The 71,056-nt window shown below is 42.9% G+C and overlaps 6 protein-coding genes across 6 annotated transcripts in view; all 6 read right to left on the bottom strand.

Annotated features, from left to right (window-relative positions):
- Positions 1 to 15,508: 15,508 nt before the first annotated feature.
- LOC129709073 (immunoglobulin lambda-1 light chain-like) lies at positions 15,509 to 19,605 on the bottom strand. The gene is made up of 3 exons (XM_055655173.1): positions 19,493 to 19,605; positions 19,024 to 19,368; positions 15,509 to 17,603 (listed from the first exon to the last, which is right to left on the bottom strand). The coding sequence occupies exons 1-3, from the start codon at positions 19,539 to 19,541 to the stop codon at positions 17,281 to 17,283; spliced, it is 717 nt and encodes a 238-aa protein (XP_055511148.1). The 5' UTR covers positions 19,542 to 19,605; the 3' UTR covers positions 15,509 to 17,280.
- An 8,833-nt stretch (positions 19,606 to 28,438) lies between these two features.
- On the bottom strand, positions 28,439 to 31,575 carry LOC129709071 (immunoglobulin lambda-1 light chain-like). The gene is made up of 3 exons (XM_055655172.1): positions 31,486 to 31,575; positions 31,017 to 31,361; positions 28,439 to 29,088 (listed from the first exon to the last, which is right to left on the bottom strand). Exons 1-3 carry the CDS (start codon positions 31,532 to 31,534, stop codon positions 28,766 to 28,768), a joined length of 717 nt encoding a protein of 238 aa, XP_055511147.1. The 5' UTR covers positions 31,535 to 31,575; the 3' UTR covers positions 28,439 to 28,765.
- A 7,350-nt stretch (positions 31,576 to 38,925) lies between these two features.
- Positions 38,926 to 42,126, bottom strand: LOC129709070 (immunoglobulin lambda-1 light chain-like). Its single transcript, XM_055655171.1, has 3 exons — positions 41,967 to 42,126; positions 41,506 to 41,850; positions 38,926 to 39,575 (listed from the first exon to the last, which is right to left on the bottom strand). The coding sequence occupies exons 1-3, from the start codon at positions 42,109 to 42,111 to the stop codon at positions 39,253 to 39,255; spliced, it is 813 nt and encodes a 270-aa protein (XP_055511146.1). The 5' UTR covers positions 42,112 to 42,126; the 3' UTR covers positions 38,926 to 39,252.
- Positions 42,127 to 49,513: 7,387 nt separating this feature from the next.
- Positions 49,514 to 52,805, bottom strand: LOC129709074 (immunoglobulin lambda-1 light chain-like). The gene is made up of 3 exons (XM_055655174.1): positions 52,555 to 52,805; positions 52,092 to 52,430; positions 49,514 to 50,169 (listed from the first exon to the last, which is right to left on the bottom strand). Exons 1-3 carry the CDS (start codon positions 52,601 to 52,603, stop codon positions 49,847 to 49,849), a joined length of 711 nt encoding a protein of 236 aa, XP_055511149.1. The 5' UTR covers positions 52,604 to 52,805; the 3' UTR covers positions 49,514 to 49,846.
- Positions 52,806 to 59,977: 7,172 nt separating this feature from the next.
- On the bottom strand, positions 59,978 to 63,210 carry LOC129709068 (immunoglobulin lambda-1 light chain-like). The gene is made up of 3 exons (XM_055655170.1): positions 63,056 to 63,210; positions 62,587 to 62,931; positions 59,978 to 60,655 (listed from the first exon to the last, which is right to left on the bottom strand). The coding sequence occupies exons 1-3, from the start codon at positions 63,102 to 63,104 to the stop codon at positions 60,333 to 60,335; spliced, it is 717 nt and encodes a 238-aa protein (XP_055511145.1). The 5' UTR covers positions 63,105 to 63,210; the 3' UTR covers positions 59,978 to 60,332.
- Positions 63,211 to 70,693: 7,483 nt separating this feature from the next.
- The window catches only part of LOC129709067 (immunoglobulin lambda-1 light chain-like), a 3,299-nt gene continuing 2,936 nt past the window's right edge, over positions 70,694 to 71,056 (bottom strand). The window contains exon 3 of the mRNA XM_055655169.1: positions 70,694 to 71,056. This exon is cut by the window's right edge and continues 293 nt beyond it. Within this exon, the coding sequence (XP_055511144.1) occupies positions 71,027 to 71,056 (30 nt within the window). The 3' untranslated portion in view covers positions 70,694 to 71,026.

Raw genomic sequence — 71,056 nt, 5'->3', positions numbered from 1 at the left:
GTAGGTTAAGACGGACTGAGCGGAGGTGTTCAGCTAAACGATCGCCGAGCCTGCACTTGGTTTTGTCGATGTAGAGAAGTTGTCAACTGGAACAGCGGATACAGTAGATGAGGTGCAAGTGAACCTCTGCCTCACCTGGAAAGATTGTTTGGGTTCTTGGATAGAGTCGGGGGGGGGGGGGGGGGGGGGGGGGGGGGTAAAGGGAAAGGTGTGTGCATCTCCTGTGGTTGCAGTGGAAAGTACCTGGGGAAGGGGTGGTTTTGGGTGGGAAGGGCCGAGTTGACATGGGAGCTTTGGGGGGAACGGTCTCTGCAGAAAGCAGAAAGGTGTGGAGATGGTAAGATGTGGCTAGTAGTGGGATCCCATTGAAGGTGGCGAAAATGTTGGAGGATTATATGCTAATATATATATATATGAGCTGTATATACTGTAAGATGTTAGGTTTTGGGTATGATCAATACTTCTCATTGTGAAAATAACTGACATTCCAAATATACACCCATCATGATATAAAATTTGGGATATATCGTAACACTAAATGATGGTGAATGGAAAAAAGTAAAAAATATTCTTAACTTAGAAGACTGGAAACGATGTAAATACTTCCAGGTCTTCACCATCCATTGAAAAATAAAATGTCATGCTCCTCTGTTTTATATGACTGATGTATTATTTTGTAACATGCCTCCTTGTTCAAGACTCTCCTACTAGTAGGAACATCTTAACATCTACCCTGTCATGCCTGCTCAAAATCTTCTATTTCTCTGTAGGGTCATCTTAGTTCTAAGCTCTAGAAAATATAGACACAATCTGTTTAGCTCCATTTGATAGGACTATCCTCAGTAGGACAACCTGTTAATCTCAGGAAATGGCATCGTGGATTTCATTTGGCATTTCTGTTGCTACTGTATCCATCTTTTACGTTAAGGGGAGCAAAACTGTGAACAATACTCCAGGTACCATTTCAACAACACCCCATACCATTGTACAAAACCATCTTAATCCCAATCCGCTTGCAAAAATACATTCAATATACAAGGGAATTTAATAATTTGAGGACTGAAACTCGCTACAATTGACAGAAATGTTGGCGAGGACTAAAAGGTTTCCATGCTGGAATTTAAAGGCTGGTAAACAGCAGACACTTTGGTTATTGCCTCTCTTAGAAACATAGAAAATAGGTGCAGGAGTAGGCCATTTGGCCCTTCGAGCCTGCACCGCCATTCAATATGATCATAGAAACATAGAAATTAGGTGCAGGAGTAGGCCATTCGGCCCTTCGAGCCTGCACCGCCATTCAATATGATCATGGCTGATCATCCAACTCAGTATCCCGTACCTGCCCTCTCTCCATACCCTCTGATCCCCTTAGCCACAAGGGCCACATCTAACTCCCTCTTAAATATAGCCAATGAACTGGCCTCGATTACCCTCTGTGGCAGAGCGTTCCAGAGATTCACCACTCTCTGTGTGAGAAAAGTTCTTCTCATCTCAGCTTTAAAGGATTTCCCCCTTATCCTTAAGCTGTGACCCCTTGTCCTGGACTTCCCCAACATCGGGAGCAATCTTCCTGCATCTAGCCTGTCCAACCCCTTTAAGAATTTTGTAAGTTTCTATAAGATCCCCTCTCAATCTCCTAAATTCTAGAGAGTATAAAACCAAGTCTATCCAGTCTTTCATCATAAGACAGTCCTGACATCCCAGGAATCAGTCTGGTGAACCTTCTCTGCACTCCCTCTATGGCAATAATGTCCTTCCTCAGATTTGGAGACCAAAACTGTACGCAATACTCCAGGTGTGGTCTCACCAATACCCTGTACAACTGCAGTAGAACCTCCCTGCTCCTATACACAAATCCTTTTGCTATGAAAGCTGACATACCATTCGCTTTCTTCACTGCCTGCCTGTGTACCATGACACCCAGGTCTCGCTGCATCTCCCCCTTTCCTAGTCGGCCACCATTTAGATAATAGTCTGCTTTCCTGTTTTTGCCACCAAAATGGATAACCTCACATTTATCCACATTATACTGCATCTGCCAAACATTTGCCCACTCACCCAGCCTATCCAAGTCACCTTGCAGTCTCCTAGCATCCTCCTCACACCTAACACTGCCCCCCCAGCTTAGTGTCATCCGCAAATTTGGAGATATTGCCTTCAATTCCCTCATCCAGATCATTAATATATATTGTAAATAGCTGGGGTCCCAGCACTGAGATAGCCTTGCGGTACCCCACTAGTCACTGCCTGCCATTGTGAAAAGGACCCGTTTACTCCCTACTCTTTGCTTCCTGTTTGCCAGCCAGTTCTCTATCCACATCAATACTGAACCCCCAAGCCGTGTACTTTAAGTTTGTATACTAATCTCTTATGTGGGACCTTGTCGAAAGCCTTCTGGAAGTCCAGATACACCACATCCACTGGTTCTCCCCTATCCACGCTACTAGTTACATCCTCGAAAAATTCTATAAGATTCGTCAGACATGATTTACCTTTCGTAAATCCATGCTGACTTTGGCCAATGATTTCACCACTTTCCAAATGTGCTGCTATCCCATCTTTAATAACTGACTCTAGCAGTTTCCCCACTACCGATGTTAGACTAACTGGTCTGTAATTCCCCATTTTCTCTCTCCCTCTCTTCTTAAAAAGTGGGGTTACGTTTGCTACCCGCCAATCTTCAGGAACTACTCCAGAATCTAAAGAGTTTTGAAAGATTATTACTAATGCATCCACTATTTCTGGAGCTACTTCCTTAAGTACTCTGGGATGCAGCTTATCTGGCCCTGGGGATTTATCGGCCTTTAATCCATTCAATTTACCCAACACCACTTCCCGGCTAACCTGGATTTCACTCAATTCCTCCAACTCCTCTGACCAGCGGTCCCCTGCTATTTCCGGCAAATTATTTATGTCTTCCTTAGTGAAGACGGAACCAAAGTAGTTATTCAATTGGTCCGCCATATCCTTGTTCCCCATGATCAACTCGCCTGTTTCTGACTGCAAGGGACCTACATTTGTTTTAACTAATCTCTTTCTTTCTACATATCTATAAAAACTTTTGCAGTCAGTTTTTATGTTCCCTGCCAGTTTTCTTTCATAATCTATTTTTCCTTTCCTAATTAAGCCCTTTGTCCTCCTCTGCTGGTCTCTGAATTTCTCCCAGTCCTCCGGTATGCTGATTTTTCTGGCTAATTTGTACGCATCATCCTTCGCTTTGATACTATCCCTGATTTCCCTTGTTATCCACGGATGTACTACCTTCCCTGATTTCTTCTTTTGCCAAACTGGGATGAACAATTTCTGTAGTTCATCCATGCAGTCTTTAAATGTCTTCCATTGCATATCCACCGTCAACCCTTTTAGAATTAATTGCCAGTCAATCTTGGCCAATTCACGTCTCATACCCTCAAAGTTACCTTTGTTTAAATTCAGAACCATTGTTTCTGAATTAACAATGTCACTCTCCATCCTAATGAAGAACTCAACCATATTATGGTCACTCTTGCCCAAGGGGGCACGTACAACAAGATTGCTAACTAACCCTTCCTCATTACTCAATCATGATCATAGCTGATCATCCAACTCGGTATCCTGTACCTGCCTTCGTTCCATACCTCCTGATCAGTTTAGCTACAAGGGCCACATCTAACCCCCTCTTAAATATAGCCAATGAACTGGCCTTAACTACCTTCTGTGGCAGAGAGTTCCAGAGATTCACCACTTTCTGTGAGAAAAATGTTTTTCTCATCTAGGTCCTAAAGGATTTCCCCTTTATCCTTAAACTGTGACCCCTTGTCCTGGACTTCCCCAACATCGGGAACAATCTTCCTGCATCTAGCCTGTCCAACCCCTTAAGAATTTTGTAAGTTTCTATAAGATCCCCCCTCAATCTCCTAAATTCTAGCGAGTACAAACCGAGTCTATCCAGTTTTTCTTCATATGAAAGTCCTGACATCCCAGGAATCAGTCTGGTGAACCTTCTCTGCACATCCTCTATGGCAAGAATGTCTTTCCTCAGATTTGGAGACCAAAACTGTACGCAATACTCCAGGTGTGGTCTCACCTGCAGTAGAACCTCCCTGCTCCCATACTCAAATCCTTTTGTTATGAATGCTAACATACCATTCGCTTTCTTCACTGCCTGCTGCACCTGCATGCCTACTTTCAATGACTGGTGTACCATGACACCCAGGTCTCGTTGCATCTCCCCTTTTCCTAATTGGCCACCATTTATATAATAGTCTACTTTCCTGTTTTTGCCACCAAAGTGGATAACCTCACATTTATCCACATTATACTGCATCTGCCATGCATTTGCCCACTCACCCAGTCCATCCAAGTCTCCTAGCATCCTCCTCACAGCTAACACTGCCCCCCAGCTTCATGTCATCCGCAAACTTGGAGATGTTGCATTCCCTCATCCAAATCAATAATCATCAATAGGGATTATTTCTTGAATTGTCCCTCTTAAATTGCAAAAATACTTATGCAGTTCCATTATTTAAAAACGGTGAGGGAAGCTCAAACTTGTCAGTTTATTAATAGTTGTTGGGAGGTTATTGGCATTTGTAATTAAAGGCTGACAGTAAAAAAGTCTCTTGATTTGAGAGAGCCAACATGGACATGTAAAGGGTAGCACAAGTCTATTGAGCATGTTCACATCTTTTAATTGTGTAGGTAGTGCAATGGACATGGAAAATGTCCATGCACATAGTTTATATGGATTTTGAGATAGCACTTTATAAGATGTAAACCCATGCATGATTTTAGCACAATTTGGTAATCCAATGATTATTTGCAATATTTTGAACAGTGGTTTTGGGCAAACAATATTGCAGGTGAGAAAAGGGCAGGCATATTCCTTGACATTTTGGTCTATACATGCTTTCAACCTCAAAAGTCTGGTTGCACCAAACAAATTGATGGGGTTATCATGCACAGAACAATGCCTTTCAAATGATTCACATTGGAGAATGTACCAGATTTCATTGTGGGCATCAAGAAGGTGGACCTCTTGCCGATTACATGGTTACATTGACGTGTGTTTTTAATGGTCACATGTGCCAAGGTACAGTGAAATTTCTTTTTTTGCCTACAGTTTAGTAAACAAATGTTGCAGTATAAAGCTACAAGAGTGCAAGAATAGTGCATGATACTAAGACGGCACACGATAGTCGCCACGTTTCCAGCACCATTTTGTGTTATTCAAATCCAACGTTATTAACAATATCGAGTCTTAACTTTGCCACAAATGCCCATTGACCTGGCTGCGGCACAGGGTTGGAGGTCTCCCCATAACCAGTCCGCCATCCCTGGCAAATATCCCTAAATCAATAGTGTTATCGGGAATTATCTCCACATTATTGGTTAAGATGGTGATTGCAACCTACTACCAACTGCTCGATGACTCATTTAAAAAAAAGTTAGTTCATGAATATAGCTTAAAAATCCGAGCTCCAACCAAAGTTGGAGCCCAGTTGATAAACCAGTTGGTCATGTTCCTGTAGTTTTGCTGTTCTCGGATGTTGCCCGTCATGGTCAGTTAGTCTGTGGTCATCGAGGACTGATTTTTGTTCGAATACAATGACTGCAAAGCCAGTCTGTGATATCGGGACACAAGCAGAGTCTGTTACCATTGTGGCTGAAACAGGAAAACCCCACTTTGGTGAGAAAATGGGTCATTTACAAAGTGATTGCGAAAGTGCAAAATCCGCTATTGGTGCCCAGTATGTGCTTGACACCAAGGAGGACACTGAACCCGCGGAAGAATAATTTGTATTATGAGCTGAACTGAACGGGGCAGTGAAGGAATTTGGACCCATGTTTCTAATTATTATGGAAATCGAAAACAATTTCAACGTGATTTAATGGAAGAATCCAAAATTACAGAAATTGTTCTGCTCACGTGTTAGTTTGTAACCGTTAAAATCAGTTTTCAAGCATAAATAATATGGTGTAATAGGATAAAAAGATATAACATTGTTGAGAGTGATCTTTTATTTCGTTCAGTAATGAGAGATTTGCAATTAAAATTAGCCTCAGAAAAAATAAAATATAAGCATGGGGGCTCAGATTCTGAACTGTTCTGATGTTCTGATGGCAAACTGAACATATTTACCTTGGAGAGGTACTACAATCGATAAAGGAATCATAGAAACATAGAAAATAGGTCCTTTTGAGCCAGCACCGCCATTCAATATGATCATGGCTGATCATCCAGAATCAGTACCTGTTCCTGGTTTCTCCACATATCTCTTGATTCCATTAGCCCTAAGATCTAAATCTAACTCTCTCTTGAAAACATCCAGTGAATTGGCTTCCACTGCCTTTGGTGGCAGAGAATTCCACAGATTCACAACTCTCTGTCAGTGATGTTAGATGATGGTGTGTTGGATACGGAGGCTGGTGAGGTGAATGGCGAGGACCAGGGGATGTTTCTCCCTCTTCAATTTAGGAGGAGGGGGGGGGGGGGGGGGGGGGGGGGGGGGGGGGGGGTGGAAGGAAGGAAGGAAGGAATAGGAGAGGGATTCCATAGATTCACAACTCTGGCTGAAAATGTTTTTCCCTATCTCAGTCCTCATGGGAAATGTGTCTAGAATTGTCGATTGATTGTTGCACCGGGGTTCATTGAAAAGCAGTGATGTTGAGAGGCTGAAAGACCATGGTGAGGAAGTGATAGTACTTTGATCTGCAACCTTAATGTCAATTACTCTCGTATGGGATTCCATGTACACTTGGGACTGCTCCACGCAACTGGCGTTTCTTGTTCTGCTCTGTATCTGTTTATTCACTAATTATTTATCCCAAGGCATCTTTTATTTCTTATTTTGAAAAAAGGCATCGTCTGCATCTGTCTAACATCAGTCATGACACGAGTGCGATTCAACACAACAAAACTTAATCATTAAGACATAATCAAAAAGTATCTCAATGTTATATTTCACTGTATCCATCGGTACTGTCCCTTGATGCGATGCAGGAATGTTGCAGCTAACGTGAAGCAATTCTGTGGTTGATTTGCTGCGACTCTTGAATTCCATATAATGTGCCGCCACTATTATCTATTTTATCTTTTTTATCTATTTTATCCTTTTATCTATTTTATCCTTTTGTTATTTTATGTTGCACGGTGAGACAGATGCAACGAAATTTCGTTCAGACTTGCATTTGTCAGTGTATTTTTGAATGACAATAAAATCTTTGATCGAAAAAGCAATGAAAAATGTATGGACCACATGTTTTAATTGTGTAATTTATTGCATATCTTTCGTCGGAGTATCACTGCTCCACCAGTAGAGGCGTGGCACCTTTATCTCCTCCAGAGAAAGAAGATTGGGCCTTGATTCGACGTTTTATCTGAACCACAACTGCTTGAAGATTGCCTATCTTGCTTATTACCGTACTGGAAAGTTCGCCGCGATTGCAGAATATGTCCAAGTCCTGCAGTGGCATATTTAAAAAAAATAACTCTGACGTGTGTGTCCTAAGCAAACATAACTTGATGGTGTGATGCCCACACCATCCTGGCCACACACTCATCTCCCTGCTATCTTCGGGAATAGCTGCTTCCCCACAGCCATCAGGCTATTAAACTTGGCTCGGACAAAACTCTGATTGTTAATAACCCATTATCTGTTATTTGCACGTTATCAGTTTATTTATTCATGTGTGCATATATTTATATAATGGTATATGGACACATGGATCTGTTTTGTAGTAAATGCCTACTGTGTTCTGTGTGCTGAAGCAAAGCAAGAATTTTATTGTCCTATCAGGGACACGTGACAATAAACTCACTTGAACTTTAGCAATTTAATCTTTTCTTTTCCACTGAAGCACTTCACACGGCGTTCCATTTTTCGTCTGTGTCGTGTGACCTTGATTTTCCTTTGTTTAGTTTATTTGGTTTAGTTTAGATACAGTGCGGAAACAAGCTCTTCGGCCCATGGAGACAATTTTAATCCCCGCCACGTTACAGACATTTTGAATGCATTGGTGCTATTCATGCATTCGGAGTCTGCATTTCACTTTCTGCGTCGAAGCTTCAACTCTGGTTACAACGGTGAAATCACTACCAAAAAAACCTTAGAAATGTCATTATTTGTGGCCAGGATCGTGATTCATAATGACTTGCTCTCAGTGGAGTTTATCCATTCGACAAGTCCTCTCCTCTACTCTCCAACTGCATGGAATAACATCGCAACAATTAATTCCCTTTCTGATATTACATCACGTTGGCGGCTGTCCAGGGACATTCTGGGACTTTCTAGTCCGTAGCTAGGTGCTGCGCTTGACACGAACACCTCAATGCTTAAATTTGTGTCCAGATGTGCACAGATGTGGTTAAATGAGCTCTGCATTGTCCCACACCTATCTGGTTAAGGAATGGTAATCCGTTCTGTTTTATCTTCGGGCGTCAGAAGACCAGTTGGTGCATCTCAAACTCCATATATCACGAGCTGATTCCGCTTCACTCCTTTTAAAATTTGAACTGACATCCTGCAATTTCACCAGTTTACCTGAACTGGAGCAAATATTCCAGTCGGGCATTTCGAGCATCGCCATAACTTCGATTTGAGTATTAATAATGCCGTTGTTTCATCTCTCTCACAACGACTGTGAAGTGCTTATTCCTGTATTTAACACTTTAATTCCCATACTGACCTTTTTACCCTGGGCTTCCTCCACTGTCAGAGTGAGGTCCAACGCAAACTGAAGGAACAGCACCTCATATTCCACTTGGGCAGCTTACAACTCAGCGTTATGAATATTGACTTTTCTAACTTCAAGTAACCCTTGTTTTCTCTCTCTCTGCATCCCCTCCCCCATCCTAGCTCACCGACTAGTCCCCCTTGTCCTGATTAAAATAACTTTGTGTGCCTCGTTGCCGCTTTCCCCTCAGCTAACAATGACCTATTCTACATTTTCCTTGATTCACGTCCCCTCTGATCTCTCGTTTCACACATAACCCCTCCTTATCTCTATGTCCACCTCTCCCTTGACTCTCAGTCTGAAGAAGGGTCTCGACCCGAAAGGTCACCAATTCCTTCTCTATAGATGCTCCCTGTCGTGCGTTTGTGGTTATCTTCGGTAGAAGATACAACATTGTCAAGGGGTTGGACAGGCTAGATGCAGGAAGATTGTTCCCGATGTTGGGGAAGTCCAGGACAAGGGGTCACAGTTTAAGGATAAAGGGGGAATCCTTTAGGACCGAGATGAGAAAAACATTTTTCACACAGAGAGTGGTGAATCTCTGGAATTCTCTGCCACAGAAGGTAAGGACGCCAGTTCATTTGGCTATATTTAAGAGGGAGTTAGATGTGGCCCTTGTGGCTAATAGGCTGTGGGCCGAGGAGCTTTATTCCAGTGTTTCGTGACCCAAGTCACAGAACTACATGAAATGTTCATATATTGTTTAAAAAAATTATATAAATCACCCCTGAAACTCGTCATGAACAAGACTTGCACATTTTTATTAAATTAGAGAAAAACTGGAAAATATCGGGTATTTTTAGTCCAATCAAAGGATATTTAACATTGAGTTGTCTGCCAGTTGGCCAATCACGCGCTTTGTTTCAGGCTAGCACACATCATAGCTGAGAGGGCTTCACTGATGCCTGTTTTACTGGAGATTCCGATGAAGGTTCTTTGTTCGGGAAACTTGCAGCAGGGTAATTGAATTTAGTGAGAAAAGCATTAAGAAGTCTGAAAAATGTGCAGCTAAGTGGATAGAAGTGGAAGAAAGTCTTGAAAGCAAAGTCCCTTCTGAGATGCTGCAACACAAAGTTGTGGAACTTTGTGAATCAACTCAAACTGAAAGGTAAGATCTACAGTCTGAATATATGAAAATTAATCTGTATGGACTTTAATTAGTTTAAATGCACTCCTTATAATGTGAAAAAATGAGATTTGGAGGCTGCTTTTTTAGGTGCAGGATATGCCGAAACCGGAAATATAACGTGTACATAGTGCCATAGGTATAATAATATATTATATTATTGTATTATTATATCTATATTACTATCTGGAATATATATAGGTATTGGCGATCACCTGCAGTAAAGAATCCAAAACTTTGTAATTGCACTCAGCGAAGAATGCTTTCCTTTTTAGTTCTGATTACCCAACCCATTACTTGAAGATGAAGTCAGCTTTTGATGAACATAAAACAATGGGGAAAGAACTCACGTGGGCGATTAGAATGACCAAATGGGTAAGTGATAAAGCTCTTTGTTGCACAGGAAGAAACTGCAGATGCTGGTTTAAACCGAAGATAGCCATAAATAGCTGGACTCGCAGCGGGACAGGCAGCATCTCTGGAGAGAAGGGATGGGTGATGTTTCGGGTCGAGACCCTTTTTCAGACCTTTTTGTTGCGTTGGATTACAGAGGTAAAGGACAAGGACATGGTGGATTGTGAGCTCAGTGTGGCGAATGCTATTATGCCATGAACATTTGGGATTAAGATTGGGGAAGTGTTGGGGCTCTTGAAAAGCATTACAACAGATAAATCCGCAGGAGGTCCCAGATTATTGAGACGGGCAGATAGCAGAAGCATTGTCGGAGATCCTTGATGTTCTCTAGCCACACGCGATGTGATTAGCGCTGGAAAGTAGGTAATTGTGTTCCTTTATTTGAGAAGGGAGGTAGAGAGAATCTAGAAAAAATATATAGGCCGGCGATCCTCTCGTCTGTGGTAGAGAAGCTATTGTTGAGGATTCTCCCAGATAGGATTTACTCCACTTTGAAAGAGAATGGGTTAATTAGGGGCATTCATGGGAATGACTTTGTAAATGACTCCTATTTTACTAATTTGATCATGTTTTGACGAGACGAGGAAGGTGATTGATGAAGGTAGGGCGGTGGATGTTGTCTACATGGATTTTGTAGTGGTTATGTCACAGCTAGAATACTCGGTGCCGTTCTCATCAGCATTGCATCGGACACACATGAATATTCTGGAGAGATTGCACAGAATCTTCATCTTGATATTGCCTGTGATGGAATGTTTCAGCTATAAGGAAAGCCGCGATATGCCGGTGCCGTTTTGTTAGGTGCATCTGAGGCTGTTTTGCAAACATGATTGGGATATTAAAAAAATATGAGGGACATCTATAGCGCAGACAATAAGGCACTTATATTCATAGCAGAGGTGTGCAAGCCTGAAGGGCACAGGTCTAAGATGAACATTGAGAAACTAGCGGTGATCTGAGGAATAGATGCCTCATCCAAAGAGCGGTTGCCATCTGAGAAAGTACTTCATAAGCCTTCATTAGCATGTTATACCTGCCCTGTCATTTGCATGGAACTTTAGACTTGCAGATTAACGAATGTTGCTGCTCAATGCTGGAACCTACCCTCCATGATTTGTGACTTACACTTATTTAATGCCGCAATGTAAAACAGAACCTAATTACCAGGATTAAATTCTACTTGGCATTATCTTGCACATTTGACCAGGTGATCAACATCAATCTGCAAACTGACTGCAATCTCAATATTAACAATGCCACGAATTTTCGTGCCATCAACAAACTTATCAATCATTCTTACTACATAAGCATCTTTTGCCAAGTTGCTTCTAATTACATTCTAATCGACCATCTGCCAATTCAATTTATTACTGTATTTGCCAGAATATTTACACATACAATATTAAATTGAACATTGACAGAACTACTGAGGTTTTAACCCAGACGAGTGAGGCGAATATTTGTCGTGCGTCCTCCTGATTTGTGATTACTTTGTGCCATCCGACCGAAAGTAATTGATAAATAAAGGCCATGTGCAGCCGGGATATGCATCACAGTAAAAATGTAGGTGGATGTGTACGCGAATATGTGAGGCGCCACAATGATAATGTTGAAAAGTTTAATTAGGTTCGGAAATTCTGTGTCGCGAGGTACAGCCGTGATTGCTTGCATGCTGCCCCATCTCTGCCATTGTTCGCCAATCCGAGCACCTCTAAATACAAATGCAATACCTTCCCTCCCAGGCTGACCTGCCTGTAGACATATGGACACATTAAAGGAGATGCTTCTCAGGTGGAGCGATTAAAAAAAAAACAAATTGCAGGAGGAACTCAACTGGTCGCCACAATTAGTCATTAGGCAGAAAATCAAATCAAACCAGTTTCTACTGCGTGCTTTCACTCCATGGTCGATATATGCAGTCTAGATTCTGTTGATAGCTCTGTAAACAATTACATTATTGTTAATTCTAAATGCTACAGAGAGTTGCTAATGTACCCTCGTCTATCACAAAAGCAACCTCTCCCAATAGACTCCGTCTACATTTCAGAGACTGTCATTTTACGACATTTTACGCTGCTTCAGAAAGCGGCCAACATGATCATAGACCATTATCCCTCTGGTCTCCGCTCTTCCATCGGACAGAAGACACAAAAGCTTGTAAACATGTACCACCAGAGTCAGGGACGTTTCTTCCTCGCTGTTGTCTCCAAACCTACTTCATTGACCTTGCATTATCTATTTGCACTTTATCTGCAACTGTAATATTGTAACCTCTCTTTACTATATTCTTTGCTCTGGTAGTTTCATGGATGTAAGGGCACTGTGAGACTAAGAAGGAGGGGGTATTGGTGGTCGTGAAGAAAGGTAATCGTTGAGGTGGATACATCAACGAGTTATTCGAGAGACAAAAGGGAATATTGCAGGAGCCTCGACGAAGATCCCTGCACCTCCAGCAACAGGCCAGGTCTGAGGACTGGAGAGTAATTAGTGTTGATCCTTTGTTTAACCGAGGAAGTAGAGAGAATCCGGGAATTTATGGGCCAGTGCGCCACTAATCAGTGAATGATAAACTACGGAGAGGATTCTTCAGATTGGGATTTGGAAGAGAATGGTTTACTTAGACATATTAATTGGCATGGCTTTATCCGCGGCAGCTGGTGCCTTACTAACTTGATCGAAGGTTTTGAGGAGGTGACCAAGGTAATCAATAACCCGGCAGTGGACATCGTGCACGTGGATTTTATAAGGCATTTGATAAAGTCCCCTATGGTAGGCTGATCCAGAAGATTAAATTGCACGGGATTAACAGTGACTTGGACGTGTGGATTTGGAACTATTTTACGGATAGAAGTTAGTGTTGTGGTGGAAGGACACTTTCCAGACAGGAGATCGACAACCTATGCAGTTCTGCAGCCACCTGTGCACCTTCCTCAGTTGCGTGTGATATATATGAATTACATGGTTGTAAATGTAGATGGGTTGGTTAGTAAATTTGCAGATTACACCAAGATTGACCAAGGGGTCACAGCTTAAGGATAAGGGGGAAATCCTTTAAAACCTAGATGAGAAGAACTTTTTTCACACAGAGAGTGGTGAATCTCTGGAACTCTCTGCCACAGAAGGTAGTTGAGGCCAGTTCATTGGCTATATTTAAGAGGGAGTTAGATGTGGCCCTTGTGGCTAAGGGGATCAGGGGGTATGGAGAGAAGGCAGATACGGGATACTGAGTTGGATGATCAGCCATGATCATATTGAATGGCGGTGCAGGCTCGAAGGGCCGAATGGCCTACTCCTGCACCTAATTTCTATGTTTCTATGTTTCTATTGCTTGGGTTGCGGACTGCGGGCTGTCAACGTATGCAGCAGGAAAGAGACCAGGTACAGAAGTGGGCGACAAAATGGCAGATGTAGTTTAACCAGAATAAGTGTGAGGTGCGACACTTTAGGAGGTCGACTGTAAGGGGGAAAATATAGAATGAATTACAACAGTATTGGTGCACAGAGCGAGCGTAGGAACCAAGTCCGTAATTCTCTGAAATGGGCAATACAACTAGATATCGTGCTAAGAAGGTAGATGGCATGCTTGCCTTAATTGGTCGGGACATTGAGGATAACGGCCATAGAGTCATTATGCTACTTTTTGGACTTTTGTTATGCTTCAGTGTGGCTACTGTCTACATTTCTGAGCGGTCCAGTACTAGATGGATGTGGAGGCTTTACAAAGGATGCAGAGGATGTTTAGCAGAATGATGCTCAATTAGGGGGAATGCAGCAGGTTAGAGACCAGGTGCAGAAATGGGCGACAAAATGGCAGATGTAGTTTAACCAGAATAACCACAAGATGAGGTGAGACATAATTGGATTGATTTCCCTGCAACGCCCGAGGATGAGATGGGACCTCCCAAAAGTATACAGAATTATGAGAGTCATAGATTGGATTGAGTCAAAACACTTTCTCCCCAAAATGGAAAAATCAAGGACGAGATGGCATAGCTTTAATGTGAGAGGTGCTGGTGAGTATATATAAGAATGCAGGGATACGGATCATGTGCATGCAAATAAGGTTTGGTTTTGGTTTCATGTCTGCAGAGAAATTGTGGGCCGAAGGGCTTGTTCGTTTGCTGTATTGTTCTACGTTCTACGTTTTATGAAGACTGCAAACTTCAGTCTTGCACACACTAATCAGGTCAAATACCGTCTGCAAATGTTCTGCGAATACCACTAAGAATTTTACAGAGGCATATATACTATATATTGTAGGGTGCCACAGCGGCGCACCTGTGTGGAGTGGATCTGCTGCCTCACAACTCTAGAGACCAGGGTTCGATCCTGACCAAGGCTGGGAGTTTGCACATTCCCCACGTGATAATATGGGTTTCTCCGGGCTCCCCGGTTGCCTCCCATTACTCTCACTCAATACCAGCCCCACCCATTTCACTCCAGGATGAAATTGATCGGATTCCCAAGTGATTAGAAGGATCTTATGCAACGGTTAGTGGTCACTCTCGGATGGGTTTGTGCATGAGCGCGCTATTGTATTCGTGTGAGTGTGTGCGTGTGTGCGCGTGCGGGAGAGTGAACCAACATATAGTCGTTGTACGTCTTTTAATCAAGGAGAAGACAAGGAGGAGAGTGAGATCAATGTGGCGAATATTCATATGCAAAGGCACTGTGTGATTAAGAAGCAGGTGTTGGGTGTCTTGAGGGGCAGTGTGCATGAATGGACAGATTATTGAGAGACACAACAGACGAGATTGCAGGAGCCATGACAAAGGTCTCTGCACCTTCTCTAGTAGTTAATACGTTTACAGATGACAGCTAGATTGTTTGGGTTGCTGACAGTGAGGAAGGCTGTCAAAGTAAACAGCGGGATAGGTATAAAAATGAGAGATGAAATGATAGATGCAGATTAACCAGAGCATTGAACTGCTGGGGGAGGGGTCGATTATGAGGGGAAATATACGAGACGCTGCCTGACCCGCTGACATACTCCAGCATTTTGTATCTACTTTCGATTAATAACAACAGTATTGAAGTACAGAGGAATTTTGGGAACCAAGTCTATATCTCCTTCAGTGGCAACACTACTATATAGAGTGGTGAGAATGCATATTGTATGTTTTCCTTCATTGGGCAGGGCATTCAGGATAAGGGCAGGCGAGTCATGATGCTAACTTTTATAGGACTTTTGCTAGGCTGCATTTCGGGTACTGCCATCATTTCTGGTCGCTCTGATACTAGATGGAAATTATAGGCCTTGTAAAGGGCTCAGCGGATGTTTACCAGCATGATACCTGAACTACGAGCACAGGTTGGACAGAATTGGGTTGTTTTCCCTGTAACCGTTGACTATCAGGGGAGACCTGCTAGAATTATATACAATTATGAGTCATAGATAGGGCAGCGAATGATTACCATTTCCCCTCAGAGTGGAAATATCAAGGACTAGATGACATAGCTTTAAGGAGAGAGACGCATGGACATTTTATATACAGAGGTTGGTGAGGACTGTGAAGGCGTTGGCGAAGGTGGTGGTGGCGACACAAGCAACAGTGGCATTTGTAAGATTTCTGGATCCAGATCACGTGCCCGCAGATAAGATTTGGTTTTGGCATCATGTCGGCAGAGGCATGGAGTGCGGAAAGGCTTGTTCGTGTGCTGTGCTGTACTATGTTCTGCGCTTTGTGGATACTGCAAATTATAGTTTGCACTCATCAATCAGGAGAAATTACGTCTGCACCTTTCCTGCCAAGACCACTACGAGATTTAGATATTACAGTGGCTGATATATTATATATTGTGGGGCGGCACAGTGGCGCACCTGGTAGAGCAGCTGCCTCGACAGCGCCAGAGACCAGGGTTCGATCCTGAGCTCGGATGCTGTCTGTGAGGAGTTTACACGTTTCCCATGTGGTGCCGTGGTTTGCCTCCCACATCCCAAAGATTGCGGGTTTCTAGGTTAATTGACCTCTGTAAAATTGCCCCCACTGTGTAGGGAGTGGATGAGAAGGTAGGCTACGCTTCTCAGTCGTTCCGCGCAGCGTACACTTATCCCGCTAATCAGCTCAGCAGGAACCAACCAAGAACTTCAGTACTTCTATTAGGCGAGGAAAGTAAAACTATATGTGATACTCCATGTGTGCTAGCGCCCTATATAAAGGCAGAAATACCATATTCTGCCAGACAATGAGGCCAGTTCATTGACTATATTTAAGAGGGAGTTAGATGTGGCCCTTGTGGCTAAAGGGATCAGGGGGTACGGAGCGAAGGCCTTATGGGATACTGAGTTGGATGATCAGCCATGACCATATTGAATGGCGGTGCATGCTCAAAGGGCCGAATAGCCTACTCCTGCATCTATTTTCTATGTTTCTATGTTTCCATATTAATCTCACTCACCACCAGCCCCACCCAGTTAATTCACAGATGAAATAGGTTGGAATTGCTAAGTGAATAGTATTAGCAAGGTCACATATAACGATTACTGTCTGTCCTCGAATACGTTTCTACATGAGCGCCCCATTTTGTTCGTGTGTGTGCGTGTGCGCGCGCGCGGCTCTATGAACCAATTTATCATCACACCAGTTTATAACATAACGTTCGGCCACATTTATCATCGGTTCTTCCATAAGGTAAAATGATGAAGGTTGATTAAATACATTTGATTTTCTCTGATCAGAAATAAAAATCCAACACATGTTTCGCTCTTAAGATTGAATTATTGATTTTAGTCGCGAGCTGTATTTGTATGTTAGTCACGTGGGTAAACAAAACAAACCTGAATGTAATCTTTAGACCACTGTCTTTTAATGAATATTTGGGAATGCATTTAACAGATTGAATAACATTGGAGTTTCAATTCACAACGAGTTGCTTCAATTGAATGACGTTTACAAACAGCGAGACAAAGGACAATTTTACCGCAAATGCAAGTCGATAATAGAGAATATTTTTATATCAATTTTTGACAAATGAAAGACGGAGCAACAATATTTGTCAATTTGATTAGTTGGAATCTAGAAGTTTTACAGACACCTGGACCTGGCGATGTTTCCCTGCAGCGGGTTAGCCTGAGTCTCGTGTTTAACCACACAGGAGTAAAGCTCGTGTGAGTTCCACACTGTGGCTGGCAGAGTTAGGTAACTGCTCGCACTGAACGTGTTGTCCGCCGCCTGTTGGATCCGGCTGGTCACAACGCCTTCACTCCTCGCACTGCCGTCCACGGTCCAGTCAATTTCCACAGCGCCCGGATTAAACCCGTTCACCAAACACACCAGGGTGGCCGTTCCCTTTCCCGTCAATTCTTGCGCTGAAGGTCCAAGCACGGACACCGCGGGGGGCTGAGGATCTATTTTAAATAAAATCACAGATTAGTAGGGCTGGCAGAACTGCTTCGGTTAAAACATTATCTTTGTTAAAAATACAGTTGGTATAACATGGATTCATTCGTTCCAAGTGAGATCTCCAAACAATAACTGCTATTTATGGCAATGGGACAGAATATGCGCAGCAGCGTAAAGTATATTGTTTCGGCAGTGTTTTGAATTGATCTCCAGAGTATTATTTTCGTTGGCTCCAGCTACAATAAAAAAAAACCCAACTGTTTTACTCGACAGCCAGTTGCGGGTTTTCATTGAAGCCAAAGTTCCACTAAACGCGCTTAAAACTTTAGTTTTGTTTAAATACCTTCCCTTAATTCATCTGTTCATTTGTTAAGACCAGATACCGAAATGTTACTAATGGTTGGATTTTAGCGACAAGAATATTTTGTCGTTTTAACAATCAATAAATTTGCAGCCACGTTAAATTTACCGTTTCTCGCATTTTAAATAGTCGTTGATATGATTTACATTATTGCTGAAACGTTTATGTTTGTTTTTCTCGACCAGTCTCTTCTCTTTGAAGTAATAATTCAGCCCATATTTCTGAAGTTGAATAGCGAATCTTATTCCTTTCGCATAATGGCACCACAGCGAAATGCGTTATAAGATGTCACACGGAACAAAACTGATTTGAAGAAGGGACCCGAACCAAAAGTCACCTATCCATGTTCACCAGAGATGCTGCCCTACCCGCTGAGTCACCCCAGAGCTTTGTGTCTTTTTTTGTAAACCAGCACCTGCAGTTCCTTGTCCCCCCCCCCCCCCCCCCCCCCCCAAGTTATTTACCGTTCCCTTACGTTCGGTCTAATTCTTATTCAGGTTTGATAATTGTCAACTTTCCGTCAGCAAAGTAATAAAGAATTTAAAAAAAACAGCTGGACAGCCGTTTCGTCCTTTCATTGCTGTTGTCAACTAATTTGTCAAAAAAGACTCGATCGTGGTCGAAAATTTAAAACATATCGGCTTTAAATACCTTTTATTTTAGCTATTTAGTGTAAAAAATACAAACAGCAGTCATAGCATCAAGCCCTTTGATAGAGCAACGTCTAATAATTTGCCAAAGGAAACTCGACTTTAGTCGAACGCTGAACATAGATAATAGCGTTAAAAGCTTTTCCTTTGAACCTTCGATTAGCGACAGAAAACCAATTACTTTTCACTGTTATATATCATTAACCCAAAGACCGAATATGCAGGAAGGAACTGCAGACCTATTCATTCCCTACAGAGATGCTGCCTGTTCAGCTTGTTGTGCCTATCTTCGTTTTAAACCAACATCTGCAGTTCCTTCCTACGACCCTTTCCTTCTCTCCAGAGATGCAGCCTGTGTCGCTACGTTACTCCAGCTTTTTGTGTCTACGCAAAGATAGAAGGTATTTTACTTACTGCCAATACTCAGCCTCGTTCCTTTGCCGAAGATTACAGCATCTTTCCACACAGCACAGAAGTAGTCAGCAGCGTCCCCAGACTGTAAGTTCGATATTGTCAATGTTGCAGTGTTGCCTGACACTGATCCGGAGAAACGTTCAGAAACTCCCGAGCCTCTGTAAATGCTGCTGCCCGACCAATAGCGGAACAAGTAACGCGGAACCGCTCCTGGAATCTGCTGGTACCAGGACACGGTGCTACTACCTAAACTGCCGCCAGACAGGGTACAGGCAATTTCCACGTTCTGTCCCAGAGATGTGGATTTTGAAGACGGCTGATTTAGTGAAAATTGCGCATTTATATCTGAAAAACAAACCAGAAAAAAGTAGAAAATTAACTAATATCAGAGAAACAGCAGAATTTCACAAATAGAAAGGTTTAATCGTACTCGAGATTAAATATCATGTCGGTTGAAGTAAATACTCACAAGCTGCGGAAAACACTAACGCATAGACTAGTGAGATCCAGCAAGACATTGTAATGAATTGAGCGGAGAACGCCAGGTGAAGTGGCTCCTCAGTGTTTCACTCCTGGTCGCTTATGAACCGTGTGATAAGGCGTCACCTCGAGTTCCTTATCTATCCTTCAACAGTCAAATCAGAATGCGTGTTGCGCCAATCAGAAGTTGCCAGATTCGTCCTGTGTCAAATTATTTCCAAAGTAAATAAAGATTTGGTGTCGAATATCTCGGTACAATTTATCCCGGTACATTTGTACCTCGGGACGATTTAATATAGACTCAATCACATAAGAGACTTTGTTTAGTTTGAAAGGAGGTGTTGAATTATTCCTTTTCATTTATTCTGAATCTTTTGCTGTGCAGTTGCACGGCATGCGCCTTCAAATAAATTAATCGAATAACCTCATCATAATTCCTGGCGACTGCTCATTCACTCTTGAAAAATGAAGGGATGCATTCAAACAGGGGCTGAAGAATCCGATCTCATGCTCTCGCACTACTGTACGCGACATGTCTCTTCACCCTTTTAGTTGCACACCCACATTTTATTTGAAACTGGTAAATATTCTGGTGAAGATGGTGTGTAGGAAATCTTTCAAAGCGCAATGTGAAGAAACAATTGTCTTCAAAATTAGTTACGAATTTGCAGATTTGGGTGTCAATGCCCCGTCAACACCGCTGTAATTCTGGAAAGCATGCTTGCTAGCAGCACACATGTTCACTGGCTTAGCACGGGTAATTGACTTATTTGAGATAATAAATTGAGAAACATGTTTAATCGACATGTTGGTAGCTGCTGGCGAGTTTTATATATGAAAGACCTCGATGTCTGCAAGTGCTTGCGTTGCTATGATATTAATTCTGTCCAACTTCATCTGACATATGAAATTATATTTACATGCAACCAGCGTTGCCTTATACCTGATCTAATGTACGCAGATTTTATATCGCAACCCAATCGCGCTAGTTGTCGCGGCAGCGCTCCTTTCGCTTTGTGGATTATCCCTGCAGGGTAGTAACACCGGGCGAATCAGTGCTAACGGCGATGAACAAGAAAATACAGTCAAAAAACAGTCTACATTTTCAAAATGTTGATATTTGGACTAACGATTTCGCTGGTAATTAATCAAAGGAGACCGGGCTGTACTGCTGATGTGTCTGGACAGTTAATACTCGCATCTCATTAACGTCCGCAAATCGATGACATGCACACAGGTCAAGCAAAGGCATCAATGTCCCAAACATTGTTTCCCAAATTGTTCTACTCTTCGGTACTTCGGAAATGCTATCTCTGTTGGAACAGCGGAATCATTCCTGTGATACCGTGGCATGATTATGCAGCATTTAACTGGCATTAACAACATTTTAGTTGAAATGATGACATCAGACCATGTTTCAGTACGCAGTGTAGTTGCCTTTGCTCAGTTATCCTCTGATCTCTCCACATTAACGCTTTACATAAACTGGATACATTGGACAATTCCTCATGCAGGTAAAACAACAATCAAGTTCATCCAGAAGAAAGTAATCCGCTCTTTGATACTTTTCTCATTCCAAATATTCATCCTCTCCCAAGTAACAATATATTGCCACGACTCTCTTGGCAATACGTAAAATACATTACAATTATGCCTAGGACTCACGGACAACACCTCCGTGCCGAATCAGGATAAGAGCAAAGGGTGTGCATAGGAGCACCTCTCTTGCTAGACAAGTCACAGGCGATGTTGAGTGCGAAATACATTGCTATGCTTTGCGATTGTTGGGGGCTCATTTCTTGGAAATCCCTTTCTAATTGCAGGATTTGGGTCCTATCGCCAGAATACGTCAGTGATTCAAGAAGCTTACCAGTGCATACTAATCCGCATCTTGCTATCAATGTTGATTAAAATTTGGCGTATTGTTGGAACTTTAGGTTTTGGAAACAAAAAGAGATTATAGGGTAATAGAGATGTTCTACTCGTCTTGTTGGAGTTTGGCAGAATATTATTTCTGCTTGATCCATAGTGTAACTCTACGTGCGAGCATCATGGTAAGAACAACGAGAGAGAGAGAGAGAGAGAAAGAGAGAGAGGAGTAGACAGGCAGACTGAAAGTCTCAAAAGATTAACATTTGTAATGAAATGTTGAACAGAACAAGGTTGTGACGTTCAATGAGATGAGACTGTGAGATGCTGGGATCTTCAGTAAAACGCACAATGCTGGAGTAGATGGTCTCGTAAGGACATTTCGGATCGAGAACCTTCTTTAGACTCTGGAACAGGGTCCCCACCAAAAACATAACATATCCATGTCCTCCAAAGATGCTGCCCTATCTGCTGAATTACTCTAGCACTTTGACAATGGAGTGGACATTCATCACATTAACAAATTAATGGAAGTGAAGTATTAAAGCAACCTAGATATTCTCTAAAATAAATAAGATTACGTATTTAAATATAGTTTTATCGTTTTACGCAGGGAAGATGTACATTGCATAGAAGCCACAGCTGAAGAATAACGGGGTTAATGACTAACAAGCATTCACTTCTGTGTGGAATGTTTCCTGTATGCGAAGCGCGCTTCCAAATTGCTCGGTTGGAGCAAAACCACACACATTGTGATGGTCCAGCGAGGGGCAGCGTTACCAGGGCAGCCTGGTCGAGAAGCAATCTGTTCCCGTAGGTTATCCCGCAGATTATGTAGCAGTGCAATTTCAGGTAAAGATGAAATGACAGAAGACTGTGATCCTTAATACGTTAAATATAGGGATGTGATGTGGACTCTGTAATCGTTAAGGACCACCTTCTCTGGAATTGATGCAGTCATTTTGCCGAAAATACAGCTCCAACCCACTAGGAATACCGATCCAGAATGTACTTCTTACAATGTTACTGAAATCGGCCTTCTTGCAATTCGGAAACCTGATTTCGGGACTATTCTTATTCCTTCCAATACATTCTTTACGGGTAAAATGCAATGGTTTTGTACCCTCAAAATATCAGCCCACTGATGCTTCATCCTCTTACCTGGCCACTTATTTTCAGTGGGTCTGGCACTGGCACAGAAAGCACTCCTAGATATTATTTTATCCGCCACGTCCATTCCTTTCACAGGCATGTGATCACAAATGATATTAGAGGTATTTTGCCGACGTAGTATTTCTTTGGCTGCTTTAGATCAAATTTGACGAGAATAAGCGTCATAGTAGGATATTTGGAAACGTGAATATTATTGAATATTAAAACTATCACATGCGTTTGTGCCGAAGTGCTCAAGCAACTTGGCAAGCAACGTTTGTCTAATGTAATGGAATACTTTGAAGATTAACGTGCAATTTCCAAAGAAGGAAAATGATGCATGTACTAGAGGTCACATGCTATCGTGAAGCGAAGGCTGGCTTCATGAAACAGAGAGTAGGCAGAATTGGGCCTGGTTCTGATTTGTAAGGACTACCACTGTCGTGTTGCAAGTAAGGTTTTATACCCTCAACCTCAGCTTCGGTTTCCTTACAATATTTAAAAAAAAATTCATATGATCTGATCTCTGATGTAGCAACACAGTCATATTCCTTTATTAATACAATTCATTGTTCTGTTGATTGTTTTTTTTAATGCCACAAAGAATTCGACCATCCCTTTAGTTGTGTTCCACATTAAGTCACTATAGTCCAGAATATAGTTCTTTACAGAGTTATGCTTATCTGAATATTGGTTAATCTTCTCTATCGTTAATACACGTTATTTCGGACTCAAGGTCCAGACAAACGACAACATTATATAAAAATACATTGCACCATAAAATACATATAAAATCTGAGTATATCACATAAACACATCATAAATTATATATAAAAAAACACAATACATGATTTAACATCCAGAATAGAAAAGATCAATGTCCCACAACGAGCCAGCGATACCAGTGTCCCCGTAGCGTGTAGTGCTAAACCTTATATTTGACAAGGCATCGTTAAATACATTTTTAGAGTCGTTTATCCGGCAAATGAATTTATACATATGATTTCTTAGGATAGAAACATAGACACATCGAAAAGAGGTGCAGGAGTAGGCCATTCGGCCCTTCGAGCCTGCATCACCATTCAATATGATCATGGCGAATCATCCAACGCAATATCCTGTACCTGCCTTGTCTCCATACCCCCTGATACCTTTAGCCACAAGGGCCACATCCAACTCCCTCTTAAATATGCCCAATGAACTGGCCACAACTACCTTCTGTGGCAGAGAATTCCACAGATTCACCACTCTCTGTGTGAATTTTATTTCTCATCTCGGTCCTAAAAGATTTCCCCCTTATCCTTAAACTGTGACCCCTTGTTCTGGACTTCCCCAACATCGTGAACAATCTTCCTGCATCTAGCCTGTCCAACCCCTTAAGAATTTTGTAAGTTTCTATAAGATCCCCCCTCAATCTTCTAAATTCTAGCGTGTACAAGCCGAGTCTATCCAGTCTTTCTTCATTTGAAAGTCCTGCCATCCCAGGAATCAGTCTGGTGAACCTTCTCTGTACTCCCTCTATGGCAATAATGTATTTGCTCAGATTAGGAGACCAAAACTGTACGCTATACACCAGGCGTTGTCTCACCAAGACTCTGTACAACTGCAATAGAATCGCCCTGCTGTTATACTCAAATTATTTTGCTATGAATGCTAACATACCATTTGCTTTCTTCACTGCCTGCTGCACCTGCATGCCTACTTTCAATGACTGGTGTACCATGACACCCAGGTCTCGTTGCATCTTCTCTTTTCCTAATCGGCCACCATTCAGTTAATAGTCTACTTTCCTGGTTTTGCCACCAAAGTGGATAACCTCACATTTATCCACATTATACTGCATCTGCCATGCATTTGCGCACTCACCCAACCTATCTAAGTCACCTTGCAGCCTCCTAGCATCCTCCTCACAGCTAACACTGCCCCCAGCTTCGTGTCATCTGCAAACCTGGAGATGTTGCATTCAATTCCCTCATCCAGATCATTAATATATATTGTAAATAGCTGGGGTCCCAGCACTGAGCCTTGCGGTACCCCACTAGTCACTGTCAGCCATTCTGAAAATGACCCGTTTACTCCTACTCTTTGGTTCCTGTCTGTCAGCCAGTTCTCTATCCACATCAATACTGAACCCACAATACCGTGTGCTTTAAGTTTGCATACTAATCTCTTATTAGGACCTGGTCGAAAGCCTTCTGAAAGTCCAGATATAACACATCAACTGGTTCTCCCTTATCCACTCTACTAGTTACATCTTAGAAAAATTCTATAAGATTCGTCAGACATGATTTACCTTTCATAAATCCATGCTGACTTTGTCCAATGAATTCACCACTTTCCAAATGTGCTGCTATCCCATCTTTAATAACTGACTCCAGAATTTCCCCTACCACCGGTAATAGACTAACTGGTCTGCAATTCCCCGTTTTCTCTCTCCCTTTTTTTAAAAAAGTGGGGTTTCATTAGCTACCCTCCAGTCCTCAGGAACTACTCCAGAATCTAAAGAGTTTTGAAAAATTATCACTAATGCATCCACTATTTCTGCGGCTACTTCCTTATGTACTCTGGGATGCAATTTATCTGGCCCTGGGGATTTATCAGCCTTTAATCCATTCAACACTACTTCCCGACTAATCTGGATTTCACTCAGTTCCTCCATCTCATTTAACCCCCGGTCCCTTGCTATTTCCGGCAGATTATTTATGTATTCCTTATTGAAGACAGAACCAAAGTAGTTATTCAATTGGTCTGCCATGTCCCTGTTCCCCATGATCAATTCGCCTGTTTCTGACTGCAAGGGACCTACATTTGTTTTAACTAATATTTTCCTGTTCACATATCTATAAACCCTTTTGCAGTCAGTTGTTCTGTTTCCTGCCAGTTTTCTTTCATAATCTATTTTCCCTTTCCTAATTAAGCCTTTTGTCCTCCTCTGCTGGACTCTGAATTTCTCCCAGTCCTCTGGTAGGCTGCCTTTTCTGGCTAATTTTTGCGCTTCATCTTTTGTTTTGATACTATCCCTGATTTCCCTTGTTATCCACGGATGCACTACCTTCCATGATTTATTATTTTGCCAAACTGGGATGAACAATTGTTGTAGTTCGTCCATGCAGTTTTTAAATTACTTCCATTGCATATCCACCGTCAACCTTTTAAAAATCAATTTCCAGTCTATCTTGGCCAATTCATGTCTCATACCCTCAAAGTCACATTCCTTTAAGTTCAGGACCCTTTGTTTCTGAATTAACAATGTCACTCTCCATCCTAATGAAGAACTCAACCATATTATGGCCACTTGTGCCCAAGGGGCCAGGCACAACAAGACTGCTAACTAACCCTTCCTCATTACTCAATACCCAGTCTAGAATAGCCTGCTCTCTCGTTGGTTCAGAAAACTATCCTGTATATATTCCAATAAATCCTCTTCCTCAGCACCTCTGCCAATTTGATTCACCCAATTTGAAGTCACCCATTATAACTGTTTTACCTTTGTTGCACGCATTTCTAATTTCCTGTTTGATGCCATCCCCAACTCCACTACTACTGTTAGGTGGCCTGTACACAACTCCCACTAGCGTTTTCTGCCCCTTAGTGTTTTGCAGCTCTACCCATATCGATTCCACAGCCTCCAAGATAGTCCTTCCTTTCTATTGCGTTAATCTCCTCTCTAACCAGCAACGCTACCCCGCCTCCTTTTCCTTTCTGTCTATCCCTACTGAATATTGAATATCCCTGGATGGTCAACTCCCCGCCTTGGTCAACCTGGAGCCATGTCTCCGTGATCCCAACTATATCATATTAATTAATAACTATCTGCACATTCAACTCATCCACCTTATTACGAATGCTCCTTGCATTAAGATACAAAGCCTTCAGGCTTATTTTTACAACACTCTTACCCCTTATACAATTATGTTGAAATGTGGCTCTTTTTGATTTTTGCCCTGGATTTGTCTGCCCGCCACTTTTATTTTTCACCTTGCTACCTATTGCTTCTACCCTCATTTTACACCCCTCTGTCTCTCTGCTCTTGCACCCATACCCCGCCGCATTAGTTTATATCCTCCCCGACAGCACTAGCAAACACTTCCATTAGGACATTGGTTCCATTCCAGCCCAGGTGCAGACCGTCCTGTTTGTACTGGTCCCACCTCCCCCAGAACTGGTTCCAATGCCCTAGAAATTTGAATCCCTCCCTCTTGCACCATTTTTGAAGCCACGAATTCATCTGCAATATCCTTTTATTTCTACTCTGACTAGCCCGTGGCACTAGTAGTAATCCAGAGATTATTACCTTTGAGGTCCTACTTTTAAGTTTATCTCATAGCTCCCTAAATTCACCTTGTACCTCATACCTTTTTTTTACCTATATCGTTGTTGCCAATGTGCACCACGACAACTGGCTGTTCACCCTCCCCCTCCAGAATGTTCTGCAGCCGTTCAGTGACATCCCAGACCGTTGCACCAGGGAGGCAACATATCATCCTGGAGTCTCGTTTGCGGCCGCAGAAACGCCTATCTATTCCCCTTACAATAGTCTCTCCCTCTTAACCCCGTTGTTAGCTGATCATTGGGTGAAGACGAGAAGCTGGTGCGACTTGGGTGGGGGAGGGATAGAGAGAGAGGGCATGCCAGGATTACTTGATGTTAGATACATCAACAGTCATTCCACTGGGCTGTAGGCTGCCCAAGCGAAATATGAGACGCTGTTCCTCCAATTTGCATTTAGCCTCACTCTGGCAATGGAGGAGACCTAGGTCAAAAAGATCAGTGTGGGAATGGGGAGGAAAATTAAAGATTAGGTATGTTCAGGCAGACTGAGCGAAGGTGTTTAGCGAAATGATAGCCAGTCTACTTTTGGTGTCGCCGATGTATAAGTGTCCGCATCTTGAACAAGGATACAGTAGATGAGGTTGGAGGTGTAAGAGAAACTTTGCCGAACATGAAACGACTATCGTGGTCCCTGGACGGAGACGAGGGAGGAGATATACGGACGGGTGTTGTATCTCCTGCGGTTGCAGGTGAAGGTACCTGGGGAGGGGGTGATTTGGATGGGAAGGGATGAGTTACCCAGGGAGTTGCAGAGGGTCTCTGTGGAAGGCGGAAAGGGGTGGAGATGGGAAGATGCGACTATTGTTGGGATCCCATTGGAGGTGGCGAAAATGTTGGAGGATTATGGCTGATGGGGTAAAAGGTAAGGACAAGGAGAACTCTGTCTCTGTTGCGATTAGGGGGAAGGGGAGCAAGGGCGGAATATGGGTACTGAGGAGACACGAGTGAGGGCATCATCTATGGTGGGAGAGGGGACTCCCGTTCACTAAATAATGAGGACATCTCGTATGTCTGGGTATGGAACGCCTCATCTTGTGCGCAGACGCGGTGCAGACGGACGAATTGGGAGTGGGGGATAGTCTTTGCAGGAAGCCGGGTGGGAAGTAGTGTAGCCGTGATAGTTGTGGGAGTCACTGGGTTTGTAATAGACGTCAGTCGATGGTCTATCTCCTGTGATAGAGATTGAGATCAAGAAAGGGGATGGAGGTGTCGGAAATGGTCCTTTAGTTTTAGCATCATGTTCGACATAGATTCCTAATTGATTAGTAGGCCCGTATTTGTTGTTCAGCCGCCCTCACTCGAATGAGATTCCGTATGAACGCTCCATCGAGCGTGCGTGTATGTGAGGGAGAGAGAGAGAGAGAGAGAGAGAGAGTGTGTGTGTGTGTGTGTGTGTGTGTGTGTATGTGTGTGTGTGTTGGGCGAGCGCTGGGTAAAGTGAACCAACTTAAAGTCACCGGTTTTATATAACGTTCGATAACCTAAATCGCTGTTTCGTCTATCAGGTCAAAACCCATAAATCTTGATTTCATACATTTGATGCTTCCGAATCAGAAATTATAGTCACGAAAATGTATTGCTCTTAATAATGGACTATTGATTTTATTTGACAGTCGTGTTTGAATTTATGATAGCAGTAAGCAAACATCCAGAATACAACCTTCAGACCACTGAATATTAATGAATATTTGAAGATGCATCAGCTGAGATTGAATAACATAGGAGGTTCAATTAACAATTTGATTGCTTTAATGGAATGGCGTTCACAATTGGCAAGACAAACGACGATTTTAAACGCAAAGACTGGTCGAAAAACAAACAATATGCCCAGGCCAATTTCTCACAAATATAGAAAGAAAGAAGGATCAAAATATATCACTTCAGCTCCATTAGGTGGAATTGAGGAGTTTTAGATACAGCCGGTTCTGGTGATGTCTGCCTTAAACGGGATTGCCTGGGTTTCGTGTTTAACCACACAAGAGTAAAGATTGTTTGAGTTCCAGACTGTGACTGGCAGAGTCAGGTAACTGCTCGCACTGAACGTGTTGTCCTTCTCCTGCTGGATTGGGCTGGTCTCAACGCCGTCGCTTCTCGCACTGCCCTCCACGGTCCACTCAATGTCCACTGCACCCGGATTAAACCCGCTCACCAAACACAGCAGGGTGGCCGTGCCCTTTCCCTTGATTTCTTCCGCTGAAGGTCCGAGGACGGACATTGCGGGGGCGCGAGGTGCTGTTTAAAATAATATGACAGATTAGTGGAGGTTGAAGAACTGCTTCGGTTAAAACATAGTTAAAAATACCATGGATCCATTCATTTTAATGAATAAACATTTTTCCTCTACTTGTTTCAAATTGTTCAATTGCGCACGTGAGATATTTTCCAGGTGTGATCGTCGAAGATTAATTGGTATTTATGACAATGGGACACGTTCTATTTTGTGGTTAAACATAAATTATTTCGTCAGTGTTTTTAATTGATCTCCAGAGTATTATTTCCATTGGCCCCAGTTGAAATAAAAATCGTGTGTTGGACCCGACAGCCATTTGCAGGATTTAATAAATTATGGAACTATTGTGCCAATTTCAACTGAACTCGCTTAAAACATGTCTTATTTGGATACTTTCATTTATTAAGGCCAAAGAACGAAGTGTCATGAAGGATTCGATAAAAGAGACACGAATAATTTGCCATTTAACCCATCGATGCATAGACTAGTTCCCGCATTTGTTAATTGATTTTGGACATGGTTTACGTTTATGTTGTGATTTCTTTTTGAAGTAAAAAATTAGCTCAATTTCTGAATTTGATCATCGAATCTCATTCCGTACACTCAATGGCAAAAAGAGTAAATCGACTGCAATGACTTGCTGATTACTGATATGGTTGGGAAATTCAATGCGCAAATTGCTTTCACATTTTCAGTTATTTTTCGTCTAAAATTGAAATAATCGCTGTCCCATTGATTCCACGATCCGCATGCTCTAAGTGTAATGACAATTCCATCTGGCAACAAAACTCATAAGTACCGGAATTTCAAAATCACGAAATGAATTAAATATCGCATTAGCAGAAAATCATTGGCAGCATACATTGACTTTGAATATGTCCGGGAGATACAATTAAGCAAAGATTTTAAAGCATAAAAATTAAAAACAACAACATAGATTCATAACGATGGATGATTTCAAACCCAATGTCGCTGCACTAAACCTCGCACCGCGTTATTGTTTGCGTCCGATGTTTATCCCGGCTAAATATTGACCATGACAATCTTCAGCACTTACAAAAAAAGTATACTAGCAATATTTAAGCAGTTTTAAAAGTATAAAAGAGGACAAGGATAAATGTGGCAGTTAGTCCTCTCGAAATAGGATTTAATTTATTTGTACCACATGCAGTCACGGGGAGAACGAACAAACTCCGTGCAGACAGCACCCGTAGTTGGGATGGAACCGACTGGGTTACAGCGCTAAACCGCTGCGCCACCGTGCCGATTTTTGGATGAGAACCAATAATTTTCAAGAATCCACATTTCTCCATGTTCACGATGTTGGGAAAAGTCTATCATGGTCTAGTGATCCGCAGAATCCCCACATTTTACATTTCGTGATGGAATATCAACAGAAAATGAGCTATTATTGAAGGTGCGTTTTCCATTAGAATTCTAGGCGCCATTAAAGGCAAGAAATAATTTCCCGAAAGATGCACAACGTGATGGATTCGGGAGCTTCTCTGGAGAAGATGAATGAGGCGTTTCGGGTCGTCGCCAATCTATGTTCACCAGAGATGCTGCCTGACCCACTGAGGCACTCCTCTGCTTTTTTGGGGGTTTTTATTTTGCAAATCAGCATCTGCAGTTCCTTGTCACTCTAATGTTAATTCCCGTTTCCATACGGTCGGTTTTATTAGTACCCTGGCTTGGTCAATGTTAGCTCATCGTCCGAATAGTAATTAAGAGTAAAAAAAACAGATGGACAGTCATTTTGTCCTTTCATGCTGTTGTCAACCAATTCGCCAAAGGAGATTCGATCTTGGTCGGGTATTGTTAAAAAAATCAGCTTTAAAAGCCTTTTATTGGAAACATCAATCAGCGACACAAAACTAATTATTTTTCACAGCAGTATCAATAACCCATAGGTAGAAGATAGTTTACTTACCGCCAATACCCAGCCTCGTTCCTTTGCCGAAGATGAAAGGATTTAGCCACACACCACAGTAATAGTCCGCAGCGTCCCCAGACTGCACATTCGCTATTGTCAATGTTATGGTGTTGCCTGACACTGATCCTGCGAAACGGTCAGAAACTCCCGAACCTCTAGTAATGCTGCTGCCCGCGGAATAGTAGAACAGAAACCGCGGAACCGCTCCGGGAATCTGCTGGTACCAGGAAACAATGTTGGTACTTAAACTGCCACCAGTCATGATACAGGATATTTGCACGTTTTGCCCCAGAGACGTGGATTTTGAAGACGGCTGATTTAGTGCAACTTGCGCATTTGTGACTGGAAAACAAACCAGAAAAAAAGTACAACATTAACCAAGATATTAGCGAAAGAGCAGAAGTGTCAGATATCTAAACGTTTAATCGCACTCCAGAATAAATAACTTTGGAAGCAAAATACTCACACGCTGCGGAAAATGCTAACGCACAAACCAGTGACATCCAGCAAGACATTGTAATTATTTTGGTGGTGGGCGCCAGATGAAGTGGTTGATCAGGTGCCTCTCCAGGTCGCTTATGAACCCTGTTGCGAGGCGTCACTGCCTTCATTAATTATGCAAAACACTCTAATCAGAATGGACGCTGCGCCAATCAAATGTTGCCAGATTGTTCCTATGTCAAATTATTTCCAAAATGTTAGGTAGATATGGATTTAGTTTCCAACTGTGTATCTCGGTACAATTTTATATATTTCCAAGCACGTAAGATATTCTGTTTTGATATCTCTAGTTTCCCTCTCCGGTGACTCTCAGTATGAAGAAGGGTCGCAAACCGAAACGTCACCTATTCCATCTTAAATCCAGCAATGTGTGCTTATCTTCGGTGTAAACCAGCATCTGCAGTTCCTTCCTACAACTGGAGATTTTGTGTTATTTGAAACGGGACATTCAATTCTGGTTTTGCATTTAGTTTGAATCATTTTCTGTGTGGTTGCAGAGAGTGTGTGTTAAAATAAATAATATTCATGGAGGTAATTTATCGTTTTCAGTGCTGATTAATCTGATCTCACTGTGCCATCTACGCAAGTCACTGTCAAAACCAATGCAAAGAGTTTTGAGTTATTTTGGGAAACCATGTTTGCTCGTAGCACCCAAGGTTAGTTCAGGTTCACTGACATTGCTCGTGAAATTGAGAAGGAATTGAAAAATATATTTCATCGCCAAGGTAGCTTCATCCGTTAAAAAGGTGAAGTGAGTCTGTAGGTGTTTGGATTGCCATGGTATTGATTCTGTCAACCTTCACTCGATATATGGAATTATATTTAGATGTGAACAGCGTTGCTTGATATGACGTGCGCACATTTCTTACTGCGAACCAATCGCTCTATTTATAGCGAAAGCCTCTTTTCATATTGTGGATTGCTACAGCACCGTGTGAATCAATGCTAAAGCATATCAACAAGAAAATACTGCCTAAAGAACAGATAAATATCAGCATTTTCTTATTTGGACTCTTACAATTCGGCTGACAATCAATCAAAAGAGAGCGGTCCTTTCCACGAATGTGCCCGTACAGTGAAAACTATAAAGTCCTCAGATCGGTGACTTGTAAACAAGCCAAACAGAGGCATCAATGTCTCAAGCTTTGTTTCCGATTTTTTTTAATACTGCTTAGTATTTCTGAAATGCTTTCAGTTTACCTAGATGTGTGCAGCTCCGACAGCAATCAAGTAATTGAACTTAATTCACAGCAAAATAATTCGCTTTATTTGACACTTGCCACATTCTATATGTTCACTCGCTGCAAGTAACAATGAATTACGAAGACACTGTTTGCGTATACTAAATACATTGCAATTACATTGCATTACAAACGGACAGAGTTATGCTTATTTGAATATTGGTTCACCTTCTCTATCGTTATTTGCAGGCGAGTGTCACACTTGGTTATTTGGCTAAATAACTATTGCAAATAAAATGAAGGTAAACATAAATGGAGCGGCCATATATAGTAAGATTGGTTTATTGAGGCTTAAGCTCAAGAGGCTCCTGTGAGGGTTACCTTAGGATACGGTTTGTTCTGTCACTTTATGTTTGCTTTGCAGCACAACCTGGTCTTGGTGTCATAGAGATGGAGGCTAGTGTGCTCAGCCTGTGGGATGTTGGAACTGAAGAAGACGTAGCGTCTCTGAACATTACATCTGCAGGAGGTGTGTCGAGGTGCAGCTCCTGAAAGACCCTGTTAGTGATCTGCAGTTGCAATTGGATGACCTCGTGTTCGTCCAGAGAGTGAGCAAGTCATAGTTAGAAGTCATAGTGAGGTGCTCACACGTGTGGTGCGGACAAAGAATAGGAGAGTGACCAGCAGCAAAGGGAGTAGGCAGAGGGTCCAGGACTTCCCTGTAGGCTTCCCCCTGCAAAACAGCTATGTTCGTTTGCAACTGTTGAGGGGGTAACCGTTCAGGGGACAGCAGCAGTAGTCAGGTCTGTGGCACTGGGCCTGTCTCTGATGTGCAGCGGTGTGAAGTCAGGCAGTGATTGTGATAAACCACATTAGTGCGGGGGACAGACAGGAGCAAGTAGGCCTCATGGACGGACTGTTGCCTCTCTGGTGCAAGGATCTAGGATGTCCTGGAACGACTGCAGAGCATTTTCGACCTGGTGGGTGAACAGACAGAAGTCGTTGTGCATGTCCGCACAAATGATATGTAGGAAACTGGATGAGGTCCTATAGAGTCAGTATAAAGAGATGGGAAAAGAGTTAGGAAAATGGATGGGGTCCTCTGGGGTGAATATAAGTAGATCAGCAAAATGTACCGAAGAGCAATGAGGTCCTGTGGAGTGTCTAATGGGAATTAGTTAAAAGGTTTAAATTACCACCTGCAGGGCGGTAATCTCTCGATTACTTCAGCTGCCACGTGTTATTGAGGGTAGCAATAGGAGGATGGGGCAGATGAATGCATGGCTGAGGGGTTGGTGCAGGGGAAATAATTCGAATTGTAGACTATTGAGATTTCTGTTATCGCAAAGGCAACCTGCACAAGAGGGACACGTTGCATTTGAACTGAATGGGCTCCAGAATCATTTCAGTGAAGTTTGCTCATACTAATCTGGAGAATTTAAGCTACAATGGACAGAGAATGGGAACGAAAGGAGCAAGTCTGCAAGTGGGAAGGATTATGGGAAAGTGGAGGTTATAACAAGTAAGTCTCAAAGGAAAGATGGGCAGGGATTGGTTCATGATTATGGGGCAATTAAGGGATGACACGTTTACTTCAATGCAATGAGTATTGTGGATGACGTTAAATGAACGTAGATAGTCGATATCAGTGCTTGGAATAATAATGTCGTGGCCATTATGAAAACCTGCTTGTGGGAGAGACATGTATCAGGGCTTCGATATTTGGGATGGCGGAACTCGGAGGGGACGTAGTGGAGGGTACATCTATTGAGACATGTGGGTTGTGCTTAAAAATAAGAAAGGACCAGTCTCTCTAATGTGATTATATTATGGGACACCCAATAATCAGCGGGAGATCCATCCGTCCATTTATTAGATTAGATCTAATCTAATCTCATCGAATCTAATAGATGGATCGGATATGCACACAGATGCATGAACTACAGTGTTGCTGTAGTGGGTATCGTTAACTTCCCCAATATTGACTGTATTTTGTTCAGTGCAAGGGGGTTAAATGAGAATTTATGAAGTATATCCAAGAAATTTGCCTTAAACGGTGTATGGATAGTCTGAATCCAGGAGGGACGATACTGGAGCTTGTGTTGGGAAATGTGCTTGGCCACGTGACTGGTGGTATGCTGGAAGAGCACTTGGGGATAGTGACCTCAACATTACAAGGTTTTGAATAAGGTTTGAATAAAGATTTGGTGTGGATGTTGGCAGAAGCAAAACAGATTAAGATGTCATTAGGCAGGAGCTTGGTTGCAGTTGTTATTGAGTATGTCCACAACTAATATATGGGAGTTATTTAACCAAGTACAGGATCAGCACGTTCCAGTAAGGAGGATGGATAACGATGGCATGGTAAGGGATCCGTGAATGACCACGGAGGTTATACACCTTTTCAGAAACAAAACGGAAGCGTATGTCAGATTTAACAAAGTGCCATCATACGGGGATTATGAGGAATGATGAGTAGCAAAGAGCTCAACTGGGTGATTAGTCGGGCCAAACTGGTCACGAAATGTAACTGATTTGTTGAGTTAAGGAAAATACTGCGGATTTTTATACATATGTTAAAAAACAAGAAGGGTGTAAGGATACGGTAGGTCTGATCGAGGATAAAGGATGTAGCGGAATTGTTAAACGAGTGCGTTCTGCATCTGTATTCACCAAGGAGAAAGACGTGGATGACGGTGAGATCAGTGTGGGGAAAACTAATATGCTAGGGCACATATGCTGGGGCTTGAGGTTGAAAAGAGCGGCAGTGAGGCTCTTGAGGAACATTGAGTTTGATAGGTCCCCTGCACCCGTTGGTATCTATCCCAGTTTATTGAGGGAGGCGAGAGGTGATTCCAGGGGTCTTGAGAATATTTGCTTCTTCTCTTGCCAGAGGCGAGCATATAGAGGACTGGAAAATGACCAGTTGTTCCTTTGTTGATTGAGACGTAGAAGGAATCCAGGGAAATAGAGGCCGGTGAGACGCACGTCAGTGGTAGGAAACTATTGGAGATAATTCATTGAGATTTACTCCCATTGGAAGGAGAATGAGCTAGTTAGCGACAGGCATGGCTGTGTAATAGACAATAGACAATAGACAATAGGTGCAGGAGTAGGCCACACGGCCCTTCAAGCCAGCACGGCCATTCAATGTAATTATGGATGATCATCCACAATCAGTACCCTGTTCCTGCCTTCTCCCCATATCCCCCTGACTCCGCTATTTTCAAGAGCCCTATCGAGCAATTTCTTGAAAGTTTCCAGAGAACCGGCCTCCACCGCCCTCTGAGGCAGAGAATTCCACAGACTCGCAACTTTCAGTGTGAAAAAGTGTTTCCCCATCTCCGTTCTAAATTGCTTACCCCTTATTCTTAAACTGTGGCCCCTGATTCTGGACTCCCCCAACTTCGGGAGCATATTTCCTACCTCTAGCGTGTGCAAACCCTTAATAATCCTATATGTGTCAATAAGATCCCCTCTCATCCTTCTAAATTCCAGAGTAGACAAGCCCAGCCGCTCCATTCTCTCAGCAGATGACAGTCGCGCCATCCTGGAATAACCTTGTGAGCCTACGCTGCACTCCCTCAATAACAAGAATGTCCTTCCTCAAATTTGAAGATCAAAACTGCACACAATCCTCCAGGTGTGGTCTCACTACAGCCTTCTACAACTGCAGAAGGAAATCTTTGCTCCTTCACTCAACTCCTCTTATTATGAAGGCCATAATTATTATTAGAATTCGCTTCCTTCACTGCCTTCTGTACCTGCATGCTTGCTTTCATTGATTGATGAACAAAGACCCCCAGATCCCGTAGTACTTCCCCTTTTCCCAAATTGACACCATTTACATAATAATCTTTCTTTCTGTTTTTGCTACCTAATTGGGTAACCTCACATTTATTCACATTAAACCGCATCTGCCATGCATCTGCCCACTCACCCAACCTGGCCACGTCACGCTGCATTCTCAGAACATCCACTTCACATTTCACACTGCCACCCAGCTTTGTATCATCTGCAATTTGCTAATGTTACTTTTAATCCCTCCATCTAAATCATTACCATATGTTGTAAATAGCTGCGGTCCCAGCACCGAGCCTCGCGGCACCCCACTCGTCACTTCCTGCCAGCCTGAAAGGGGCCCGTTAATCCCTACCGCGCGGACCAGTGATAAGGTCATAAGGTCGTAAGGAATAGTAGAATTACGCCACGGCCCATCTTCAACCCACCATTCAATCATGGTTGATTTGTCTCTCCTTCTTAACCCCGTTGTTAGCTGATCATTGGGAGAAGACGAGGAGCTGGTGTGACTTGGGTGGGGGAGGGATAGAGAGGGAGGGAATGTCAGGATTACTTGATGTTGGATAAATCAACATTCATTCCACTTGGCTGTAGGCTGCCCAGCGAATATGAGATGCTGTTCCTCCAATTTGCATTTCGCCTCACTCTGCCAATGGAGGAGACGGTGATTTGGATGGGAAGGGATGAGTTACCCAGGGAGTTGCTGAGGATCTCTGCGGAAGGCGGAAAAGGGTGGAGATGGAAAGATGTGACTAGTGTCGGGATCCCATTGGAGGTGGCGAAAATGTTGGAGGATTATGTGGTGTATGCGACGTCTGATGGGGTCAAATTTAAGGACCAGGGGAACTCTGTCTCTGTTGCGACTGGGGGGAAGGGGAACAAGGGCGGAGCTGCGGGTACTGAGGAGACACGAGTGAGGGCATCATCTATGATGGGGAAGGGGACTCCCGTTCACTAAAGAATGAGGACATCTCGGATGTCCATGTATGGAACACCTCACCTTGTGCGCAGATGCGGTGCAGACGGACGAATTGGGAGTGAGGGATAGTCTTTGCAGGAAGCCGGGTGGGAAGTAGTGTAGCAGAGATAGTTGTGGGAGTCAGTGGGTTTGTAATACACGTCAGTCGGTGGTCTATCTCATAGAAACATAGAAGCATAGAAAATAGGTGCAGGAGTAGGCCATTCGGCCCTTCGAACCTGCACCGCCATTCATTATGATCATGGCTTATAATCCATCTCAGTATCCCATCCCTGCCTTCTCTCCATACCCCCCTGATCTCTTTAGCCACAAGAGCCATATCTAACTCCCTCAATATAGCCATTGAACTGGCCTCAACTACCTTTTGTGGCAGAGAATTCCACAGATTCACCACTCTCAGTGTAAAAAATGATTTTCTCATCTCGGTCCTAAAATACTTCCCTCTTACCCTTAAACTGTGACCCCTAGTTCTGGACTTCTCCAACATCGGGAATAATCTTTCTGCATCATGCTTGTCCAACCCCTTAAGAATTTTGTAAGTTTCTATAAGATCCCCCCTCAATCTTCTAAATTCTAGCGTGTACAAGCCGAGTCTATCCAGTCTTTCTTCATGTGAAAGTCCTGCCATCCCAGGAATTAGTCTGGTGAGCCTTCTCTGTACTCCCTCTATGGCAAGAATGTCTTTCCTCCGATTAGGAGACCAAGACTGTACGCAATACTCGAGGTGTGGTCTCACCAAGACCCTGTACAACTGCAGTAGAACCTCCCTGCTCTTATACTCAAATCCTTTTGCTATGAACGCTAACATACCATTTGCTTTCTTCGCTGCCGGCTGCACCTGTATTCCTACTTTCAATGACTGGTGTACCATGACACCCAGATCTCGTTGCATCTCCCCTTTTCCTAATCGGCCACCATTCAGATAATAGTTTACTTTCCTGTTTTGCCACCAAAGTGGATAACCTCACATTTATCCACATTATACTGCATCTGCCATGCATTTGACCACTCACCCAACCTATCCAAGTCACCTTGCAGCCTCCTAGCATCCTCCTCACAGCTAACACTGCCCCCCAGCTTCGTGTCATCCGCAAACTTGGAGATTTTGCATTCAATTCCCTCATCCAAATAATTCTCTCTCCTGTGATAGAGATTGAGATCAGGAAAGGGGAGGGAGGTGTCGGAGATGTTTCTTTAGTTTTAGCATCATGTTCGACATAGATTCCTAATTGATTAGTAGGCCGGTATATGATGTTCAGCCGCCCTCACTCGAATGAGATTCCATATGAACGCGTGTGTGTGTGTTTCTGCTACCTATGGGCGAGCGCTGGTTAAAGTGAACCAACTTAAAGTCACCGGTTTTATATAACTTTCGACAACCTAAATCGCTGTTTCGTCTATTAGGTCAAAAACCATAAATAATAGTCACGGAAATGTATTGCTCTTAATAATGGACTATTGATTTTATTTGACAGTCGTGTTTGAATTTATGATAGCAGTAAGCAAACATCCAGAATACAACCTTCAGACCACTGAATATTAATGAATATTTGAAGATGCATCAGCTGAGATTGAATAACATAGGAGGTTCAATTAACAATTTGATTGCTTTAATGGAATGGCGTTCACAATCGGCAAGACAAACGACGACTTTAAACGCAAAGACTGGTCGAAAAACAAACAATATGCCCAGACCAATTTGTCACAAATATAGAAAGAAAGAATGATCAAAATATATCACTTCAGCTCCATTAGGTGGAATTGAGGAGTTTTAGATACAGCCGGTTCTGGTGATGTCTGCCTCAAACGGGATTGCCTGGGTTTCGTGTTTAACCACACAAGAGTAAAGATTGTTTGAGTTCCAGACTGTGACTGGCAGAGTCAGGTAACTGCTCGCACTGAACGTGTTGTCCTTCTCCTGCTGGATTGGGCTGGTCTCAACGCCGTCACTTCTCGTACTGCCTTCCACGGTCCACTCAATGTCCACTGCACCCGGATTAAACCCGCTCACCAAACACAGCAGGGTGGCCGTGCCCTTTCCCTTGATTTCTTCCGCTGAAGGTCCGAGGACGGACATTGCGGGGGCGCGAGGTGCTGTTTAAAATAATATCACAGATTAGTGGAGGTTGAAGAACTGCTTTGGTTAAAACATAATTAAAAATACCATGGATCCATTCATTTTAATGAATAAACATTTTTCCTCTACTTGTTTCAAATTGTTCAATTGCGCACATGAGATCATTTCCAGGTGTGATCGCCGAAGAGTAATTGGTATTTATGACAATGGGATACGTTCTATTTTGTGGTTAAACATAAATTATTTCGTCAGTGTTTTTAATTGATCTCCAGAGTATTATTTCCATTGGCCCCAGTTGAAATAAAAATCGTGTGTTGGACCCGACAGCCATTTGCAGGATTTAATACATTATGGAACTATTGTGCCAATTTCAACTGAACTCGCTTAAAACATGTCTTATTTGGATACTTTCATTTATTAAGGCCAAAGAACGAAGTGTCATGAAGGATTCGATAAAAGAGACACGAATAATTTGCCATTTAACCCATCGATGCATAGACTAGTTCCCGCATATTTTAATTGATTTTGGACATGGTTTACGTTTATGTTGTGTCTTCTTTTTGAAGTAAAAAATTAGCTCAATTTCTGAATTTGATCATCGAATCTCACTCCGTACACTCAATGGCAAAAATAGTAAATCGACTGTAATCACTTGCTGATTACTGATATGGTTGGGAAATTCAATGCGCAAATTGCTTTCACATTTTCAGTTATTTTTCGTGTAAAATTGAAATAATCGCTGTCCCATTGATTCCAGAATCCGCATGCTCTAAGTGTAATGACAATTACATCTGGCAACAAAACTCATAGGTACCGGAATTTCAAAATCACGAAATGAATTCAATATCGCATTAGCAGTAAATCATTGGCAGCAGACATTGACTTTGAATATGTCCGGGAGACACAATTAAACAAACATTTGAAAGCATAAAAGTTAAAAAACAACACCATATATTCATAACGATGGATGATTTCAAATCCAATGTCGCTGCACTACACCTCGCACCGCGTTATTGTTTGCGTCCGATGTTTATCCCGGCTAAATATTGACCATGACAATCTTCAGCACTTACAAAAGAAGTATACAAGCAATATTTAAGCAGTTTTAAAAGCATGAAAGAGGACAAGGATAAATGTGGCAGCTAGTCCTCTCGAAATAGGATTTTATTTATTTGTACCACATGCAGTAACGGGAAGAACGAACAAACTCCGTGCAGACAGCATCCGTAGTTGGGATGGAACCAACTGGGTTACAGCGCTAAACCGCTGCGCCACCGTGCCGATTTTTGGATGAGAACCAATAATTTTCAAGAATCCACATTTCTCCATGTTCACGATGTTAGGAAAAGTCTATCATGGTCTAGTGATCCGCAGAATCCCCACATTTCACATTTCGTGATGGAATATCAACAGAAAATGAGCTATTATTGAAGGTGCGTTTTCCATTAGAATTCTAGGCGCCATTAAAGGCAAGAAATAATTTCCCGAAAGATGCACAACGTGATGGATTCGGGAGCTTCTCTGGAGAAGATGAATGAGGCGTTTCGGGTCATCGCCAATCTATGTTCACCAGAGATGCTGCCTGACCCACTGAGGCACTCCTCTGCTTTTTTCGGGGGTTTTATTTTGCAAATCAGCATCTGCAGTTCCTTGTCACTCTAATGTTAATTCCCGTTTCCATACGGTCGGTTTTCTTAGTACCCTGGCTTGGTCAATGTTAGTTCATCGTCCGAAAATTAATTAAGAGTAAAAAAAACAGCTGGACAGTCATTTCGTCCTTTCATTGCTGTTGTCAACCAATTTGCCAAAGGAGATTCGATCTTGCTCGCGTATTATTTAAAAAATCAGCTTTAAAAGCCTTTAATTGGAAACATCAATTAGCGACAAAAAACTAATTATTTTTCACAGCAGTATCAATAACCCATAGGTAGAAGATAGTTTACTTACCGCCAATACCCAGCCTCGTTCCTTTGCCGAAGATGAAAGCATTTATCCACACAGCACAGTAGTAGTCCGCAGCGTCCCCCAACTGCACATTCGCTATTGTCAATGTTGCAGTGTTGCCTGACACTGATCCCGCGAAACGGTCAGAAACTCCCGAACCTCTAACAATGCTGTTGCCCGAGTTATAGTAGAACAGAAACCGCGGAACCGCTCCGGGAATCTGCTGGTACCAGGAAACATAATAACTACCTAAACTGCCGCCAGTCAAGATACAGGAAATTAGCGCGTTTTGCCCCGGAGACGTGGATTTTGAAGGCGGCTGATTTAGTGTAATTTGCGCATTTATGCCTGGAAAACAAACCAGAAAAAAGTACAACATTAACCAAGATATTAGCGAGAAGTGTCAGATATCTAAACGTTTAATCGCACTCCAGAATAAATAACATTGGAAGTAAAATACTCACACGCTGCTGAAAATGCTAACACACAAACCAGTGACATCCAGCAAGACATTGTAATTATTTTGGTGGAGGGCGCCAGATGAAGTGGTTGATCAGGTGTCTCTCCAGGTCGCTTATGAACCCTGTTGCGAGGCGTCACTGCCTTCATTAATTATGCAAAACACTCAAATCAGAATGGATGCTGCGCCAATCAAATGTTGCCAGATTGTTCCTGTGTCAAATTATTTCCGAAATGTTAGGTAGATAAGGATTTAGTTTCCAATTATGTATCTCGGTACAATTTAATATATTTCCAAGCACGTAAGATATTCTGTTTTGATATCTCTAGTTTCCCTCTCCCGTGACTCTCAGTATGAAGAAGGGTCGCTACCCGAAACGTCACCTATTCCATCTTAAATCCAACAATGTGTGCTTATCTTCGGTGTAAACGATCATCTGCAGTTCCTTCCTACAACTGGAGAATTTGTGTTATTTGAAACGGGACATTCAATTCTGGTTTTCCATTCAGTTTGAATCGTTTTCTGTGTTGTTGCAGAGAGTGTGTGTTGAAATAAATTATATTTATGGAGGTAACTTATCATTTTCAGTGCTGATTAATCTGATCTCACTGTGCCATCCTACTGCGCGGGATTGCACATTGTATTTGATACTGGCGAATATTATGATGAAGATAGCGACTAAGAGATGTTTGCAATTGACTGCAAATTATTTATGATTGTTTAAATCTCGGTGCCAATTCTGGCCAACTTACTGTCTACGCAAGTCACTGCCAAAACCAATGCAAAGATTTTTGAGTTATTTTTGGAAACCATGTTAGCTCGTAGCACCCAAGGTTTGTTCAGGTTCACTGACATTGCACGTGAAATTGAGAAGGAAATTGAAAAATATATTTCATCGCCAAGGTAGCTTTATCCGTTAAAAAGGTGAAGTGAGTCTGTAGGTGTTTGGATTGCCATGGTATGAATTCTGTCAACCTTCATTCGATATATGGAATTATATTTAGATGTGAACAGCGTTGCTTGATATGACGCGCGCACATTTCTTACTGCGAACCAATCGCTCTATTTATAGCGAAAGCCTCTTTTCATATTGTGGATTGCTACAGCACCGTGTGAATCAATGCTAAAGCATATCAACAAGAAAATACAGCCTAAAGAACCGAAAAATATCAGCATTTTCTTATTTGGCCTCTTACAATTCGGCTGACAATTAATCAAAAGAGAGCGGTCCTTTCCACGAATGTGCCCGTACAGTGCCCTATAAAGTCCTCAGATCGGTGACTTGTAAACAAGCCAAGCAGAGGCATCAATGTCTCAAGCTTTGTTTCCGATTTTTTTTAATACTGCTTAGTATTTCTGAAATGCTTTCAGCTTACCTAGATGTGTGCAGCTCCGACAGCAATCAAGTAAAATAACTTAATTCACAGCAAAATAATCCGCTTTATTTGACACTTGCCACATTCTATATGTTCACTCGCTGCAAGTAACAATGAATTACGAAGACACTGTTTGCGTATACTAAATACATTGCAATTACATTGCATTACAAACGGACAGAGTTATGCTTATTTGAATATTGGTTCACCTTCTATATCGTTATTTGCGGGCAAGTGTCACACTTGGTTATTTGGCTAAATAACTATTGCAAAAAAATGAAGGTAAACATAAGTGGAGCGGCCATATATAGTAAGATTGGTTTATTGAGGCTTAAGCTCAAGAGGCTCCTGTGAGGGTTACCTTAGGTTACGGTTTGTTCTGTCACTTTATGTTTGCTTTGCAGCACAACCTGGTCTTGGTGTCATAGAGATGGAGGCTAGTGTGCTCAGCCTGTGGGATGTTGGAACTGAAGAAGACGTAGCGTCTCTGAACATTACATCTGCAGGAGGTGTGTCGAGGTGCAGCTCCTGAAAGACCCTGTTAGTGATCTGCAGTTGCAATTGGATGACCTCGTGTTCGTCCAGAGAGTGAGCAAGTCATAGTTAGAAGTCATAGTGAGGTGCTCACACGTGTGGTGCGGACAAAGAATAGAAGAGTGACCAGCAGCAAAGGGAGTAGGCAGAGGGTTCAGGAGTCCCCTGTAGGCTTTCCCCCTGCAAAACAGCTATGTTCGTTTGCTTCAGTTGAGGGGGTAACCGTTCAGGGGACAGCAGCAGTAGTCAGGTCTGCGGCACTGGGCCTGTCTCTGATGTGCAGCGGTGTGAAGTCAGGCAGTGATTGTCATAAACCACATTAGTGCGGGGGACAGACAGGAGCAAGTAGGCCTCATGGACGGACTGTTGCCTCTCTGGTGCAAGGATCTAGAATGTCCTGGAACGACTGCAGAGCATTTTCGACCTGGTGGGTGAACAGACAGAAGTCGTTGTGCATGTCCGCACAAATGATATGTAGGAAACTGGATGAGGTCCTATAAAGTCAGTGTAAAGAGATGGGAAAAGAGTTAGGAAAATGGATGGGGTCCTCTGGGGTGAATATAAGTAGATCAGCAAAATATACCGAAGAGCAATGAGGTCCTGCGGAGTGTCTAATGGGAATTAGCTAAAAGGTTTAAATTACCATCTCTAGATTACTACAGTCGCCACGTGTTATTGAGTGTAGCAATAGGAGGATGGGACAGATGAATGCATGGCTGAGGGGTTGGTGCAGGGGAAATGATTCGAATTGTAGACCATTGAGATTTCTGTTATCGCAACGGCAACCTGCACAAGAGGGACACGTTGCATTTGAACTGAAGGGGCTCCAAAATCTTTTCAGTGAAGGTTGCTTGTACTAATCTGGAGAATTTAAGCTACAATGGACAAAGAATGGGAAGGAAAGGAGCAAGTCTGCAAGTGGGAAGGATGATGGGAAAGTGGAGGTTATAACAAGTAAGTCTCAAAGGAAAGATGGGCAGGGATTGGTTCATGATTATGGGGCAATTAAGGGATGACATGTTTACTTCAATGCAAGGAGTATTGTGGATGAAGTTAAATGAACGTAGATAGTCGATATCAGTGCTTGGAATAATAATGTCGTGGCCATTATGAAAACCTTCTTATGGGAGAGACATGTATCAGGGCTTCGATATTTGGGATGGCGGAACTCAGAGGGGACGTACTGGAGGGTACATCTATTGAGACATGTGGATTGTGCTTAAAAATAAGAAAGGACCAGTTTCTCTAATGGGATTATATTATGGGACACCGAATAATCAGCGGGAGATCCATCCGTCCATCTATTAGATTAGGTCTAATCTAATCTAATCGAATCTAATAGATGGATCGGATATGCAGACAGATGCATGGACTACAGTGTTGCTGTAGTGGGTATCGTTAACTTCCCCAGTATTGACTGTATTTTGTTCAGTGCAAGGGGGTTAAATGAGACAGAATTTATGAAGTATATCCAATACATTTGCTTTAAACGGTGTATGGATAGTCTGAATCCAGGAGGGACGATACTGGAGCTTGTGTTGGGAAATGTGCATGGCCACGTGACTGGTGGTATGCTGGAAGAGCACTTGGGGATAGTGACCTCAACATTACAAGGTTTAATATTGGTTTGAATAAAGATTTGGTGTGGATGTTGGCAGAAGCAAAACAGATTAACATGTCATTAGGCAGGAGCTTGGTTGCAGTTGTTATTGAGTATGTCCACAACTAATATATGGGAGTCATTTAACCAAGTACAGGATCAGCACGTTCCAGTAAGGAGGATGGATAACGATGTCATGGTAAGGGATCCGTGAATGACCACGGAGGTTATACACATTTTCAGAAACAAAACGGAAGCGTATTTCAGATTTAACAAAGTGCCATCATACGGGGATTATGAGGAATGATGAGTAGCAAAGAGCTCAACTGGGTGATTAGTCGGGCCAAACTGGTCACGAAATGTAACTGATTTGTTGAGTTAAGGAAAATACTGCGCATTTTTATACATATGTTAAAAAACAAGAAGGGTGTAAGGATACGGTAGGTCTGATCAAGGATAAAGGATGTAGCGGAATTGTTAAACGAGTGCGTTCTGCATCTGTATTCACCAAGGAGAAAGACGTGGATGACGGTGAGATCAGTGTGGAGAAAACTAATATGCTAGGGCACATATGCTGGGGCTTGAGGTTGAAAAGAGCGGCAGTGAGGCTCTTGAGGAACATTGAGTTGGATAGGTCCCCTGCACCCGTTGGTATCTATCCCAGTTTATTGAGGGAGGCGAGAGGTGATTCCATGGGGTCTTGAGAATATTTGCTTCTTCTCTTGCCAGAGGCGAGCATATAGAGGACTGGAAAATGACCAGTTGTTCTTTTGTTGATTGAGACGTAGAAGGAATCCAGGGAAATAGAGGCCGGTGAGACGCACGTCAGTGGTAGGAAACTATTGGAGATAATTCATTGAGATTTACTCCCATTTGAAGGAGAATGAGCTAGTTAGCGACAGGCATGGCTGTGTAATAGACAATAGACAATAGGCGCAGGAGTAGGCCACACGGCCCTTCAAGCCAGCACGGCCATTCAATGTAATTATGGATGATCATCCACAATCAGTACCCTGTTCCTGCCTTCTCCCCATATCCCCCTGACTCCGCTATTTTCAAGAGCCCTATCGAGCAATTTCTTGAAAGTTTCCAGAGAACTGGCCTCCACCGCCCGCTGAGGCAGAGAATTCCACAGACTCGCAACTCTCAGTGTGAAAAAGTGTTTCCCCATCTCCGTTCTAAATTGCTTACCCCTTATTCTTAAACTGTGGCCCCTGGTTCTGGACTCCCCCAACTTCGGGAACATATTTCCTGCCTCTAGCGTGTGCAAACCCTTAATAATCCTATATGTGTCAATATGATTCCCTCTCATCCTTCTAAATTCCAGAGTAGACAAGCCCAGCCGCTCCATTCTCTCAGCAGATGACAGTCGCGCCATCCTGGAATAACCTTGTGAGCCTACGCTGCACTCCCTCGATAACAAGAATGTCCTTCCTCAAATTTGAAGATCAAAACTGCACACAATCCTCCAGGTGTGGACTCACTACAGCCTTCTACAACTGCAGAAGGAAATCTTTGCTCCTTTACTCAACTCCTCTTGTTATGAAGGCCACCATGCCATTCGCTTCCTTCACTGCCTTCTGTACCTGCATGCTTGCTTTCATTGATTGATGAACAAAGACCCCCAGATCCCGTAGCACTTCCCCTTTTCCCAAATTGACACCATTTAGATAATAATCTTTCTTTCTGTTTTTGCTACCTAATTGGGTAACCTCACATTTATTCACATTAAACCGCATCTGCCATGCATCTGCCCACTCACCCAACCTGGCCACGTCACGCTGCATTCTCAGAACATCCACTTAACATTTCACACTGCCACCCAGCTTTGTATCACCTGCAATTTGCTAATGTTACTTTTAATCCCTCCATCTAAATCGTTAACATATATTGTAAATTGCTGCGGTCCCAGCACCGAGCCTCGCGGCACCCCACTCGTCACTTTCTGCCAGTCTGAAAGGGGCCCGTTAATCCCTACCGCGCGGACCAGTGATAAGGTCATAAGGTCGTAAGGAATAGTAGAATTACGCCACGGCCCATCTTCAACCCACCATTCAATCATGGTTGATTTGTCTCTCCTTCTTAACCCCGTTGTTAGCTGATCATTGGGTGAAGACGAGGAGCTGGTGTGACTTGGGTGGGGGAGGGATAGAGAGAGAGGGAATGTCAGGATTACTTGATGTTGGATAAATCAACATTCATTCCACTTGGCTGTAGGCTGCCCAGCGAATATGAGATGCTGTTCCTCCAATTTGCATTTCGCCTCACTCTGCCTATGGAGGAGACGGTGATTTGGATGGGAAGGGATGAGTTACCCAGGGAGTTGCTGAGGATCTCTGCGGAAGGCGGAAAAGGGTGGAGATGGAAAGATGTGACTAGTGTCGGGATCCCATTGGAGGTGGCGAAAATGTTGGAGGATTATGTGGTGTATGCGACGTCTGATGGGGTCAAATTTAAGGACCAGGGGAACTCTGTCTCTGTTGCGACTGGGGGGGAAGGGGAACAAGGGCGGAGCTGCGGGTACTGAGGAGACACGAGTGAGGGCATCATCTATGATGGGGGAAGGGGACTCCCGTTCACTAAAGAATGAGGACATCTCGGATGTCCATGTATGGAACACCTCACCTTGTGCGCAGATACGGTGCAGACGGACGAATTGGGAGTGAGGGATAGTCTTTGCAGGAAGCCGGGTGGGAAGTAGTGTAGCAGAGATAGTTGTGGGAGTCATTGGGTTTGTAATAGACGTCAGTCGGTGGTCTATCTCATAGAAACATAGAAACATAGAAAATAGGTGCAGGAGTAGGCCATTCGGCCCTTCGAACCTGCACCGCCATTCATTATGATCATGGCTTATAATCCATCTCAGTATCCCATCCCTGCCTTCTCTCCATACCCCCCTGATCTCTTTAGCCACAAGAGCCACATCTAACTCCCTCAATATAGCCATTGAACTGGCCTCAACTACCTTTTGTGTCAGAGAATTCCACAGATTCACCACTCTCAGTGTAAAAAATGATTTTCTCATCTCGGTCCTAAAATACTTCCCTCTTATCCTTAAACTGTGACCCCTAGTTCTGGACTTCTCCAACATCGGGAATAATCTTCCTGCATCATGCTTGTCCAACCCCTTAAGAATTTTGTAAGTTTCTATAAGATCCCCCCTCAATCTTCTAAATTCTAGCGTTTACAAGCCGAGTCTATCCAGTCTTTCTTCATATGAAAGTCCTGCCATCCCAGGAATTAGTCTGGTGAGCCTTCTCTGTACTCCCTCTATGGCAAGAATGTCTTTCCTCAGATTAGGAGACCAAAACTGTACGCAATACTCCAGGTATGGTCTCACCAAGACCCTGTACAACTGCAGTAGAACCTCCCTGCTCTTATACTCAAATCCTTTTGCTATGAATGCTAACGTACCATTTGCTTTCTTCGCTGCCTGCTGCACTTGCATTCCTACTTTCAATGACTGGTGTACCATGACACCCAGGTCTCGTTGCATCTCCCCTTTTCCTAATCGGCCACCATTCAGATAATAATTTACTTTCCTGTTTTGCCACCAAAGTGGATAACCTCACATTTATCCACATTATAGTGCATCTGCCATGCATTTGCCCACTCACCCAACCTATCTAAGCCACCTTGCAGCCTCCTAGCATCCTCCTCATAGCTAACACTGCCCCCAGCTTCGTGTCATTCGCAAACTTGGAGATTTTGCATTCAATTCCCTCATCCAAATAATTCTCTCTCCTGTGATAGAGATTGAGATCAGGAAACGGGAGGGAGGTGTCGGAGATGTTTCTTTAGTTTTAGCATCATGTTCGACATAGATTCCTAATTGATTAGTAGGCCGGTATATGATGTTCAGCCGCCCTCACTCGAATGGGATTCCATATGAACGTGTGTGTGTGTGTTTCTGCTATCTATGGACGAGTGCTGGATAAAGTGAACCAACTTAAAGTCACCGGTTTTATATAACTTTCGACAACCTAAATCGCTGTTTCGTCTAGTAGGTCAAAAACCATAAATAATAGTCACGGAAATGTATTGCTCTTAATAATGGACTATTGATTTTATTTGACAGTCGTGTTTGAATTTATGATAGCAGTAAGCAAACATCCAGAATACAAACTTCAGACCACTGAATATTAATGAATATTTGAAGATGCATCAGCTGAGATTGAATAACATAGGAGGTTCAATTAACTATTTGATTGCTTTAATGGAATGGCGTTCACAATTGGCAAGACAAACGACGATTTTAAACGCAAAGACTGGTCGAAAAACAAACAATATGCCCAGACCAATTTCTCACAAATATAGACAGAAAGAAGGATCAAAATATATCACTTCAGCTCCATTAGGTGGAATTGAGGAATTTTAGATACAGCCGGTTCTGGTGATGTCTGCCTTAAGCGGGATTGCCTGGGTTTCGTGTTTAACCACACAAGAGTAAAGATCGTTTGAGTTCCAGACTGTGACTGGCAGAGTCAGGTAACTGCTCGCACTGAACGTGTTGTCCTTCTCCTGCTGGATTGGGCTGGTCTCAACGCCGTCACTTCTCGCACTGCCCTCCACGGTCCACTCAATGTCCACTGCACCCGGATTAAACCCGCTCACCAAACACAGCAGTGTGGCCGTGCCCTTTCCCTTGATTTCTTCCGCTGAAGGTCCGAGGACGGACATTGCGGGGGCGCGAGGTGCTGTTTAAAATAATATCACAGATTAGTGGAGGTTGAAGAACTGCTTCGGTTAAAACATAATTAAAAATACCATTCCATTCATTTTAATGAATAAACATTTTTCCTCTACTTGTTTCAAATTGTTCAATTGCGAACGTGAGATATTTTCCAAGTGTGATCTCCGAAGATTATTTGGTATTTATGACAATGGGACACGTTCTATTTTGTGGTTAAACATAAATTATCTCGTCGGTGTTTTTAATTGATCTCCAGAGTATTATTGCCATTGGCCCAGTTGAAATAAAAATCGTGTGTTGGACCCGACAGCCATTTGCAGGATTTAATAAATTGTGGAACTATTGTGCCAATTTCAACTGAACTCGCTTAAAACATGTCTTATTTGGATACTTTCATTCATTAAGGCCAAAGAACGAAGTGCCATGAAGGATTCGATAAAAGAGACACGAATAATTTGCCATTTAACCCATCGATGCATAGACTAGTTCCCGCATTTTTAATTGATTTTGGACATGGTTTACGTTTATGTTGTGTCTTCTTTTTGAAGTAAAAAATTAGCTCAATTTCTGAATTTGATCATCGAATCTCACTCCGTACACTCAATGGCAAAAAGAGTAAATCGACTGTAATCACTTGCTGATTACTGATATGGTTGGGAAATTCAATGCGCAAATTGCTTTCACATTTTCAGTTATTTTTCGTGTAAAATTGAAATAATCGCTGTCCCATTGATTCCAGAATCCGCATGCTCTAAGTGTAATGACAATTCCATCTGGCAACAAAACCCATAAGTACCGGAATTTCAAAATCACGAAATGAATTCAATATCGCATTAGCAGTAAATCATTGGCAGCATACGTTGACTTTGAATATGTCCGGGAGATACAATTAAACAAAGATTTTAAAGCATAAAAATTAAAAACAACAACATAGATTCATAACGATGGATGATTTCAAATCCAATGTCGCTGCACTAAACCTCGCACCGCGATATTGTTTGTGTCCGATGTTTATCCCGGCTAAATATTGACCATGACAATCTTCAGCACTTACAAAAAAAGGTATACAAGCAATATTCAAGCAGTTTTAAAAGTATAAAAGAGGACACAGATAAATGTGGCAGTTAGTCCTCTCGAAATAGGATTTAATCTGTACCCCATGCAGTCACGGGGAGAACGAACAAACTCCGTGCGGACAGCACCCGTAGTCGGGATGGAACCGACTGGGTTACAGCGCCAAACCGCTGCGCCACCGTGCCGATTTTTGGATGAGAACCAATAATTTTCAAGAATCCACATTTCTCCATGTTCACGATGTTGGGAAAAGTCTATCATGGTCTAGTGATCCGCAGAATCCCCACATTTTACATTTCGTGATGGAATATCAACAGAAAATGAGCTATTATTGAAGGTGCGTTTTCCATTAGAATTCTAGGCGCCATTAAAGGCAAGAAATAATTTCCCGAAAGATGCACAACGTGATGGATTCGGGAGCTTCTCTGGAGAAGATGAATGAGGCGTTTCGGGTCGTCGCCAATCTATGTTCACCAGAGATGCTGCCTGACCCACTGAGGCACTCCTCTGCTTTTTTGGGTGTTTTTCTTTTGCAAATCAGCATCTGCAGTTCCTTGTCACTCTAATGTTAATTCCCGTTTCCATACGGTCGGTTTTATTAGTACCCTGGCTTGGTCAATATTAGCTCATCGTCCGAAAAGTAATTAAGAATAAAAAAAACAGCTGGACAGTCGTTTCGTCCTTTCATTGCTGTTGTCAACCAATTTGCCAAAGGAGATTCGATCTTGGTCGGGTATTATTTTAAAAAATCAGCTTTAAAAGCCTTTTATTGGAAACATCAAATAGCGAAAAAAAACTAATTATTTTTCACAGCAGTATCAATAACCTATAGGTAGAAGATAGTTTACTTACCGCCAATACCCAGCCTCGTTCCTTTGCCGAAGATGAAAGCATTTACCCACACAGCACAGTAGTAGTCCGCAGCGTCCCCCAACTGCACATTCGCTATTGTCAATGTTGCAGTGTTGCCTGACACTGATCCCGCGAAACGGTCAGAAACTCCCGAACCTCTAGTAATGCCCGAGTAATAGTAGAACAGAAACCGCGGAACCGCTCCGGGAATCTGCTGGTACCAGGAAACATAATAACTACTTAAAGTGACACCAGTCGAGATACAGGATATTTGCACGTTTTGCCCCAGAGACGTGGATTTTGAAGGCGGCTGATTTAGTGTAATTTGCGCATTTATGCCTGGAAAACAAACCAGAAAAAAAGTACAACATTAACCAAGATATTAGCGAAACAGCAGAAGTGTCAGCTATCTAAACGTTTAATCGCACTCCAGAATAAATAACTTTGGAAGCAAAATACTCACATGCTGCGGAAAATGCTAACGCACAAACCAGTGACATCCAGCAAGACATTGCAATTATTTTGGTGGAGGGCGCCAGATGAAGTGGTTGATCAGGTGTCTCTCCAGGTCGCTTATGAACCCTGTTGCGAGGCGTCACTGCCTTCACTAATTATGCAAAACACTCTAATCAGAATGGACGCTGCGCCAATCAAATGTTGCCAGATTGTTCCTATGTCAAATTATTTCCGAAATGTTAGGTAGATAAGGATTTAGTTTCCAATTATGTATCTCGGTACAATTTAATATATTTCCAAGCACGTAAGATATTCTGTTTTAATATCTCTAGTTTCCCTCTCCTCTCAGTATGAAGAAGGGTCGCAAACCGAAACGTCACATATTCCATCTTAAATCCAGCAATGTGTGCTTATCTTCGGTGTAAACGAGCATCTGCAGTTCCTTCCTAGAACTGGAGATGTTGGGTTATTTGAAACGGGACATTCAATTCTGGTTTTGCATTCAGTTTGAATCCTTTTCTGTGTGGTTGCAGAGAGTGTGTGTTAAAATAAATTATATTCATGGAGGTAATTTATCGTTTTCAGTGCTGATTAATCTGATCTCACTGTGCCATCTACGCAAGTCACTGTCAAAACCAATGCAAATAGTTTTGAGTTATTTTTGGAAACCATGGTTTGCTCGTAGCACCCAAGGTTAGTTCAGGTTCACTGACACTGCTCGTGAAATTGAGAAGGAATTGAAAAATATATTTCATCGCCAAGGTAGCTTTATCCGTTAAAACGGTGAAGTGAGTCTGTAGGTGTTTGGATTGCCATGGTATGAATTCTGTCAACCTTCATTCGATATATGGAATTATATTTAGATGTGAACAGCGTTGCTTGATATGACGTGCGCACATTTCTTACTGCGAACCAATCGCTCTATTTATAGCGAAAGCCTCTTTTCATATTGTGGATTGCTACAGCACCGTGTGAATCAATGCTAAAGCATATCAACAAGAAAATACTGCCTAAAGAACAGATAAATATCAGCATTTTCTTATTTGGACTCTTACAATTCGGCTGACAATCAATCAAAAGAGAGCGGTCCTTTCCACGAATGTGCCCGTACAGTGAAAACTATGAAGTCCTCAGATCGGTGACTTGTAAACAAGCCAAACAGAGGCATCACTGTCTCAAGCTTTGTTTCCGATTTCTTTTAATACTGCTTAGTATTTCTGAAATGCTTTCAGTTTACCTAGATGTGTGCAGCTCCGACAGCAATCAAGTAATTGAACTTAATTCACAGCAAAATAATCCGCTTTATTTGACACTTGCCACATTCTATATGTTCACTCGCTGCAAGTAACAATGAATTACGAAGACACTGTTTGCGTATACTAAATACATTGCAATTACATTGCATTACAAACGGACAGAGTTATGCTTATTTGAATATTGGTTCACCTTCTCTATCGTTATTTGCGGGCAAGTGTCACACTTGGTTATTTGGCTAAATAACTATTGCCAATAAAATGAAGGTAAACATAAGTGGAGCGGCCATATATAGTAAGATTGGTTTATTGAGGCTTAAGCTCAAGAGGCTCCTGTGAGGGTTACCTTAGGATACGGTTTGTTCTGTCACTTTATGTTTGCTTTGCAGCACAACCTGGTCTTGGTGTCATAGAGATGGAGGCTTGTGTGCTCAGCCTGTGGGATGTTGGAACTGAAGAAGACGTAGCGTCTCTGAACATTACATCTGCAGGAGGTGTGTCGAGGTGCAGCTCCTGAAAGACCCTATTAGTGATCTGCAGTTGCAATTGGATGACCTCGTGTTCGTCCAGAGAGTGAGCAAGTCATAGTTAGAAGTCATAGTGAGGTGCTCGCACGTGTGGTGCGGACAAATAATAGAAGAGTGACCAGCAGCAAAGGGAGTAGGCAGAGGGTTCAGGACTTCCCTGTAGGCTTTCCCTGCAAAACAGCTATGTTCGTTTGCAACAGTTGAGGGGGTAACCGTTCAGGGGACAGCAGCAGTAGTCAGCTCTGTGGCACTGGGCCTGTCTCTGATGTGCAGCGGTGTGAAGTCAGGCAGTGATTGTGATAAACCACATTAGTGCGGGAGACAGACAGGAGCAAGTAGGCCTCATGGACGGACTGTTGCCTCTCTGGTGCAAGGATCTAGAATGTCCTGGAACGACTGCAGAGCATTTTCGACCTGGTGGGTGAACAGACAGAAGTCGCTGTGCATGTCCGCACAAATGATATGTAGGAAACTGGATGAGGTCCTATAGAGTCAGTATAAAGAGATGGGAAAAGAGTTAGGAAAATGGATGGGGTCCTCTGAGGTGGATATAAGTAGATCAGCAAAATATACCGAAGAGCAATGAGGTCCTGCGGAGTGTCTAATGGGAATTAGCTAAAAAGGTTTAAATTACCATCTCTAGATTACTACAGTCGCCACGTGTTATTGAGTGTAGCAATAGGAGGATGGGACAGATGAATGCATGGCTGAGGGGTTGGTGCAGGGGAAATGTTTCGAATTGTAGACCATTGAGATTTCTGTTATCGCAAAGGCAACCTGCACAAGAGGGACACGTTGCATTTGAACTGAAGGGGCTCCAGAATCCTTTCAGTGAAGTTTGCTCATACTAATCTGGAGAATTTAAGCTACAATGGACAGAGAATGGGAACGAAAGGAGCAAGCCTGCAAGTGGGAAGGATGATGGGAAAGTGGAGGTTATAAAACGGAAGTCTCAAAGGAAAGATGGGCAGGGATTGGTTCATGATTATGGGGCAATTAAGGGATGACATGTTTACTTCAATGGAAGGAGTATTGTGGATGAAGTTAAATGAACGTAGATAGTCGATATCAGTGCTTGGAATAATAATGTCGTGGCCATTATGAAAACCTGCTTGTGGGAGAGACATGTATCAGGGCTTCGATATTTGGGATGGCGGAACTCAGAGGGGACGTAGTGGAAGGTACATCTATTGAGACATGTGGGTTGTGCTTAAAAATAAGAAAAGACCAGTCTCTCTAATGGGATTATATTATGGGGCACCCAATAATCAACGGGAGATCCATCCGTCCATCTATTAGATTAGATCTAATCTAATCTCATCGAATCTAATAGATGGATCGGATATGCACACAGATGCATGAACTACAGTGTTGCTGTAGTGGGTATCGTTAACTTCCCCAATATTGACTGTATTTTGTTCAGTGCAAGGGGGTTAAATGAGACAGAATTTATGAAGTATATCCAAGAAATATGCCTTAAACGGTGTATGGATAGTCTGAATCCAGGAGGGACGATATTGGAGCTTGTGTTGGGAAATGTGCTTGGCCACGTGACTGGTGGTATGCTGGAAGAGCACTTGGGGATAGTGACCTCAACATTACAAGGTTTTGAATAAGGTTTGAATAAAGATTTGGTGTGGATGTTGGCAAAAGCAAAACAGATTAAGATGTCATTAGGCAAGAGCTTGGTTGCAGTTGTTATTGAGTATGTCCACAACTAATATATGGGAGTTATTTAACCAAGTACAGGATCAGCACGTTCCAGTAAGGAGGATGGATAACGATGGCATGGTAAGGGATCCGTGAATGACCACGGAGGTTATACACATTTTCAGAAACAAAACGGAAGCGTATGTCAGATTTAACAAAGTGCCATCATACGGGGATTGTGAGGAATGATGAGTAGCAAAGAGCTCAACTGGGTGATTAGTCGGGCCAAACTGGTCACGAAATGTAACTGATTTGTTGAGTTAAGGAAAATACTGCGGATTTTTATACATATTTTAAAAAAACAAGAAAGGTGTAAGGATACGGTAGGTCTGATCAAGGATAAAGGATGTAGCGGAATTGTTAAACGAGTGCGTTCTGCATCTGTATTCACCAAGGAGAAAGACGTGGATGACGGTGAGATCAGTGTGGAGAAAACTAATATGCTAGGGCACATATGCTGGGGCTTGAGGTTGAAAAGAGCGGCAGTGAGGCTTTTGAGGAACATTGAGTTGGATAGGTCCCCTGCACCCGTTGGTATCTATCCCAGTTTATTGAGGGAGGCGAGAGGTGATTCCAGGGGTCTTGAGAATATTTGCTTCTTCTCTTGCCAGAGGCGAGCATATAGAGGACTGGGAAATGGCCAGTTGTTCCTTTGTTGATTGAGACGTAGAAAGAATCCAGGGTAATAGAGGCCGGTGAGACGCACGTCAGTGGTAGGAAACTATTGGAGATAATTCATTGAGATTTACTCCCATTTGAAGGAGAATGAGTTAGTTAGCGATAGGCATGGCTGTGTAATAGACAATAGACAATAGGTGCAGGCGTAGGCCACACAGCCCTTCAAGCCAGCACGGCCATTCAATGTGATCATGGATGATCATCCACAATCAGTACCCTGTTCCTGCCTTCTCCCCATATCCCCCCCTGACTCCGCTATTTTCAAGAGCCCTTTCGAGCAATTTCTTGAAAGTTTCCAGAGAAGCGGCCTCCACCTGAGGCAGAGAATTCCACAGACTCGCAACTCTCAGTGTGAAAAAGTGTTTCCCCATCTCCGTTCTAAATTGCTGTGACCCCTGGTTCTGGACTCCCCCAACATCGGGAACATATTTCCTGCCTCTAGCGTGTGCAAACCTTTAATAATCCTATATGTGTCAATAAGATCCCCTCTCATCCTTCTAAATTCCAGAGTCGACAAGCCCAGCCGCTCCATTCTCTCAGCAGATGACAGTCGCGCCATCCCTGGAATTAACCTTGTGAGCCTACGCTGCACTCCCTCAATAACAAGAATGTCCTTCCTCAAATTTGAAGATCAAAACTGCACACAATCCTCCAGGTGTGGTCTCACTACAGCCTTGTACAACTGCAGAAGGAAATCTTTGCTCCTTTACTCAACTCCTCTTGTTATGCAGGCCACCATGCCATTCGCTTCCTTCACTGCCTTCTGTACCTGCATGCTTGCTTTCATTGATTGATGAACAAAGACCCCCAGATCCCGTAGTACTTCCCCTTTTCCCAAATTGACACCATTTACATAATAATCTTTCTTTCTGTTTTTGCTACCTAATTGGGTAACCTCACATTTATTCACATTAAACCGCATCTGCCATGCATCTGCCCACTCACCCAACCTGGCCACGTCACGCTGCATTCTCAGAACATCCACTTCACATTTCACACTGCCACCCAGCTTTGTATCATCTGCAATTTGCTAATGTTACTTTTAATCCCTCCATCTAAATCATTACCATATGTTGTAAATAGCTGCGGTCCCAGCACCGAGCCTCGCGGCACCCCACTCGTCACTTCCTGCCAGCCTGAAAGGGGCCCGTTAATCCCTACCGCGCGGACCAGTGATAAGGTCATAAGGTCGTAAGGAATAGTAGAATTACGCCACGACCCATCTTCAACCCACCATTCAATCATGGTTGATTTGTCTCTCCTTCTTAAGCCCGTTGTTAGCTGATCATTGGGCGAAGACGAGGAGCTGGTGTGACTTGGGTGGGGGAGGGATAGAGAGAGAGGGAATGTCAGGATTACTTGATGTTACTTAAATCAACATTCATTCCACTTGGCTGTAGGCTGCCCAGCGAATATGAGATGCTGTTCCTCCAATTTGCATTTCGCCTCACTCTGGCAATGGAGGAGACGGTGATTTGGATGGGAAGGAATGTGTTACCCAGGGAGTTGCTGAGGATCTCTGCGGAAGGCGGAAAAGGGTGGAGATGGAAAGATGTGACTAGTGTCGGGATCCCATTGGAGGTGGCGAAAATGTTGGAGGATTATGTGGTGTATGCGACGTCTGATGGGGTCAAATTTAAGGACCAGGGGAACTCTGTCTCTGTTGCGACTGGGGGGAAGGGGAACAAGGGCGGAGCTGCGGGTACTGAGGAGACACGAGTGAGGGCATCATCTATGATGGGGAAGGGGACTCCCGTTCACTAAAGAATGAGGACATCTCGGATGTCCATGTATGGAACACCTCACCTTGTGCGCAGATGCGGTGCAGACGGACGAATTGGGAGTGAGGGATAGTCTTTGCAGGAAGCCGGGTGGGAAGTAGTGTAGCCGAGATAGTTGTGGGAGTCAGTGGGTTTGTAATACACGTCAGTCGGTGGTCTATCTCATAGAAACATAGAAACATAGAAAATAGGTGCAGGAGTAGGCCATTCGGCCCTACGAACCTGCACCGCCATTCATTATGATCATGGCTTATAATCCATCTCAGTATCCCATCCCTGCCTTCTCTCCATACCCCCCTGATGTCTTTAGTCCCTAGAGCTACATCTAACTCCCTCAATATAGCCATTGAACTGGCCTCAACTACCTTTTGTGGCAGAGAATTCCACAGATTCGGCACTCTCCGTGTAAAAAATGATTTTCTCATCTCGGTCCTAAAATACTTCCCTCTTATCCTTAAACTGTGACCCCTAGTTCTGGACTTCTCCAACATCGGGAATAATCTTCCTGCATCATGCTTGTCCAACCCCTTAAGAATTTTGTAAGTTTCTATAAGATCCCCCCTCAATCTTCTAAATTCCAGCGTGTACAAGCCGAGTCTATCCAGTCTTTCTTCATGTGAAAGTCCTGCCATCCCAGGAATTAGTCTGGTGAGCCTTCTCTGTACTCCCTCTATGGCAAGAATGTCTTTCCTCAGATTAGGAGACCAATACTGTACGCGATACTCCAGGTGTGGTCTCACCAAGACCCCGTACAACTGCAGTAGAACCTCCCTGCTCTTATACTCAAATCCTTTTGCTATGAATGCTAACATACCATTTGCTTTCTTCGCTGCCTGCTGCACCTGTATTCCTACTTTCAATGACTGGTGTACCATGACACCCAGATCTCGTTGCATCTCCCCTTTTCCCATAAATCTTGATTTCATACATTTGACTGCTTCCGAATCAGAAATAATAGTCACGAAAATGTATTGCTCTTAATAATGGACTAGTTTACTTTCCTGTTTTGCCACCAAAGTGGATAACCTCACATTTATCCACATTATACTGCATCTGCCATGCATTTGCCCACTCACCCAACCTATCCAAGTCACCTTGCAGCCTCCTAGCATCCTCCTCACAGCTAACACTGCCCCCCAGCTTCGTGTCATCCGCAAACCTGGAGATTTTGCATTTAATTCCCTCATCCAAATAATTCTCTCTCCTGTCATAGAGATTGAGATCAGGAAAGGGGAGGGAGGTGTCGGAGATGTTTCTTTAGTTTTAGCATCATGTTCGACATAGATTCCTAATTGATTAGTAGGCCGGTATATGATGTTCAGCCGCCCTCACTCGAATGAGATTCCATATGGACGTGTTTGTGTGTGTGTTTCTGCTACCTATGGGCGAGCGCTGGTTAAAGTGAACCAACTTAAAGTCACCGGTTTTATATAACTTTCGACAACCTAAATCGCTGTTTCGTCTATTAGGTCAAAAACCATAAATAATAGTCACGGAAATGTATTGCTCTTAATAATGGACTATTGATTTTATTTGACAGTCGTGTTTGAATTTATGATAGCAGTAAGCAAACATCCAGAATACAACCTTCAGACCACTGAATATTAATGAATATTTGAAGATGCATCAGCTGAGATTGAATAACATAGGAGGTTCAATTAACAATTTGATTGCTTTAATAGAATGGCGTTCACAATCGGCAAGACAAACGACGACTTTAAACGCAAAGACTGGTCGAAAAACAAACAATATGCCCAGACCAATTTGTCACAAATATAGAAAGAAAGAATGATCAAAATATATCACTTCAGCTCCATTAGGTGGAATTGAGGAGTTTTAGATACAGCCGGTTCTGGTGATGTCTGCCTCAAACGGGATTGCCTGGGTTTCGTGTTTAACCACACAAGAGTAAAGATTGTTTGAGTTCCAGACTGTGACTGGCAGAGTCAGGTAACTGCTCGCACTGAACGTGTTGTCCTTCTCCTGCTGGATTGGGCTGGTCTTAACGCCGTCACTTCTCGTACTGCCTTCCACGGTCCACTCAATGTCCACTGCACCCGGATTAAACCCGCTCACCAAACACAGCAGTGTGGCCGTGCCCTTTCCCTTGATTTCTTCCGCTGAAGGTCCGAGGACGGACATTGCGGGGGCGCGAGGTGCTGTTTAAAATAATATCACAGATTAGTGGAGGTTGAAGAACTGCTTTGGTTAAAACATAATTAAAAATACCATGGATCCATTCATTTTAATGAATAAACATTTTTCGTCTACTTGTTTCAAATTGTTCAATTGCGCACGTGAGATATTTTCCAGGTGTGATCGCCGAAGATTAATTGGTATTTATGACAATGGGATACGTTCTATTTTGTGGTTAAACATAAATTATTTCGTCAGTGTTTTTAATTGATCTCCAGAGTATTATTTCCATTGGCCCCAGTTGAAATAAAAATCGTGTGTTGGACCCGACAGCCATTTGCAGGATTTAATAAATTATGGAACTATTGTGCCAATTTCAACTGAACTCGCTTAAAACATGTCTTATTTGGATACTTTCATTTATTAAGGCCAAAGAACGAAGTGTCATGAAGGATTCGATAAAAAGAGACACGAATAATTTGCCATTTAACCCATCGATGCATAGACTAGTTCCCGCATATTTTAATTGATTTTGGACATGGTTTACGTTTATGTTGTGTCTTCTTTATGAAGTAAAAAATTAGCTCAATTTCTGAATTTGATCATCGAATCTCACTCCGTACACTCAATGGCAAAAGGAGTAAATCGACTGTAATGACTTGCTGATTACTGATATGGTTGGGAAATTCAATGCGCAAATTGCTTTCACATTTTCAGTTATTTTTCGTGTAAAATTGAAATAATCGCTGTCCCATTGATTCCAGAATCCGCATGCTCTAAGTGTAATGACAATTACATCTGGCAACAAAACTCATAGGTACCGGAATTTCAAAATCACGAAATGAATTCAATATCGCATTAGCAGTAAATCATTGGCAGCAGACATTGACTTTGAATATGTCCGGGAGACACAATTAAACAAACATTTGAAAGCATAAAAGTTAAAAAACAACACCATATATTCATAACGATGGATGATTTCAAATCCAATGTCGCTGCACTACACCTCGCACCGCGTTATTGTTTGCGTCCGATGTTTATCCCGGCTAAATATTGACCATGACAATCTTCAGCACTTACAAAAGAAGTATACAAGCAATATTTAAGCAGTTTTAAAAGCATGAAAGAGGACAAGGATAAATGTGGCAGCTAGTCCTCTCGAAATAGGATTTAATTTATTTGTACCACATGCAGTAACGGGAAGAACGAACAAACTCCGTGCAGACAGCATCCGTAGTTGGGATGGAACCAACTGGGTTACAGCGCTAAACCGCTGCGCCACCGTGCCGATTTTTGGATGAGAACCAATAATTTTCAAGAATCCACATTTCTCCATGTTCACGATGTTGGGAAAAGTCTATCATGGTCTAGTGATCCGCAGAATCCCCACATTTCACATTTCGTGATGGAATATCAACAGAAAATGAGCTATTATTGAAGGTGCGTTTTCCATTAGAATTCTAGGCGCCATTAAAGGCAAGAAATAATTTCCCGAAAGATGCACAACGTGATGGATTCGGGAGCTTCTCTGGAGAAGATGAATGAGGCGTTTCGGGTCATCGCCAATCTATGTTCACCAGAGATGCTGCCTGACCCACTGAGGCACTCCTCTGCTTTTTTCGGGGGTTTTATTTTGCAAATCAGCATCTGCAGTTCCTTGTCACTCTAATGTTAATTCCCGTTTCCATATGGTCGGTTTTCTTAGTACCCTGGCTTGGTCAATGTTAGTTCATCGTCCGAATAGTAATTAAGAGTAAAAAAAACAGATGGACAGTCATTTCGTCCTTTCATTGCTGTTGTCAACCAATTTGCCAAAGGAGATTCGATCTTGGTCGCGTATTATTTAAAAAATCAGCTTTAAAAGCCTTTAATTGGAAACATCAATTAGCGACAAAAAACTAATTATTTTTCACAGCAGTATCAATAACCCATAGGTAGAAGATAGTTTACTTACCGCCAATACCCAGCCTCGTTCCTTTGCCGAAGATGAAAGGATTTATCCACACACCACAGTAATAGTCCGCAGCGTCCGCCAACTGCACATTCGCTATTGTCAATGTTGCAGTGTTGCCTGACACTGATCCCGCGAAACGGTCAGAAACTCCCGAACCTCTAACAATGCTGCCGCCCGAGTAATAGTAGAACAGAAACCGCGGAACCGCTCCGGGAATCTGCTGGTACCAGGAAACAGTGTTGGTACTTAAACTGCCACCAGTCATGATACAGGATATTTGCACGTTTTGCCCCGGAGACGTGGATTTTGAAGGCGGCTGATTTAGTGTAATTTGCGCATTTATGCCTGGAAAACAAACCAGAAAAAAAGTACAACATTAACCAAGATATTAGCGAAACAGCAGAAGTGTCAGCTATCTAAACGTTTAATCGCACTCCAGAATAAATAACTTTGGAGGCAAATTACTCACATGCTGCGGAAAATGCTAACGCACAAACCAGTGACATCCAGCAAGACATTGCAATTATTTTGGTGGAGGGCGCCAGATGAAGTGGTTGATCAGGTGTCTCTCCAGGTCGCTTATGAACCCTGTTGCGAGGCGTCACTGCCTTCACTAATTATGCAAAACACTCTAATCAGAATGGACGCTGCGCCAATCAAATGTTGCCAGATTGTTCCTATGTCAAATTATTTCCGAAATGTTAGGTAGATAAGGATTTAGTTTCCAATTATGTATCTCGGTACAATTTAATATATTTCCAAGCACGTAAGATATTTTGTTTTAATATCTCTAGTTTCCCTCTCCCGTGACTCTCAGTATGAAGAAGGGTCGTTACCCGAAACGTCACCTATTCCACTTTAAATCCAGCAATGTGCTTATCTTCGGTGTAAACCAGCATCTGCAGTTCCTTCCTACAACTGGAGATGTTGGGTTATTTGAAACGGGACATTCAATTCTGGTTTTGCATTTAGTTTGAATCCTTTTCTGTGTGGTTGCAGAGAGTGTGTGTTAAAATAAATTATATTCATGGAGGTAACTCATCATTCCAGTACTGATGAATCTGATCTCACTGTGCCATCCTACTGCGCGGGACTTGTTCCTTCATCCCTTTAATTGCACATTGTATTTGATACTGGCGAATATTATGATGAAGATAGCGACTAAGAGATGTTTGAAAGCGAATTTGCAATTGACTGCAAATTATTTATGATTTTTTAAATCTCGGTGCCAGTTCTGGCCAACTTACTGCCTACGCAAGTCACTGCCAAAACCAATGCAAAGATTTTTGAGTTATTTTTGGAAACCATGTTTGCTCGTAGCACCCAAGGTTAGTTCAGGTTCACTGACATTGCACGTGCAATTGAGAAGGAAATTGAAAAATATATTTCATCGCCAAGGTAGCTTTATCGGTTAAAAAAGTGAAGTGAGTCTGTAGGTGTTTGGATTGCCATGGTATAGATTCTGTCAACCTTCATTCGATATATGGAATTATATTTAGATGTGAACAGCGTTGCTTGATATGACGCGCGCACATTTCTTACTGCGAACCAATCGCTCTATTTATAGCGAAAGCCTCTTTTCATATTGTGGGTTGCTACAGCACCGTGTGAATCAATGCTAAAGCATATCAACAAGAAAATACAGCCTAAAGAACCGACAAATATCAATATTTTCTCATTTGGCCTCTTACAATTCGGCTGACAATTAATCAAAAGAGAGCGGTCCTTTCCACGAATGTGCCCGAACAGTGCCCTATAAAGTCCTCAGATCGGTGACTTGTAAACAAGCCAAGCAGAGGCATCAATGTCTCAAGCTTTGTTTCCGATTTTTTTTAATACTGCTTAGTATTTCTGAAATGCTTTCAGCTTACCTTGATGTGTGCAGCTCCGACAGCAATCAAGTAAATTAACTTAATTCACAGCAAAATAATCCGCTTTATTTGACACTTGCCACATTCTATATGTTCACTCGCTGCAAGTAACAATGAATTACGAAGGCACTGTTTGCGTATACTAAATACATTGCAATTACATTGCATTACAAACGGACAGAGTTATGCTTATTTGAATATTGGTTCACCTTCTATATCGTTATTTGCGGGCAAGTGTCACACTTGGTTATTTGGTTAAATAACTATTGCAAATAAAATGAAGGTAAACATAAGTGGAGCGGCCATATATAGTAAGATTGGTTTATTGAGGCTTAAGCTCAAGAGACTCCTGTGAGGGTTACCTTAGGTTACGGTTTGTTCTGTCACTTTATGTTTGCTTTGCAGCACAACCTGGTCTTGGTGTCATAGAGATGGAGGCTAGTGTGCTCAGCCTGTGGGATGTTGGAACTGAAGAAGACGTAGCGTCTCTGAACATTACATCTGCATGAGGTGTGTCCAGGTGCAGCTCCTGAAAGACCCTGTTAGTGATCTGCAGTTCCAATTGGATGACCTCGTCTTCGTCCAGAGAGTGAGCAAGTCATAGTTAGAAGTCATAGTGAGGTGCTCACACGTGTGGTGCGGACAAAGAATAGAAGAGTGACCAGCAGCAAAGGGAGTAGGCAGAGGGTTCAGGAGTGCCCTGTAGGCTTCCCCCTGCAAAACAGCTATGTTCGTTTGCAACAGTTGAGGGGGTAACCGTTCAGGGGACAGCAGCAGTAGTCAGGTCTGTGGCACTGGGCCTGTCTCTGATGTGCAGCGGTGTGAAGTCAGGCAGTGATTGTGATAAACCACATTAGTGCGGGGGACAGACAGGAGCAAGTAGGCCTCATGGACGGACTGTTGCCTCTCTGGTGCAAGGATCTAGAATGTCCTGGAACGAATGCAGAGCATTTTCGACCTGGTGGGTGAACAGACAGAAGTCGTTGTGCATGTCCGCACAAATGATATGTAGGAAACTGGATGAGGTCCTATAGAGTCAGTATAAAGAGATGGGAAAAGAGTTAGGAAAATGGATGGGGTCCTCTGGGGTGAATATAAGTAGATCAGCAAAATATACCGAAGAGCAATGAGGTCCTGCGGAGTGTCTAATGGGAATTAGCTAAAAGGTTTAAATTACCATCTCTAGATTACTACAGTCGCCAGGTGTTATTGAGTGTAGCAATAGGAGGATGGGACAGATGAATGCATGGCTGAGGGGTTGGTGCAGGGGAAATGATTCGAATCGTAGACCATTGAGATTTCTGTTATCGCAAAGGCAACCTGCACAAGAGGGACACGTTGCATTTGAACTGAAGGAGCTCCAAAATCTTTTCAGTGAAGGTTGCTTGTACTAATCTGGAGAATTTAAGTTACAATGGACAGAGAATGGGAACGAAAGAAGCAAGTCTGCAAGTGGGAAGGATTATGGGAAAGTGGAGGTTATAACAAGTAAGTCTCAAAGGAAAGATGGGCAGGGATTGGTTCATGATTATGGGGCAATTAAGGGATGACATGTTTACTTCAATGCAAGGAGTATTGTGGATGAAGTTAAATGAACGTAGATAGGCGAGATCAGTGCTTGGAATAATAATGTCGTGGCCATTATGAAAACCTTCTTATGGGAGAGACATGTATCAGGGCTTCGATATCTGGGATGGCGGAACTCAGAGGGGACGTAGTGGAGGGTACATCTATTGAGACATGTGGGTTGTGCTTAAAAATAAGAAAGGACCAGTCTCTCTAATGGGATTATATTATGGGACACCCAATAATCAGCGGGAGATCCATCCGTCCATCTATTAGATTAGGTCTAATCTAATCTCATCGAATCTAATAGATGGATCGGATCTGCATACAGATGCATGAACTACAGTGTTGCTGTAGTGGGTATCGTTAACCTCCCCAATATTGACTGTATTTTGTTCAGTGCAAGGGGGTTAAATGAGAATTTATGAAGTATATCCAAGAAATTTGCCTTAAACGGTGTATGGATAGTCTGAATCCAGGAGGGACGATACTGGAGCTTGTGTTGGGAAATGTGCTTGGCCACGTGACTGGTGGTATGCTGGAAGAGCACTTGGGGATAGTGACCTCAACATTACAAGGTTTTGTATAAGGTTTGAATAAAGATTTGGTGTGGATGTTGGCAGAAGCAAAACAGATTAAGATGTCATTAGGCAGGAGCTTGGTTGCAGTTGTTATTGAGTATGTCCACAACTAATATATGGGAGTTATTTAACCAAGTACAGGATCAGCACGTTCCAGTAAGGCGGATGGATAACGATGGCATGGTAAGGGATCCGTGAATGACCACGGAGGTTATACACCTTTTCAGAAACAAAACGGAAGCGTATGTCAGATTTAACAAAGTGCCATCATACGGGGATTGTGAGGAATGATGAGTAGCAAATAGCTCAACTGGGTGATTAGTCGGGCCAAACTGGTCACGAAATGTAACTGATTTGTTGAGTTAAGGAAAATACTGCGGATTTTTATGCATATGTTAAAAAACAAGAAGGGTGTAAGGATACGGTAGGTCTGATCAAGGATAAAGGATGTAGCGGAATTGTTAAACGAGTGCGTTCTGCATCTGTATTCACCAAGGAGAAAGACGTGGATGACGGTGAGATCAGTGTGGAGAAAACTAATATGCTAGGGCACATATGCTGGGGCTTGAGGTTGAAAAGAGCGGCAGTGGGGCTTTTGAGGAACATTGAGTTGGATAGGTCCCCTGCACCCGTTGGTATCTATCACAGTTTATTGAGGGAGGCGAGAGGTGATTCCAGGGGTCTTGAGAATATTTGCTTCTTCTATTGCCAGAGGCGAGCATATAGAGGACTGGGAAATGACCAGTTGTTCCTTTGTTGATTGAGACGTAAGAGGAATCCAGGGAAATAGAGGCCGGTGAGACGCACGTCAGTGGTAGGAAACTATTGGAGATAATTCATCGAGATTTACTCCCATTTGAAGGAGAATGAGCTAGCTAGCGATAGGCATGGCTGTGTAATAGACAATAGACAATAGGTGCAGGCGTAGGCCACACGGCCCTTCAAGCCAGCACGGCCATTCAATGTGATCATGGATGATCATCCACAATCAGTACCCTGTTCCTGCCTTCTCCCCATATCCCCCCTGACTCCGCTATCTTCAAGAGCCCTATCGAGCAATTTCTTGAAAGTTTCCAGAGAAGCGGCCTCCTCCTCTGAGGCAGAGAATTCCACAAGACTCGCAACTCTCAGTGTGAAAAAGTGTTTCCCCATCTCCGTTCTAAATTGCTTATCCCTTATTCTTAAACTGTGGCCCCTGGTTCTGGACTCCCCCAACATCGGGAACATATTTCCTGCCTCTAGCGTGTGCAAACCCTTAATAATCCTATATGTCTCAATAAGATATCCTCTTATCCTTCTAAATTCCAGAGTAGACAAGCCCAACCGCTCCATTCTCTCAGCAGATGACAGTCGCGCCATCTCTGGAATTAACCTTGTGAGCCTACGCTGCACTCCCTCAATAACAAGAATGTCCTTCCTCAAATTTCAAGATCAAAACTGCACACAATCCTCCAGGTGTGGTCTCACTACAGCCTTGTACAACTGCAGAAGGAAATCTTTGCTCCTTTACTCAACTCCTATTGTTATGAAGGCCACCATGCCATTCGCTTCCTTCACTGCCTTCTGTACCTGCATGCTTGCTTTCATTGATTGATGAACAAAGACCCCCCCCCCAGATCCCGTAGTACTTCCCCTTTTCCCAAATTGACACCATTTACATAATAATCTTTCTTTCTGTTTTTGCTACCTAATTGGGTAACCTCACATTTATTCACATTAAACCGCATCTGCCATGCATCTGCCCACTCACCCAACCTGGCCACGTCACGCTGCATTCTCAGAACATCCACTTCACATTTCACACTGCCACCCAGCTTTGTATCATCTGCAATTTGCTAATGTTACTTTTAATCCCTCCATCTAAATCATTACCATATGTTGTAAATAGCTGCGGTCCCAGCACCGAGCCTCGCGGCACCCCACTCGTCACTTCCTGCCAGCCTGAAAGGGGCCCGTTAATCCCTACCGCGCGGACCAGTGATAAGGTCATAAGGTCGTAAGGAATAGTAGAATTACGCCACGACCCATCTTCAACCCACCATTCAATCATGGTTGATTTGTCTCTCCTTCTTAAGCCCGTTGTTAGCTGATCATTGGGCGAAGACGAGGAGCTGGTGTGACTTGGGTGGGGGAGGGATAGAGAGAGAGGGAATGTCAGGATTACTTGATGTTACTTAAATCAACATTCATTCCACTTGGCTGTAGGCTGCCCAGCGAATATGAGATGCTGTTCCTCCAATTTGCATTTCGCCTCACTCTGGCAATGGAGGAGACGGTGATTTGGATGGGAAGGAATGTGTTACCCAGGGAGTTGCTGAGGATCTCTGCGGAAGGCGGAAAAGGGTGGAGATGGAAAGATGTGACTAGTGTCGGGATCCCATTGGAGGTGGCGAAAATGTTGGAGGATTATGTGGTGTATGCGACGTCTGATGGGGTCAAATTTAAGGACCAGGGGAACTCTGTCTCTGTTGCGACTGGGGGGAAGGGGAACAAGGGCGGAGCTGCGGGTACTGAGGAGACACGAGTGAGGGCATCATCTATGATGGGGAAGGGGACTCCCGTTCACTAAAGAATGAGGACATCTCGGATGTCCATGTATGGAACACCTCACCTTGTGCGCAGATGCGGTGCAGACGGACGAATTGGGAGTGAGGGATAGTCTTTGCAGGAAGCCGGGTGGGAAGTAGTGTAGCCGAGATAGTTGTGGGAGTCAGTGGGTTTGTAATACACGTCAGTCGGTGGTCTATCTCATAGAAACATAGAAACATAGAAAATAGGTGCAGGAGTAGGCCATTCGGCCCTACGAACCTGCACCGCCATTCATTATGATCATGGCTTATAATCCATCTCAGTATCCCATCCCTGCCTTCTCTCCATACCCCCCTGATGTCTTTAGCCCCTAGAGCCACATCTAACTCCCTCAATATAGCCATTGAACTGGCCTCAACTACCTTTTGTGGCAGAGAATTCCACAGATTCGGCACTCTCCGTGTAAAAAATGATTTTCTCATCTCGGTCCTAAAATACTTCCCTCTTATCCTTAAACTGTGACCCCTAGTTCTGGACTTCTCCAACATCGGGAATAATCTTCCTGCATCATGCTTGTCCAACCCCTTAAGAATTTTGTAAGTTTCTATAAGATCCCCCCTCAATCTTCTAAATTCTAGCGTGTACAAGCCGAGTCTATCCAGTCTTTCTTCATGTGAAAGTCCTGCCATCCCAGGAATTAGTCTGGTGAGCCTTCTCTGTACTCCCTCTATGGCAAGAATGTCTTTCCTCAGATTAGGAGACCAATACTGTACGCGATACTCCAGGTGTGGTCTCACCAAGACCCCGTACAACTGCAGTAGAACCTCCCTGCTCTTATACTCAAATCCTTTTGCTATGAATGCTAACATACCATTTGCTTTCTTCGCTGCCTGCTGCACCTGTATTCCTACTTTCAATGACTGGTGTACCATGACACCCAGATCTCGTTGCATCTCCCCTTTTCCCATAAATCTTGATTTCATACATTTGACTGCTTCCGAATCAGAAATAATAGTCACGAAAATGTATTGCTCTTAATAATGGACTAGTTTACTTTCCTGTTTTGCCACCAAAGTGGATAACCTCACATTTATCCACATTATACTGCATCTGCCATGCATTTGCCCACTCACCCAACCTATCCAAGTCACCTTGCAGCCTCCAAGCATCCTCCTCACAGCTAACACTGCCCCCCAGCTTCGTGTCATCCGCAAACCTGGAGATTTTGCATTTAATTCCCTCATCCAAATAATTCTCTCTCCTGTCATAGAGATTGAGATCAGGAAAGGGGAGGGAGGTGTCGGAGATGTTTCTTTAGTTTTAGCATCATGTTCGACATAGATTCCTAATTGATTAGTAGGCCGGTATATGATGTTCAGCCGCCCTCACTCGAATGAGATTCCATATGGACGTGTTTGTGTGTGTGTTTCTGCTACCTATGGGCGAGCGCTGGATAAAGTGAACCAACTTAAAGTCACCGGTTTTATATAACTTTCGACAACCTAAATCGCTGTTTCGTCTATTAGGTCAAAAACCATAAATAATAGTCACGGAAATGTATTGCTCTTAATAATGGACTATTGATTTTATTTGACAGTCGTGTTTGAATTTCTGATAGCAGTAAGCAAACATCCAGAATACAAACTTCGGACCACTGAATATTAATGAATATTTGAAGATGCATCAGCTGAGATTGAATAGCATAGGAGGTTCAATTAACAATTTGATTGCTTTAATGGAATAGCGTTCACAACTGGCAAGACAAACGACGATTTTAAACGCAAAGACTGGTCGAAAAACAAACATTATGCCCAGACCAATTTTTCACAAATAAAGAAAGAAAGAATTATCAAAATATATCACTTCAGCTCCATTAGGTGGAATTGAGGAGTTTTAGATACAGCCGGTTCTGGTGATGTCTGC

This window comes from Leucoraja erinacea, chromosome 25 (genome assembly GCF_028641065.1).
Source record: "Leucoraja erinacea ecotype New England chromosome 25, Leri_hhj_1, whole genome shotgun sequence".
Taxonomy (NCBI): domain Eukaryota; kingdom Metazoa; phylum Chordata; class Chondrichthyes; order Rajiformes; family Rajidae; genus Leucoraja; species Leucoraja erinaceus.
The sequence above is the reverse complement of the archived record's forward strand: the minus strand, read 5'-3'. Positions and strand labels throughout refer to the sequence as shown.

Bases quoted from the DNA above. Each gene is read 5' to 3' on its own strand.
- LOC129709073 (XM_055655173.1), bottom strand. From the start codon at position 19,541: ATGTCTTGCTGGATCTCACTAGTCTATGCGTTAGTGTTTTCCGCAGCT. The intron at 19,369-19,492 runs GTGAGTATTTAC...TTTGTTTTTCAG, and splicing joins GTTAGTGTTTTCCGCAGCTT to ATATAAATGCGCAATTTTCA. The intron at 17,604-19,023 runs GTAAGTAAAATA...TATTTAAAATAG, and splicing joins AACGAGGCTGAGTATTGGCA to ATCCTCAGCCCCCCGCGGTG.
- LOC129709071 (XM_055655172.1), bottom strand. From the start codon at position 31,534: ATGTCTTGCTGGATGTCACTGGTTTGTGCGTTAGCATTTTCCGCAGCG. The intron at 31,362-31,485 runs GTGAGTATTTTG...TTTGTTTTCCAG, and splicing joins GTTAGCATTTTCCGCAGCGT to TCACAAATGCGCAAGTTGCA. The intron at 29,089-31,016 runs GTAAGTAAACTA...TATTTTAAACAG, and splicing joins AACGAGGCTGGGTATTGGCG to CACCTCGCGCCCCCGCAATG.
- LOC129709070 (XM_055655171.1), bottom strand. From the start codon at position 42,111: ATGAAGGCAGTGACGCCTCGCAACAGGGTTCATAAGCGACCTGGAGAG. The intron at 41,851-41,966 runs GTGAGTATTTTA...TTTGTTTTCCAG, and splicing joins GTTAGCATTTTCAGCAGCGT to GCATAAATGCGCAAATTACA. The intron at 39,576-41,505 runs GTAAGTAAACTA...TATTTTAAACAG, and splicing joins AACGAGGCTGGGTATTGGCG to CACCTCGCGCCCCCGCAATG.
- LOC129709074 (XM_055655174.1), bottom strand. From the start codon at position 52,603: ATGTCTTGCTGGATGTCACTGGTTTGTGCGTTAGCATTTTCCGCAGCA. The intron at 52,431-52,554 runs GTGAGTATTTTG...TTTGTTTTCCAG, and splicing joins GTTAGCATTTTCCGCAGCAT to GCATAAATGCGCAAATTACA. The intron at 50,170-52,091 runs GTAAGTAAACTA...TATTTTAAACAG, and splicing joins AACGAGGCTGGGTATTGGCG to CACCTCGCGCCCCCGCAATG.
- LOC129709068 (XM_055655170.1), bottom strand. From the start codon at position 63,104: ATGTCTTGCTGGATGTCACTGGTTTGTGCGTTAGCATTTTCCGCAGCA. The intron at 62,932-63,055 runs GTGAGTAATTTG...TTTGTTTTCCAG, and splicing joins GTTAGCATTTTCCGCAGCAT to GCATAAATGCGCAAATTACA. The intron at 60,656-62,586 runs GTAAGTAAACTA...TATTTTAAACAG, and splicing joins AACGAGGCTGGGTATTGGCG to CACCTCGCGCCCCCGCAATG.